The sequence below is a fragment of the Pristis pectinata genome, chromosome 29, assembly GCF_009764475.1.
Source record: "Pristis pectinata isolate sPriPec2 chromosome 29, sPriPec2.1.pri, whole genome shotgun sequence".
Lineage (NCBI taxonomy): Eukaryota > Metazoa > Chordata > Chondrichthyes > Rhinopristiformes > Pristidae > Pristis > Pristis pectinata.
Genome location: NC_067433.1, coordinates 26,270,758 through 26,342,846, shown reverse-complemented (window position 1 = coordinate 26,342,846; position 72,089 = coordinate 26,270,758). Strand labels below are relative to the sequence as shown.

At 47.1% G+C, this 72,089-nt stretch overlaps 1 protein-coding gene and 2 non-coding genes across 3 annotated transcripts; 2 read left to right on the top strand and 1 right to left on the bottom strand.

Annotated features, from left to right (window-relative positions):
* Positions 1-45,934: 45,934 nt before the first annotated feature.
* Positions 45,935-48,015, top strand: LOC127584261 (probable G-protein coupled receptor 139). Its single transcript, XM_052040910.1, has 2 exons — positions 45,935-46,004; positions 47,087-48,015. Exons 1-2 carry the CDS (start codon positions 45,935-45,937, stop codon positions 48,013-48,015), a joined length of 999 nt encoding a protein of 332 aa, XP_051896870.1.
* A 10,360-nt stretch (positions 48,016-58,375) lies between these two features.
* On the top strand, positions 58,376-58,447 carry trnag-ccc (transfer RNA glycine (anticodon CCC)). Its single transcript has one exon. It is a non-coding gene; the product is annotated as a tRNA-Gly (tRNA).
* A 2,817-nt stretch (positions 58,448-61,264) lies between these two features.
* Positions 61,265-61,338, bottom strand: trnan-auu (transfer RNA asparagine (anticodon AUU)). Its single transcript has one exon. It is a non-coding gene; the product is annotated as a tRNA-Asn (tRNA).
* Between the last annotated feature and the right edge of the window lie 10,751 nt (positions 61,339-72,089).

Below are 72,089 nucleotides of genomic sequence, written 5' to 3'. Positions count from 1 at the left end.
TTATGGGCAAGTGTGGAAAGACTCGTCATCCGGGCAAGAATGACAGAGAGAAAGGGACGGGGAGAACACAATGCAGTCCTTACAGGAGGCAGGATGTGAGGAAATTACCTCGTCAGCGTGGTGGGAATATGTGGGCTTGTAATGTATATTTACCGGTGACATATTCCGTGAGATCGAGACAGTGAGATCCGTAAAGTGAATGGGATACTCAGAGAGGGACCTCGGAGAATGTGAGCGTGATAGAATTGGCAGCGGGAGTGCAGGATGCAGCATCAATACTAATCAATCCACCTGAAACTCGAGTTCTGTGAGGTGCCGGATAGGGATGTTGCAAGGGCTATCTCGCGAGAAGACACACGAGAACGAATCCCGGAGATAGTTCTTTGATTGGCAGAAAGTGAAGTTGTTCAATGTGAGGCCGTGTTCAGCCAGAGAAATATGTGTACCAGCAAAAGGAGACTAGTTGGACCTCTTCTTGAAAATATCACGTCATTCTAATGTGCAATGGAGGTGTCGAGGAATTCTATCTCCATGGTAAACAAGAGCTGGTAAAGACCGGGAATTGGAAACTGTGAAAGTGACGGAGGGCATTGGATGTGTCGGAGATTTTGGGCAAGGGAGAAGTGATGGAGTGAAGGCAGGAAGATATAAGTTAGGACGGACAACACCAGGCTACTGGGACAATTCTGTTGTGGACATGGAAGAGGGGGAAGAAGCAGGTTGTGCGTGGGCTGGATACTGGACGGGTGGAAGTTCTGGATTGAAGATTTACCCAGGAAATAGTGTCAAGGATTGTCCAGGAGAGAATGGACTAATGTTTGTCAGTCAGGTGATGGACCCAGGCATGGATGAGGATGTGCCTGAGAGTGATGCTTGGCCTCTGTGTGAAAGAAGCCAGTTGGCCAAATCACAACAGCTCCACCCATTGGTTTGATGGCGACATTGGCCTTGCTCCTCAGTGAGCAGGGGTCCTGCACTTTTGGAAGGGCTTTGGTGAGAATGAGCAACAGATCGAGAAAGGCAAGAATAGAAATGGGACAAATAAAGGTGAAAGTACGGTGGAAATTCATAGCAAAGTTAAAGCCGAGGTCAAGGTGCCTGTTTTGCATTAGTTCCACTATAATGGGTGACTGGGTGACTTGCAAAATCCTTGGAGGGGAATCACACTGGGGTCAGATGTCGTGCAATTTGGGTCAGGAAGGCCGATTGTCTCCCTGAAGAGCGCTGGTGAACCAGATATATTTTTACGACAATCTTGTCCTTCTGACAGTCTATGTGTTACCCCATCCACTGTCACAATTCCAGACTTTCAGCTGAATTTAAATTCCACAAGTGTGTTGTGGAGGTGACACACCCAAGAGCCTTCCAATTCTCCTGGTTCAGAGTTCATCTGCTCTGTTGTAAGGAGAACGCCTTCACCTTGCCCACATGACCGAAACTCCGTTTGTCCCTCGTAACAGATGAAGGATAATCGATCTATAGCGTTGATACTATTTCTGTCTCTCCACATAGGCTGCCTGATCTGCTGAGAATATAAGGCATTCTCAGATTTCCAACTTCTGCATCATTTTGTTTCCGAATCCCACATTCCGTGAACCTTGACACTGTGTAACAACCTTTTAGTAATATGAGTTATAAAAGCAATTTTAAAATCTGATTTACCAGTCACCCAACCCTCCTGAGACTGGGCTCCACCCATCAGACGAATTCCAGTGTCCCTCTTCAGACAAACCCTGGGAAGGCAGCCTCTACAGAGGACACAACATGACTTGATGTTCGTATAGCATAGTGAACGGGACAGAACATACCGCGCCACATCCTAGGAGAGACATAAGGTACAGTACATGACTGAAACCGAGAGAGCGTCCCCACTGTTTGGGATGGTGATGAGCTTGGCCTTCTCTCCTCACGGTATGGTCGACACTCTCGGTGAGATCAACTGCGCCAGTGGTCAAGGGGGCAGAACTGTGAAATGCTCTTTTCACCAGAGCTTCACCTCAAAGATCAGAATCCTGCCCCGATAAACGCTCTACTATGATGAACCGTTAATGCCCACATCTCAGGGAGGAGTTGACCGCCAACGCCAAACATCCTTTCCCCAACACAAACGCACTGAAATGTAAATTCAGCGCTGATGATTGGTCCTGGGGTGAGGCTGTCATTGTTCTCATTCATTAACAAGATCCAGCGGCCAGGACACTGTCTGATTCTGTCACCACCCAACCCCTTCCCCAGCATCAGCCCACCCAAGTTGCACCGAGCGACAAGGAAACAGACACAGGGCGGAAGAGATTTCATTCATTTATTTCCAGTCTCTGTGAACAACATGCTTGATATTTGATTCACATACGGGACGATGTTTACAGCGCGTTGTTCTCGGAAAAAACTCCATGTCCAGGATTGTCACATTTCACAACATCATGGAGATGTCGTTCATGTGAAACGTTGGTAACATTTGGCGAGGGCTGGAATGTATAACTGGCACCCCCGATAACCCGACGCAAACGAAGCTGCAACTGGCGAACATCTGCTCAGGGACCGGGTATATTTATAACGAGGACGTGTCTGTAACTGTTTCTAAGATTTGAATAATTTCACAATGAGATTCATGGGGTATTTCACCGCGTTCTTCAGCTGCTCTCGGAACTTGCTCTGCGTCAGGACATAAATCCCCGTGTTGGTGCAGGTACTGAGAAGCTGGAGCATGGCTGCAACTGAAAGGAAATCACTGTCCGCACTGTGCTGAGCGCCCAGAACACGCTGAATCACAATATGCACAACTAATGTGCTCCACAACAGTATGAAACTGCCGGATATGCTGAAGAGTAAAACGATGGATTTCCTTCGGTTATCCATCTCCGTGTCCTTGTCATTCTCCGCATTGTTGCGGCCCCGAAGCCCCCGGCGGATTCTACCAGAGAGTAAAATGTACCTGGCTGTTACTGAATTCACCAGCAATAACAAAAAGAACGGGAGACAAGGGGTGAGAGTAAACATCAACAACTCAAATGACGCCCATGTGGGTAAATTTGAGAATGCCCATTTCCAGATACATCCACGGGGTACCGTGTCGATGATATATTCTGGGTCAAATGTAAAATACCAGGGGATGCTTAGTAAACAGCTCAGCACAGTCACCGTCCCGATAACAACAGTCGCAGTTCTCTCGGTGCAATATTTTGCTCTCAGCGTCTGGCAACAGATGGCCACAAACCGATCAAAGGTGAAACCCAAGGTGAACCAGACAGAGCTCACAGTGGCTACACACAGCAGGACGTAGTTCAGGGAGCAGACGGGGGTGATGGTCAGGAATGAAAGTGGGAAATACATTCCAGCGATGGCTCTTGATATGACGTCAGTGATGACGACCAGGAGATCGGCCGCTGCCATTCCCACCAGGTAGCGAGTGACACATTTGGAGAGACCGCACTTCCCTCGGGACAGGATCACAATCGCCGCCAAGTTCACTGGAAGAGAGAGAAAATTAGAAATAATGTTTCCTTGAGATAATCAACAATAACTGCTGAAACAATTTCCGACTGACACTGAGAATGTAGCTTTCGGAGTAAAAGTGGGAATACAATAATTCACCCTGGGAAACTGAGGAAACACAAACCGTCATTCCGCAGAACACCAGGAACCCGGGTTCGACCCCCTCCTCGGAAACTGACTGGGTGGAGAATCCACCTTCTCCGGATGACCGATTCTCTTTTTCGCAGGGTTCCAATTTCTTGCTGCATCCCAAAGACGTTCCAGTGTGTTAAAAGGATGCTGTAAATTCCCTCATAGTGCAAGGTGATGGTAAGGGGACCACCACAGAGGGGTGGGTATGTGAGGGGGATTAAGCTGCTGCACTGCAGTAAATCAGAAAAGTAAGTGGTTGAAGTGTTCCTGCTTTGGAGATAACGCGGAGTCAATGGTTTGAATGGCCTCCTTCTGTGCAGTAATATATCATGTCATTACTGGAGAACAGACAAGGTGCAGGGCAAAGAACTGAACGCTCCAACCAACAAACCAAGGTTGTGTAGCGCGGGAACTGTAACTGAGGCGAAAACTGTGCCGACAACTGGTTCCCGGTGCTGTTCCATTTGAAATCCCTTCAATGGTTTGACTAATTCCACAAGACTGTTCACAGGATATTCACACTTCCCCGACCCAAATGCGACATCAAACTGCACAGTTCGAAATGGACTTTCTATTGGTCCAACCAAACTTCACTTGCAGCGACACCTCAAGCTCTTCAACGTACTGATACTCTGCTCTTGGGACGAGTGCTGGATCAGGACATCAAACCTGGTGCTGGTGCCTGTGTTCCGGAAATGAGTGTCAACGTGCCTGACGCCAATTGCTTTAGAGGCTGGGGGTCAGATAGAGGAAAGAGCATGACATATCCCACTGCTGCGCTGTATGGCGATATAAAACTGTCGGATATACAGAAGAGTAACAAGATGGATAACCTTCTTCCCCACATTTATGGAAACTTGACTATTTTCTCATCAGAGAGAACCAGAGTCTGCTGCGGACTCTATAAACCACACGTCACGAACAACCATGATGAAACCACAATTGCTGAGAGGGCTGTGGATGTAAAGGGCTGTGGAGAAAGTGATGACTCACAGGGCAGAGCGAAATCACAGGGAAGGTTGTAAGAAGGGAATTTAAAATTCGCAGTGTGTAAGATCAACATGCACTGAGGAATAGGCAAGGTAGAGGTGCAGTGAAGACCGAGAAGGGTAAAGCTGCAGGGAGGACCATGCAGGTTGAAAGTGCAGCGGGGACCGGGGGGAGTGAAGGTGCAGTGGGGACCGCGCAGGCTGGAAGTGCAGTGGGGAATGGGCAGGGTGAAGGTACAGTGGGGACCGGGAAGGGTGAAGGTGCATTCAGAACAAGGCAGGGTGAAAGTGCAGTGGGGAGCGGGCAGTCTGAACGTACAGTGGGAACGGGGCAGTGTGCAGGTGCATTGGGGACCGGGCAGTTTGATGGTGCAGTGGAGACTGGGCAGGGTGAAAGTGAAGTGGGGACCGGGAAGGGTGAAGGTGTAGTGGGGATCGAGCAGGGTGAAGGTGCAGTGTGGACTGGACAGGGTGAATGTCCATGGGGCAAGGCAGTGGGAACATTTAGAAAGATATTGGCAGAGTGAAGGTGAATAGTGAATTGAGCAAGAAGACTGTGGTCTCTGTTCTGCACTTGTTGACGGTGCATTTGGATGCGGGCAGGATGAAAGTCCAGTCGAAGCCTACACCGTGAAGAAGCAGTAGGTCTGGGCACGGTGATAATGCAGATGAGACGGAAGGTGACTGGGAATGACATTTCCTTCCCTTCTCTATTATCTCGCTGCAAATTCCTCCCAGGGTTTTGCACCGTCTGCCAAGGTAAATGACACATTACTACTGTACCTCGGTAACAATTATCACCTGCATCTCAATGAATTTTTTCCTCATAACCTGTTCCACCGAAAACATCCACTCTCTCTCTCTCTCTAATCATTCCTCATCGCTCCCATTTGCATGCGGAATAACAGGCGGACAAACCTCCTCTGCCTTCCCTCCAGTGAAGTCGCGTCATTGCTGGAATGTGAAGAGCACAACTCTTCGCGGTGCTGAAACTCTGACCGAACTGGTGTGGTGACTACTTGAAGCATTGTATCCCCGCTCTGGTGTGATATAGCAAAGTGCCTGCATGCATTTCACACACCTGACTGACCTCCCCCCTCGCTTGAGCACCTGTGGACACAAAATCCAGCTGAGAGAATGATTTACGTTTAAGTAGAATAACGTCAAGGACTCAGACTTCCGGTTTACACTCAAATCAAGTCAACCCACATTCTGCTATTCATCCACACACATTTTGTAACTTGCAGCAGCGAAGTAGCCACCAACTCACATTCATTTGTGTGAGAGCGGAAAACGGAGCAGTCGGAGAACCCACCGCGCTCACAGGGAGAAGGTGCAAACTCAACACAGCAACACCCAAGGTCAAGGTCAGACTTCCACTGTGAGGCAGTGGAATCTGACACTGAGCTTGGTCATGAGATGTAAGGGACAACTCACGGACAGTGCACGAATTAACAAGAGCGAAAATCAGCAGACCTGAGCCCAGCTGCAACACTGCACATTCACAGTGAAACGAATGGGAAGTGAGGAATGCAGAAGGTGCTGGTCAATTCAGTCAGTATCTCTGAGGCGTGAACAGGAGTCAACAACGATCCTCCGCGGAAAGAGTGACCACGGGAAATTAACTTCTGACCCCCCCCTCATTTTTGTGTGTGATACACAATTTACACCGCACCAACGCATCCAGTTCCCTTTCCAGCCACGTGACCCTGTGTGCTGCCTGACACCAAAGGACTTTGCCCAGTACCTTAAACTCCAGGCTCAGTGTCCCGCAGTGCACAGACCCATTCCCAACTGGAATATCTGCAGCCTTTCTCCACTGACGATGGGTCACAGACCCGGGATACCTCACCACACACCATTGTGGAAGTACCGACATCCACAAGGGGGCATCAGTTCAACAACCCCTCTTCAATTAGCTGGTGTGAGGGCTCTGGAACTGCAGGGGCTCCTCTCACAGAGAAACAGGGGTGGTGAACAGATCCGGACGCGCCACGTCCGTCACCCAAGTCCACGCCCCAGATCTGATCTCAGATTTGAACAGAGCCTGGAGCGAGATAGAAATGTGCTCAGTCCCGGCAATAACACGGCCCCATCTCTACAGACTACAGTCTGAAATTTATTTTAGGTCAGAACACATGAGCTCAAATGCCACCATAACGTACAAAAGGAAATGGAAAAGCTGCTCCAGTTCTGGAGACGGAGCGTCACAGCTACGGACCTGTACGGAAATATAACAAAAAACTGTGGATGTTGAAAATCTGAAACAAAACAGAAAATGTTGCATAAATGGAAATGCAGGTCAGACTGTACAATGTTATCTCAGACTTCGATACAGCAAATCCCCAGCTGCATTAAGGACACATACCACTTTATACAGATTGTTAACTCCCTGTCCGTGACCCTCCTTACCATGGACATTGTAAGCCCGGACACAAACATAGAAACAGACAGGGGCCTGAAGGCTGTTAAACATATCCAAGGAATAAACCCTGACAGTGACAGACCAGATGAAGCTTTGGTCAAACTAAGTTACTGGGTACTGACAAAGAATGACTTTGAATTCAATGACAAATGCTACTTACAAGTCACGGCGACAATAGCGGGGAAGACTTTTGCCCCAGTTTATGCCAACAGATCTCTGGCAGTCTGGGAAGAGACAGTATTCCAGAAGTGTCCCAGGTGGCCAATGTGTATGACAGTCACCTGGATACATTTGGGGAGTGTGGACACATTCAGAAACGGATTTAGAGGTAGGCATTCAAATCTTTGACAACCATCACCCAAAGTCAAATCCATAACAAATTAAAAGAAAGTTGACTTTCTGGACACCACCGTATTTAAATTGGCATCAGAAAATGAGGGACGCAAATTCGCCATCAAACAATTTCTGAAAACAACAGACACCCACACCCTGTTGCACACTGCAAGCCACCATCCAGAACACATATTTAGAGGCAGAGTAAATCACAACGGATTCATTTTCATCACAGTTGCATCAAATAGGAGGAATTCAACCAATCAAGGTCACCACTTCGTTCCGACTTCACGACATAACCATGGACTTTACAACATGAACAACGCATTACACAGACAGAGGAGCTCAACTCTGCATGAAACAGCAACATCATCTCAACCATTTCCAGACATCCCCTGTGTTCCACCCATTGCCCCCCCCCCACTTCCTCTGCCACCTACACTAAATTATTTTCTCCCTTCCTCAGTCCTAATCAAGTGACTTCAACCTGAATCCTTCACTGTTCCTCATTCCTCCGGTTACTTCTGACCTGCTGAGCTTTGCCAGCAGTTCAGGGTTTTATTGCAGGCCAGCAGGTACAGATTTCTGGATGTGGAAATATTCCACGCCGCCCATGAATAAAGATAGTGGATCGAAGTGAAACTCGAACGTGTCTCGGGCAGCCGAACGACAGCACTGACTCACACCCGGGTGGGAGCATTAACGGCTAATCTATAGTCCCTGAAAGAGAAAGGAAGTCATTGACAACAGGTTACTTTGCCTCAGTGCTGTAACAGCCGGGAGACCCAGGGACATCCATCCTGGATTATTTCACGGTCTATTTAACAGACTGGGATCATCAATGTGTTTCTTCTCTCTGCCCACGCACTTGAATGTACACTGTAAACTCACACCGTCACCGCTGATCTGGCGCTGGCGGCTGGTTTACACATCACACTGCAACACCTTCAGTGGTCAAAGTACAACACGACAACTCTGCCTGATATCACAGTTTAAATGAAGGTTGAGCAGATCTCACCCACAGAATTATACAGCAGCGTAACAGCACATTAATGCGGCGCCCATCCATCACCAGCACCTGCAGAGTTAACAGAGATGAACAGGGTGAGTACCTGTGAGGACCTACGCACCAGGAACACCGACAGCTGCCAGAACTGGATAGTAAATGGCCAGGACTTGTCCAGGTATCCGGGTTCCCATGTTCGCGGAGAAGTGGTGATTCCTCTGTTGATGACAAAATGCCAGGCCTGTTGCCAAACTAGTACTCAGGTGTTCACAGCAGCTCTTATTATAGAGGAGGGAAATCTCCAGCGGAACCAGTCTCCTGATCATTGACGTTAGTTACACTCACTGAACAACCAGGTTACATCAGCTGCTCCCAGAATAGAGCTGCTGTGGGAATTCCAGACTTAAAGTAACATGCCAAACATCAGAATGTAATCTTTGGCAAAGAGCACTGGGTAAAGTGTACAGGAGCTTCGCCACCGTACGGAAGGGATCACTGAGGATCCTGGGACTTCACTATTCGGGACTTATACTGTTTCTGACTGTGTCCTGCTCTGGCCACACCAGGGTCTGAGGTCTATAGTGACTGTGAATGAACCCATTCTAGTCCTGTACCTGTGGGAAAGTGTAATCAGGGGACGTAGGTTGGAACAAAGTTGAATGTCAAATGAGGAGAGGTGTTGGTAAATCCCACATGACGTGATCATCTTCCCACAGCGAGGGAAGGTCGGCTGCCGCCCTTACCTGGCCTGGTCCCTGTGTGACTCCAGTCCCACCAGTATGGTTGTCCTTTCAGAACCCGTGTCAGGCTACTGGTTGTACCGATGCCCAAGGGGAGAAAAGGACCCCGATACCAGGGATCTTGGTAATGTCGAACAGAGTGGTGTCTGAGGGCCACAGATCTGGGTGAGGATCTGTGGGGAAATCTGTGTGGGTGGCTCCTTGTTCTACCAGTGTGAAAGGTGTTTTAACAGGTGCGCTGAGCCCCGGGTATCGGTGAGGAGGACCAGAGAGTGACACGACTGTGTGTGCCACTGACCTGTGCTGCTCTGAGCCCTGAATGAACCTGAGCGGTCCTATCAGATTTATAAATTCATCCATTCATAAACGTGCACAGGACGGAAACAAGCCATTCGGCACAACTTGTCCGTGCTGACCAAGGTGACCCTGTGCATCAATTCCATTTCCCTGTGTTTGGTCCATATTTCCTGAAAATGTTCGTCTTCCCGTCCCTGTCAATGTGTTTGCTTAAACCGTGTCATTGTATCTGCCTTTACCACCTTCTCTTGCAGCTCGTTTCATTTACCCATTGCCCCACCACTCTCTGTATGGAAACCGCACCCCTCAGATTCCCTTTGAATATTTCCCCTGTTATCTTAATTCTGTTCCCTCTACTCTTAGACTCCTCCACTCTGGGAAGAAGGCTCTGACTCTGTCCCTCATAATTTTACAAACCTCTGTAAGGTCAACAGCCGGTTTCACTCCAAGGAAACTGTTCCAGCCGATCCAATCCCTCAAACCCTCCAATCCAGGCAACATCCTTGTGAAGCTTTTCTGCCCCCTCCCCATTTTAATCACATCCTTCCTCCAGCATCGGACTGGAACTTCACACAACACTTCACACCAACACCTTTCAGAACTGGATCACGAGGTCTCACCTCCGGTACTGACTGTCTCTGTTGATGAAGGCAGTCATGCCATGTGCCTTCTTCAACACCCTGTCTACCTGTGTTGCCACCTGCAGGGAACTATGTACTTGTACCTCTAGGTGTCTCTGTTCAAGAACACCTGCCGGGGCACTGCCATTCACCATGAATGCACCGGCATGCTTTAAATTCCCAAAGAAAGTATCACTTCACACGTGTCTGAGTTAAATTCCACCTGCCATTCCTTTGCCCACTTCACCAGTTGATCAGTATCCTGTTGTAACTTTTACAAAATTCCTCACTTTCCACAGCACCACCAATTGTGGAGTCCTCTGCGACCTGACTGATCACGCAATCAACATTCTTCTCAAAACATGAATATAGATGACAAACAGCAGGGGAGCTGCACACATCCCTGCCACACATCACCGGTCACTGGCCTCTAATCTGTAAAACAACCCTGCCCTCCCACGCCATCTTCCTTCCACCAAGTCAGTGATGTATCTATTCAGCAGCTCAACCTCTGTTCAGACCAGCCTACCAGGCAGGACATTTTCAGGGCCTTTCCAAAAGCCATGTGCACAACTTTTACCACCCTCTCCTCATAAATCTGCTCCATCACCTTTGCAAAAATCACAGTCAAATTCGTGAGACATAATTTTTCCATGGACAAAGAAATGCTGACTGTCCCTGACCAGTCCTTGCCTTTCCAAATGCTGATAGATCCTGTCCGTCAGAATGCCCTTCAGTAACATTCCCACCACTGATGTAAGGGTCACCTTCCTGTAGTTCTCTGGCTTTTCCTTGCAACCTTCTTCAGTAAAGCACAACATCATCCAGCCTTCAGTCTTCCGGTACATCAACGATGGTTGAGGATGATACATAAACTCCGTCAGAGCCATAGAACCATATAGCACTACAGAACAGAAAACAGGCCATTCTGCCCTTCTAGTTTGTACTGAAAATTTATTCCGCTAGTCCCATTGACCCGTACCGACTCCATAACCCTCCAGACCTCTCCCATCCATGAATCTATCGAATTTATTCTTAAAACTTAAGAGTGAGCCCACGTCAGATGGCAGCCCGTTCCACACACCAAACACTCTCTGAATGAAGAAGGTCCCTCTCATATTCCCCTAAGTATTTCCCCTTTCACCCTAAAGTCATGTCCTCTCGTATTTATCTCTCCTAATCTAGGTGGAAAGAGCCTACTTGCATTTACTCTGTCTATACCCCTCATAATTTTGTAAACCTCTATCAAATCTCCCTTCATTCTTCTGCTTTCCAAAAATAAAGTCCTAACCTCTTCAATCTTTCCCTGTAACTCAACGCCTGAAGACCCAACAACATTGTAGTGTATCTTCTCTGCACTCTTTAAATCTTGCTGATATCCTTCGTGTAGTTAGGGGACCAGAGCTGCACACAATACTCCATATTTGGCCTACCAGTGCCTTATATAACTTGACCATAACATCCCAACTCCTATACTCAATACTTTGATTTATGAATGCCAGGATGTAAAAAGCCTTCTTTACAACCCTGTCTACCTGTGACGCCACTTTCAGGGTATTATGATTCTGAACCTCCAGATCCCTTTGTTCCTCTGCACTCCTCAGTGCCCTACCATTTACTGTGTATGTCCTACCTTGATTTGTCCTTCCAAAATACAACAACTCACCCTTGCCTGCATTAAATTCCATCTGCCATTTTCTGGCCCATTTTTCCAGTTGGTCCAGATCCTTCTCCAAGCTTTGAAAGTCTTCCTCGCTGTCCACAACGCCCATAATCTTAGTGTCATCAGCAAACATGCTGATCCAATTTACCACATTATCATCCAGATCATTGATACGGACAACAGACAACAATGGTCCCAGCACAGGTTCCTGAGGCACAGCACTAGTCACAGTCCTCCAGTCTGAGAAACAATCATCCACTACCACTTTCTGTCTTCCCCCACACAGCCAATTTTGAATCAAGTTTACAACCTTACCACGGAAACCTCGTGACTGAACCTTCTGAACTAACCTCCCATATGGGACGTTGTCAAGGGTCTCACGACAGTCCATGCAGACAACCTGCACAGCATTTCCTTCATGTACCTTCTTGGTAACCTCCTTGAAAATTTCTTCCAGTTTCACTCAACACGATCTAGCACGCACGAAGCCATGCTGACTATCCTAAATCAACCCTTGGCTGTCCAAATACTTGTATAGCCGATCTTTCAGAACACCTTTCAATAATTTACCTACTACTGATGTCAGGCTTACTGGCCTGTAATTACTTGGTTTACTTTTAGAACCTTTTTTCAAGCAACAGAACAACATGAGCTACCCTCCAGTCCTCTGGCACCACACCCGTGGCTAAGGATATTTTAAATATATCTGTCAGGGCCCCTGAAATTTCTACACTAGTCTCCCTCAAGGTCCGAGGAAATATCTTGTCAGTCCCAGGGGATTTATCTGCTGTAAGGCAGCAAGCACATCCTCCTCTTTAATGTCTATATGTTCCATGACACTACTGATTGTTTCCCTTCCTTCCATATCCTCTATGCCCGTTTCCTGAGTAAATACTGATGCAAAAAAAAAACAGTTTAAGATCTCCCCCATCTCCTGCGGCTCCACACATGGACGACCACTCTGATCTTCCAGGGGACCAATTTTGTCCCTTACTATCCTTTTACTCTTCATATACTTGTCGAACCCCCTCGGGTTTACCTTCATATTATCTGCCAGAGCAACCTCATGTCTTCTTTTTGCCTTCCTGATTTCCTTCTTTCGTATCTTCTTCTTTAGTATTTTCTATAATCTTCAAGTACCTCATGTATTCCTAGTTGCCTATACCTGCTTTACACCTCTCTCTTTTTCTTAACCTGATCGCCATTATCCCTTGAAAACCAAGGTTCTCTATGCCTGTTAACTTTGACTTTAATCCTGGCAGGAACATGCAAACTCTGCACTCTCAAAATTTCGCCTTTAAAGGCCTTCCATTTGCTGAACACATCCTTGCCAGAAAACAACGTATCCCAATCCAGTCTTCCTAGACCCTTTCTCATTTCCACAAAATTGGCCTTTCTCCAATTTGGAACCTCACCTCGAGGACCAGACTTATCCTTGTCCATAATTTAAATGAACCTAATGATATTATGGTCACTGGACACAAAATGTTCACCTCCACATACTTCCGTCACCTGACCTGTCTGTTTCCCCAACAGGAGAGAAAATATTGCACTCTCTCTCGTTGGTACCTATTATTGATTTAGAAAACTTTCCTGAACACATTTGCCAAACTCCAAGCCATCCAGTCCTTTCACAGTGTGGGAGTCCCAGTCAATATGTGGAAAGTTAAAATTCCCTATTTTTACAACTTTCTGTTTCTACATCGGTCTGCTATCTCTCTACAGATTTCATCCTCCAATTCTCTCGGACTATTGGGTGTCTATAATACAACTCTATTAGTGTGGTCACACGTTTCCCGTTCCTCAGTTCCACCTATATGGCCTCTGTAGACAAGCCCTCCGGGCTGTCCTGTCTACGCAGAGTTATGATAATTTCCCTGACTAATAATGCCACTCCTCCCTCGTTCATCCCTCCCACTCGATCATGCCTGAAACAACGGAACCCCGGGACATTAAGCTGCCAGTCCTGCCCCTCCTGAAAACAAGTCTCATTAACAGCAATAATGTCATAATCCCCCATGCCAATCCACTCCCTGAGCTCCTCTGTTTTACCTACAATTCTCCTTGCATTGAAATGGATGCACCCGAGAACTTTTCTATCACGTACAACCCTTTGATTTCTGCTTATACATGCAGTCCTCGCATGACCTTTAACCTCCTCCACTTCACTGTCTGCTCTCACACTCTGGTTCCCCTCCCCCTGCAAATCTAGTTTAAACCCCTGGAGCAGCACTAGCAAATCTACCCGCAAGTATGTTGGTCCCCTTCCAGTTCAGGTGCATACTGTCTCGTCGGAACAGGTTACACTTTCCCTGGACAAAGCCCAATTAGTTAGAAACATGAAGCCCTCCCTCCTTCACCATCTCCTGAGCCACGTATTTAGCTGCATTATCTTCCTGCTTCTCGCCTCACTCGCACGTGTCATGGGTAGCAATCCTGAGATTGCAGCCTTGGAGGTCCTGTCCTTCTACTTTGCACCTAACTCTCTATACTCTCTTTGGATGTTGGAAGTAGTTGCGGTCATTGCTGGGGCTGGAGGAGGAGGACTTCCTCCTCCAGCCCAAGCAATGACCGCAACTACTTCCAACAACATCCTCGGATCCAGGTACCAAAGATTTATCCAGATCGCCTGCACCTCCACTTTCATTTTGACGGTGTATTTCAGGATAGCACTATCCTTTTCGCTCTACTCACCACCTCCCATGTCTTTCTCTGAAGTAAATAAAGATGACCAGTGTCCATGTAAAAACACACCCATGTCCTGTGCTCCACAGATAGACAATGACACCGATCCTTACAGGGACCTGTTATCTCCTTAGTTGCCCCTTTGCTCTTAATTTGCTAAGAGAATCCTTCAGAATTCCTCTTTACCTGATCGGTCAGGGATATCTCATGTCCTTTGTTTGCTTTTATAACTTCCATCTTAAGTATACTCCTACATTTATTATACTCCTGAAGGGATTCACGTCATCCGAGCTACCTAAACCTGACACATGCCTCCTTATGTTTTCCTGACCAAATCCTCAAATCCACCACGAATCGAATTCACTTCCCTCACCCTGCCAGCCTTACCGTTCACTCTAACAGGGAGACTTTGGCCCTGAAGTCTTCCTATCCCACTTTTAATGACTCCCACTTGCAAGATATCCTTTCATCTGTTAAGAGACTCTCGCAATAAACCTTGCAAGTTACTGTCCAATGATATCAAAATTTGCCTCTCCTCAATTTAGGATTTTAATTCATGGACCAGCCCTATCCTTTCCTGTAACTATTTAAAAACAATGGGATTATGGTCCCTGGCACCATGGTGCTCCCCGACTGACAGGTCAGTCACTTGTCCAGCCTTATGTCCCAGGAGGAGGTTGAGTGTTGTGCCCCCTCTGGGAGGAACGTCTTCACATTGCTTGAAAACACTTCCCTGGACCCACTCAGCATATGTTGCCCCATCTAATCCTTTTACGCTGCGGCCGTACCAGTCAATATTAGGGAAGATAAAATCACCTACTTCCAAAAGTTTATTTCCCTCCACAGATGCTGCCTGACCTGTTCAGTTCCTCCAGCACTTTTTGTGAATTACTATCACAGCCTATTATTCCAACAGCTATCTGCGATCTCCCTTCACATCCCTCATCTAAATCTTACTGGCGATTGCCAGGAGGAGGGGGATCGATATGGGCAGGGAATGTATATCTCATCATCCCATCAAACTGAGCACACCTTTCTTATTTCTAAATTCTCCCCATGTTGCTTGGCTAGATGGTCTGGATTATCCTCTGAGGATAGCTGTGATGTTCTCCCAAGGAAAACCCCAACTACCTCCCACCTCTCTCATGCCTCAAGCATCTGTACCCCGGCTCATTGAGCTGCCTGTCTCATCCCGTAACAGCTAGGGCACCATAATCCCATGTGCCACCCCATGCCCTGGGTTCACCTGCCTGACCTGTCAGCTGTCACACATTAAAATAAACACAGTTTAGCCCGTCAGACCCACCTCACTCCCTGCCTTGCCCCTGCCTGTTTCGTCTCTTTGTCTTGCTCACTGTAACATCCAGATTTGCCTCGTCCTTCTCATCTGCCACATATCATCCCCGGACAAGACCAGTTTAAACCCTAACGAGCAGCACCAGTTTATCCCACTGCCAGATTATTGGTCCCCCTCCAATTCAGGTGCAGCCTGTCCGTCTTGTACATGTCATCTCTGCCCCAGAGAGATCCCAATGGTCCAAGAACCTGACCCCTTCCCTCCTGCACCAGCTTCTCAGCCACGCATTCACCTGTCCTGTCCTCCTGTACCTCCCCTCACCAGCACGTGGCACCAGCAGTAATCCAGAGATTTCAGCCTTTGAGCTCCTGCTTCTAACTCCCCATAGTCACTCTGCAGAACACCATTCCTTTACGTCCCTGTGTCGTTGGTTTCAATGTGTACACTGACCTCTGGCTGCTCCCTTCCCCCTTGAGAATGTTCTGGAACCGCTCAAAGACGTCCTTGACCCTGGAACCCGGGAGACAACTCGCCATCCTGGAGTCTCGTTTACAGCCACAGAATCTCCTGTCTGTCTCCTTCACTGTGGGGTCTCCTATCACTACAGCTCCCCTTGTCTCCACCCTCCCCTGCTGTACATCAGAGCCAGTCGTTGTGCCACAGACCTGGCTGCTGATGCTGCTCTTCTCTGAAAGGCCGTGGGGATAATAGGCTCTAATAGTAACGCAAACAAAGTGCTGGAGGAACTAAGCAGGTCCTGCAGCATCTGCGGAGGTGTTTTCCCATTTTATGTTCCTAATCCTGCCTGCTGCAAAATCACACAGTGCCACGGATTAATTATGTTAAAATGCATTCATTAGCAGTATACTGCCAAGGAGAATTCTCCTCTAACTCTCATGTAGAGTCTTTATCGGAGGTCTCCACAATACAGAGGGGCAGGCATTAACTTATACAGTCCTTGTCACACACTTAAACAATGCGGCAACACCAATTTCTGTTGGGGAACCAAGATACAAAGACAAACATCACTCTCATTGTTTTAAGACAAACCTCACAGTCATTGTTTAGGACAACCACCTGGTCTTGAGTCAGGGGCTTGCTTGCTTATTTTATTTTCATTATTTATATGTACGGTCACAATTTCTTAACCATTTACTTCCTCACCAGTACACTCCCAACAATGTACAGTCAGCAGATGGACCAGTACTGGCAGCCAAGACTAAACTGTAACATAACATAACAATGAAAACTCCTCATTGTAAGTACACACATCTATCCGCCTAAAGTAACCCACTGCAAGAACACAATTCTCTCTGCACTGAACATTTCACTGTTAGGACACCTTCCCCTTCCCCCACAGTAACAAAGGACACAAAGGGTCTGGTGTATTGTGTCCAATTTCACCACCAATGGTAGAGTTTATAGACCAGTGGTCAGGTGGTGGCCATCAGTTTATTCCTGCAGTTGGTAAAGTTGTGCTTGGTCACAGCTCCATGAGGCTCTTGTACATTCATACCCCTTTCCTGCCCTGGTGTCACAGTAATGTCATTGCCACATGCTGTTTACATTTGGTGTCAAAAGCACAGTTTGTAACATTATTTGCTTTAAAAGAAGAAAACGGAATGCCAACCAGGGTTTCTGCAGTGAATGTATTTTCTTTGTTGTTGTGCAGACCTTCAGGAAGGGGTGGTTGGTGTTGTCTTTTGTACCCAGAAAGATGCACAGCACTGAAAAATAAATCGGATTTAATTTTTACCAGGTTAATATTTTTCAAAATTGTGACAGACAGGCATAACTACTGTGGCCTCAAACGGAACAATGGGTTTCAGATCAGAAATTTGGCCACACTTCCAATAAAAATTGTAGTGTATGGTTGAATAAATATACACCTGAAGTAAATTACCGTAAGGTGAAGCTGAATACACACGTCACCTCACTGTAAGATCATCGTTGTGTACAGGCACTTAACTTATGGCAAGAACAAGCTCAATATACCCACACTCGCTCACTCTCGGGCCACAGCTCTATAAGCCCACGGTACATCACTGTAAGGACATATTTCCATTCATTCCCTGTAACACCCTGTAACGACACAGTTATGTACACCCACAGGATGTCACTGTAACAACGCATTTCTATTCACACGCAGTACTTCAGTGCAAGGAAACAGTTGTGTGCACATGCACAATAACACTGCAGGGACACAAAACTTTTTACACAAATTACCTCACTGTGCAGACACAGATGGACACACACAGAGTAACTCACTGCACAGACACAGATGGATACACCCACATTCCCCACTGAACAACCAAACAACATATGCACAACCACACTACCTCAGTGAACACAGTTGTACAGACCCACAGAACTTCACTGCACAGACACAAATGTTTTCACCCACAGTACCCTATAGTAAGGACACAAATATACACTCCCACAGTAACTCACTGCACAGACACAGATATCCACACGCATCATTAGTCTCTGTACAGATACAGATGTACACATCCACGGTACCTCACTGCACAGGCACAGATAATTATACACACATTACCTTACTGCAAAAATGCAAATGCATACACCCAGAGCACCTCATGAGACGGACACAGATATTGCAAACACAGTACCTCAATGTGCTGACACAGAGGAATGCACACTCACTACCTCACTGTACAGACACTGATGTATACACACACAGTACCTCACTATGGAGGCACAGATGTACACACACATACAGCATCTCACTGTGCAGACACTGATGTACACACCAACAGTACCTCATTCTGCAGACACAGATGTATACACCCAGCGTACCTCACTCTGCAGACACAGATGTATACAACCAGATTACCTCATTCTGCAGACACAAATGTGTATCAACAGTGCCTCAACGTACAGATACAGATGGATCTGCACACAGTACATCACTGTACAGACACAGACGTATATAAACACAGTACCTCAATCTACAGATACAGAGGCGTATACCCACTTAACCTCACAGTACAGACACCAATGTGTACACACAATGCATGACTGTAAGATGCAGATGGACACAGCCACAGTACCGTTGTTCTGATTCTGATGTATACACCCAGAGTATCTCACTGTCCAGATGGATCTGCACACAGTACATCACTGTACAGACACAGATGTATATAAACACCCAATCTACAGATACACAGGCGTATACACACATATTACCTCACAGTACAGACACAGATTTATACGCACAGTTTCTCCCTCAGCAGCTACAGATATATACACACACAGTAGCTCACTGTAATGAGACACATATGTATGCTCCCAGAGTAACGCACTGTACAGACACAGATTTACACAGAATCAGTACCTCTCTGTCCAGACACAGATGTCCACATCCAAAGCACCTCACGGGAAGGACACATGTAAATAGCCACAGTACCTCAATGTCTGGACACAGATGTATACATGTGCAATACCTTACGGTATGACACAGACAGAAACAAACACAGCTCCTCACTGTCCGGATACAGTTGCATCCACACACAGAACCTCATTGTGCAGAAAAAGCTGTATATACACACACAGTACCTCACTGTATGGACACATATGTACTCACACACAGATGTACACACATACTCAGACCTCACTGTAAGGACCCTGATGTTTACACCCAAAGTACCTCACTGCACATACACAGATTTACACACCTACAGTACCTCTCTGGCTAGACACAGATGTAAACACACACAGTACCTCACTGTACAGAGGGATACATTGAACCACACTGTAGAGACAAAGATGTATATACTCACAGTACCTCACTGTACAGACACAGATGTACACACACAAGGCCTCACTCTTCAGACAGAGATAATCACACCCACTGCACCTCACGGTCTGGACACACATTTACACTCACAGTACATCACAGTAAGGACAGAAATGTATACACCCACCGTACTCACTGTAAGGACACAGATGTTTACACACACAGTACCTCACTGTACAGACACAAGTGTATAGACACGCACAGTTCCTCACTGTACAGATACAGAAGTACACAATCACGTACCTCACTATCCAGAAACACATGTACACACTCAGAGAACCTCACTGTCCAGACACGGGTATATACACACAAGGGGCCCATTATAAGGATACAGATGTACATAACCACAGTACATCAACAGCTGGACACAAATGTATTCATGCACTACACTACATGGTAAGGACACAGATGTATACACCCAGAGTACTGCACTGTACAGACGCAGATGTGCACAGCTACAAAACTTCAGTGTACAGACACAGACGTAAACACTCACAGTACCTCACTGTAAGGACATAGATGTAAACACATGGATTACCTCAATGTATAGGCACAGATGGACACAGAGAACCTCACTCTAGGACAGATGTATAACACACCGTCCCTCACTGTACAGACAGATGTACACACCCACAGTATTTTACTGCACTACCACAGATGTATACAAACACGGTACTTCACTGTAAGAACCCAGTTATATACACAGACAAACTCACTGTAAGGACACTGATGTAGACACCCAAAGTAGCTCACCCTCCAGAAACTAATGTATACACACACAGCAACTCACTGTACAGAAACAGATATTTCCACACTCAGTGCCTCTCTGTACAGGTGCATACACACACATTACCTCATTGCGCAGACACTGATGTTCACACGCAGAACCTTACTGTAGAGACAAATATGTATTCACCCACAGAACCTAACTGCAGGGGCACAGATGTATAAGCACATGGCACCGCACTGTACAGGAACAGGTGTCTGCAAGCACAGTACTTCACTGTACAGTGACAGGCAAATACACAAACTGTACCTCATGGTAATTACACAGATATCTACACACACATTAATTCACCATACAGTCACAAATGTAAACACACACTGTACCTCACTGTACAGACACTGATTTATGTACACACAGCACCTCACTGCACAGACAGAGATTTATAAATACACATTACCTCATGGAACAGACGCAGATGTGCACACCCACTTTACCGCATTGTACAGATCCAGATTTACATATCCATTGTACCTCACCAGAATTAAACTGGTGGACACACCCATTTTCACTTATTGTACAGCAAACTGCACTGATGTAGATATATACATTAACAGTTCATTACTGTACTGGCTCAGATGTATACACACTCACTGCCTCACTCTGCTGACACTGATGAAGACACCCACAGTACTGCACTGTACAAACACAGATTTATACAAATACAGCTCCTCACTGTACAGACACAGATGCATATAAACGCAGTACCTTACTGCATAGACACAGATATATACAACCAGAGTCCCTCACTGTCAAGACACAGGTGTATAAACCCACAATACCTTACGGTACAGACATAGATGTGAACACACAGAAACTCACTTTAAAGACACTGGGTTGGACCGATCAGGGATAAAGGACTGGAGTCATAAGAGGTAGGGGAGGTTCTTAATGAATACTTTGCTTCAGTATTCACCAATGAGAGAGAAGGTGACATTTGTGAGGATGGCAGACAACAGGCTGATATGCTAGGGTATGTTCGCATGAGGAGAGAAGATGTGCTGGAACTTTTGAAAACAATTAGGATAGATAAGTCACCAGGGCCAGACGGGATATGTATGGGAAGCAAAGTAAGAGATTTCTGCGCCTTTAGCGATGATCTTTGTGTCATCACTGGCCACAGGAATAGTTCTAGGTGATTGGAGCGTGGCAAATGTTGTTCCTTTGTTTAAGAAAGGAGGTAGGGATAACCCTGGGAAATACAGACTACTGAGTCTTACTTCAGTGGTGGGCAAACTACTGGGGAAGATTCTTAGACACATGGTTTATGGGAATTTGGAGAAACATAGGCTGATTATCGACAGTCGGCATGGCTTTGTAAGGGTGAGGTCGAGCCTCGCGAGCCCGACTGAATTCTTTGAGGATGTGACAAAGAATATTGATGAAGGTCGAGCAGTGGCTGTGGCGTATATGGATTTTAGTAAGGCGTTTTATAAGGTTCCTCATGGAAGGCTCATTCAGAAAGTCAAGGGGCATGGGATCCAGGGGAACGTGGATTCAGAATTGGTTCGCCCATAGAAGACAGATGGTGGTGGTAGATGGAGCGTGTTCTGCCTGGAGGTCAGTGCCCAGTGGTGTTCTGCAAGGATCTGTTCTTGCACCCCAGCTCTTTGTGATTTTTATAAATGACTTGGATATGGATGTGGAAGGGTGGGTGAGTAAGTTTGCTGATGATATAAAGGTTGTTGGTGTGTGGATTGTGTAGAAGGTTGCAGTTGATTACAACAGGACATTGATAGAATGCAGAGCTGGGTTTAGAAGTGGCACATGGCGTTCAACCTGGAAAAGTGTGAAGTGATACACTTTGGAAGAACAAATCTGAAGGCAGAATACAAGGCTAATGGCAGGACTTTTAGCAATGTGAAAGAACAGAGGGATCTTGGGGTCCTTGTCTATGGATCCCTCAAGGTTGCGGCGCAAGTTGATAGGGTTGTTAAGAAGTCGTTTGTTGTGTTGGCCTTCATTAGTTGAGGTATGAAGGTAATGTTGCAGCTCTACAGAACTCTGGTTAGACCACACTTGGAGTATTGTCTTCAGTTCTGGTAAACTTCATTATGGGAAGGATGTGGATGTTTTAGAGAGGGTGCAGAGTGGATTTACCAGGATTTTTCCTGGATTGGAGAGCATGTCTTGTGAGGATATGTTGAGTAAACTAGGGCTTTTCTCTTTGGAGTGGAGGATGAGAGGTGACATGATAAAGGTGTACAAGATGATAAAAAGCATAGATCGAGTGGATAGTCAGAGACTTTTTCCCAGGGTGATAATGGCTAATACGAGGGGGCATAATTTTAAGGATTGGAGGAAGATACAAGAGATGTCAGTGGAAAGTTTTTTTACGCAGAGAGTGGTGGGTGTGTGGAATGCACTGTTGGCAGACTTTGTGGCGGGGGAGAAGATTGGAGACATTTACGAGACTCTTAGATAGACATACAGTATGAACGATAGAAAAATGGGGGCTATGTGGGTGGGAAGGGTTAATTAGAGCAGGATAAAATGTCGGCACATCATTATGGGCTGAAGGGCCTGTACTGCGCTGTAGTGTTCTATGTGCTATGACACAGATGTCTACCTCCTCAATAGCTCACTGTCCAAATATAGATGTATTCAACCACTGTACCTCACTGTCAGGGCACAGATGTACTGTATGTATACACAGGAATTCACCGCACTGACAGATTTATACACACAGTACCTCACTGTACAGACACAGATGCACACATACACAACACCTTACTGTCCATAGACTGAGATGTAAACACACAGCATTTCACTCTACAGAAACATGTGATACACACACACAATAACATACTGTACAGACACCAATGAATACAACCAGATTACCTCACTGTACAGTCATAGATGTACACACCTGGAGTACCTGACTGTACAAACACACATGTATACACACACAGTTCATCACTGTATAGGCATCAATGTGTGTACCCACTGTCCCTCACTGTACAGACAGAGATTTACACATGCACAGTACCTCATGTATGGACACAGACATACCCACATACAGAATCTCAAATGTAGACACACATTTGAAAGAGCCACATAACCTCACTGTAATCATACATATATTCATGTAAAATACCTTATTATACAGGCACAGATGTACACACCCTTAGGACGTCACTGTACAGACACTTATGCATACAGGCATAGTACCTTACTGTACAGACACAGATGTATGCAAAGTTCCTAACTGCACAGACACAGATATATACACCGTACCTCACTGTACACACAGATTTATAAACCCATAGTACCTCACTGTACAGACGCAGATAGATACAGACACAGTATCTCATTTTAGAGACACCAATGTATACATCCACGTTTCATCACTGTACTGACACAGATATATACACATACATAACCTCACTATAGAGACACAGAAGTATACACACACAGTACCTCACTGTACTGATACGGGTGTACACACCCACAGTGCATAACTGGAGAAAAAAACGTGTGTTCTTCCACAGTACCTCACTGTACAGACACCATTCCTGACAGCACAGAGGCAGATGTATACACACAGTAAATCACTGTGCAGACATAGATTTGGGCACACACAATTTTTCACTGTACAGACAGTGATTTATTCACACACAGTACCCTCTGTCCAGACACTGATGTATACACTCCCAGTACCTCACAGTAAAGACACAGCTGTATACACGCAGAATACCTTACTGTACAGATACTGATGTATAAATACACAATACATCACTGTACACACCGATGTACACACTCCTGTGAGGACACCGATTTTTCACACACATATCCTAACTGGACAGACATACATGTACTCACCCACAGTACCTCACTACACAGACACAGATGTATACACCAACAGTATCTGATGGTAGAGACGCAGATGAATACACACACAGTAATTCACTGTACAGACACGGAATAACATATGCCACACACCTCTTCACCATACAGGCACTACGCTATTCACACAGCGTACCTCACTGAAAAGACACAGATGCAGACACACAGTACCACGCTATACAGACACTGATGTACACACCCACAGTTCCTTTCTGTACAGACACTGATGTAGACACACATAGTACCAGACTGTATAGATGCAGATGTATACACATACTGTATTTCACTCTACAGACACTTGTGTATGCACACATGCACTCACTGCACATACACAGATGTATGCACACCCAATATCTTACTGTACAGACACAAACGTGCACAACCGGAGAACCTCAGTTTACAGATACAGATGGATACAGCCACAGCACCTCACTGTGGTCGTGGATGTACACGCCCAGAGAACATAACTGTACAGAGACAGATGTCTACACACTCTGTACATCGCTGCACAGACACTGAAATTTCCACACAGTACTTCATTGAATGAATACAAATGTATACAGAATCAGTACCTGACTGTACAGATACTGATGTTAAAAGACACATTGCCACTCTGCTCAGACACAGATGTATACACAGAGGACCTCACTGCACAGACACAAATGCATGCACGCAAAGTACCTCACTGTAAAGGCACAGATGTGGACACACACAGTACCTCACTGTACGGACACATATGTATACACAAAAAGTACCTCACTGTACAGACAGAGGTATACATACACAGAATACATGACTGTCCAGTATGCACCCACAGTACCTGGCAGTACAGACACAAATGTGTACACACTATCCCTCACTGTACATACACAGATATATACACCCACAGTATCTCACTGTACCAATGTCTGCGCGCAGAGTACCTCAGTTTAAAGGACACTGAAGGACATGTGCACATTACCTCACTTTATACAGATATACACAACCAAACTACCTCACTGTACAGACACTGATATACACACACTGAACTTCACTGTACAGACACAGATGTCCACACACACACACACACACACACACACACACACACACACACACACACACACACACACACACACACACACACACAGTCCCTCACTGTGAGGACATTGCTCTTTCAATGTACAGCACCCTGCTGAAAAAGATATCTCTTTACACCTTCTGTACCTCACTTACCTCACTGGATGGACACACCTCTGTGTACACACATCACTTCACACCAAGCATATAGTTTTATGCTCCCACCATGACTCTTGCATTAAAACAGTTCTATACACTCACTGTGCCTAATGACAAAGATAAATCTCTTCACACACACAAAATTCCTCACTGTGAGATCTCAGCTGTATACACACTGAGCACCTGACTGTAACATCACAGCACTTCATTCTGAGTAACTCGCTGTAAGGACATAGTCCTGTATACCCACAGTACATCATTGAACAGACACAGGTCTGTACATTCACAGTACTTCACTGCAATGACACGGCTTCATACACCAACAACATGTCTCTGCAAGAACACAGCTCTGAACAGTTGTTGTACCCCACAGTAAGGTCACTGCTCTTCACACCCACTGAACTTCACTTTAAATACACAGTTCTAGACACAGAGTTTATCATTTCAAGCAAACTTCCTGATACACCCACAGTACTGCATTGAAGTGACACAGATCTCTGCACCCAGAGTGCCCCATTTTAAGCAAAGAGCAACATACACCTGCAGTAACTCACTGCAAGGATCCAGCTTTGTACACTCACATTGCAGCTCCTCAGATTTCACCACAAATTCCCAAGTGCACTGACCACTGGTCAGGTGTTTGCCAACAGTTTATTCCTACCATTGGTGAATTGCACTTGGTCTCAGTTCCGTGAAGCTCTTGTCCATACTGAACCCACTCCTACCCTGCTATCACAGTTATGTCATGGCTGCATGTGTTCTACACTTTGTGTCAGAAACACATGTTGTGAAGTTATTCTTTTATTAATAAAATCAGGAAGGAATGCCAACCAGCTTCCTGTGGTTCTGTCGTCAGTGGATTGTAGCTGATGCATTCCCATCGCTGTAGTGCAGACCTGAAAAAAGGAATGGTTTATGTTGCCTTTTGTTCCCAAAGGGACGTTCACCAGTGAAAAAGAATGAGAGTCACCGTTAACCATTTTAATCCTTTATAATCATGGTAGCAGACAGGCAGAACTGTTCCCGGAGCCACCGACTGTGCACTGGAGCCTGAATTGATTAGAGGACCTGAGAGCAAAGATTGGGCCGCATTTACAGTATCATGTACGGCTGAATAAATATACACCTGAAGTCCCTCACTGTTAGGGCAAAGTTCATTACATACGCATCGCCTCACAGTGGAGTGGTTACCAGAAGTTAGAGAAATCAATGTTGATGCCGTCAGGTTGGAGACGACCAAGGCAGAATGTGAGGTGTTGTTTTTCTCATCTGTGTCTAGCCATAACTTGGCAGTCGATGTCGTGGACAAACATGTCGGTGTGGGAATGGGAAGTGGATTTAAAATGGTTGGTCACACAGGACATCCTGGCTTTTATGGTGGACAGAGAGAAGGTGCTAAATGAAAGGGATCCACCAGTCTGCATCGGGTCTTACCAATGTAGAGGAGGTTGCACCAGGAATACCGGATGCAATAAATTACCTTGATGGGTTCTCAGGTGAAGGGCTGCCTCTCCCGGAAGGACATTATAGGCCCCTAAAAGGTGGTAAGGTAGGAGGTGCAGGGGCATGTGTAACAATTTGCATGGGTTCAGGGATATGTGCCGGGAGGTTTATCAGTGAGAAGGGATCAGCGGGCAGGGGAGTCACGGAGAGAGCGATCCCTGAGGAAAGCAGGGAGTGGAGGGGAGGAGAAGGTGTGTCTGGTGGTGGGAGCCCGTTGGAGATGTCAGAAGTTGTGGAGAATGATGTGTTGTACAGAGAAGTTTGATGGGTGGCAGGGGAAACCTCTCCCTGTAGTATCAGGTGGGGATGGGGTGATGGCAAATGTGCAGTAAATGCAGGAGATGCCGGGAAAGCTGCATTTATAACAGTGGGGGGCAAACCCCTGTTCTGAAAATAGAGAATATCACTCTTGTGTCGCCTTTATAACATCAAACATATGTACACACTGATCACATTGGTACATGGACACAGCTCTGTACACACTGACCTTCAGTGTAAGGACACAGCTCTGTACACGTTGATACTCACTGTGAGGACACTGCGCTGTACCTCCTGACCCTCACTGGAAGGACACAGCTCCGTACACAGTGACCCTCACTGTAAGGACACAGTTCAGTACACACTGATCCTCATTGCAGGGTCACAGGTCCGTACACACTGATCCTCACTGAAAGGACACAGCTCAATGGACTTGAAGCAACTCCCTGTATGAACACACCTCCATGCACTCACTTTATGTCACTGCAAGTGTAGTGTGCCAAATCACTTTATGGTCACAGGTCTGTACCCCAGCAATAAATCTCTGTATGGAGACAGGTCAATACATAGGCAGTAGGTTACTGTAAGGATACAACTCCATAAACTCATTGTCAGGCATAGTAACGATCCAGCCCTGTACACCACACTACATCACTGTAAGGATACAGCCCTACAAACCCGCAATATCTCAATGGAAGGATACAGATCTTTGAACCCTCAGTAACTCACTGGAAGCACACAGTTCAATGCACCCACTGTTACACATGGTATAAACACATTCCGTCACTATATGGACATCGCGATTTTCATCCACAGTAACTCACTGTGAGAACACACTTGTAAACACACACATTAACACACTGGAAGGAAACAGCTCTGAGCAGCTGCAATGACTCACTGTGAGGACTAAGCTCAAAACACTAGCAGTAACTCACATTAAGGGAACAGCTCTGTACACCAGCAGTTACTCTTTGTAAGGACAGACTGTGGGCGTATAGAGCTCTTTTCAGCTGCACAAATTCACTGTAAACATGCAACTCTGTACACTCAGAATAAAACACTAGAATGATAAATCTCTATACACCACACTACATCACTGTAAGGACACAGCTCTTAACACACTGATCACCTCACTGCAAGGACACATCGCTTGACGTCCGCAGAACCTCAGTGCAGGGATACTGTTGTGACAGTGACGAAGTTACTGCAGAAACTGGTGGATATGAAAGACTTCATGCATCACAACAGCAGACATTCTCTTAGAGACCCTCATGGTGGAATCCCTCAAACTCAAAATCCATCCAGTTTTTTCACTAGAAGAACAATGCCAACAGCAGGTGACTCAATGCAATTTCAGTAACTACAATGACATTGTTTACTTCGATGTTTTCTGTCTCACAAATGGTCCCATTGAAGTACGTATTTACAGTGGGAGCACACTGTAACTGATGAGACATCTCTGAATGTTCAAACACCATTGTTGGGACAAACTCCACCACGCGGAAGGTGTAAAAGCCTCAGAGGACAGAGAACCAGAGTCCCAGGATGAATGTTGTGACAGCTGACTCTCTGACTGCACAAATACCCCGGTTATTGAAAGATCAAAGATGCCAGTGACCACGTTTAATGTGCTCAGTGACAACACTTATTCTGGTCTGGCAGCCCTCTCTGAAAGAAGGGCCCAAACTAAATGAGCTGTCGGTGCCTGGTTTGATGCAGCCAATTAACATCGCCTATTGTCTGATGTTTGCCGGTGCAAACAGGAACGCCTCATGGCCACAGAAATGTACAAAGCACACATTGAGCAGCCGCCCCATGCTGTGGGCCAAGTACCTTCACATTTCAGAACTAATCACTGCTTTTACTTTACATTTAAACAGGTTGATTGAACACTGGTTGGTAGTTATTTGTATTCACACCTGCTACCCCAATAATGTAACACTTAAAAGATGGTCCATGACTGACAATTCCAAAAAAGACAAATCCCTCGGCACTCACAGTACCTCACTGTAAGGACACATCCCCAGACACCCACAGCACCTCACTGTAAGGACACATCCGCATACACCCACAGTAGCTCACTGTAAGGAGACATCCCTCGACACACACAGCACCTCACTGTAAGGACACATCCCTCGACATCCACAATACCTTACTGTAAGGACACATCTGAAGACACCCACAGTACCTCACTGTAAGGGCACATCCCCAGACATCCACAATACCTCACTCTAAAGACAGATCTCCTGTCATCACAATACCTCCTCATAAGGAAACAGCTTTAGAGATCCTCAGGTCCTCAGTGAACTAAATAATTCACTGTAAAAACAAATCTATATTCCTTCAGAATACTTCACTCTTACGACACAATCAAACACACACGTAAAACTTCACTACAAATGCAAAGATCTGTTAACACAGATCATCACGCGCGAGGACCACAGCTGTATTCAGATTAATCACCTCACTGCAAGGACACAGTTCTCTGCACGCTGATCCTCACTGTTAGGACACCCCTCAAAACACACTGATCATGTCAGTGTAATGAAAGCCCTTTGTAGACACTGTTCCTCACTGTAAGGACAGCTCTATATACCAGCAGTAACTTACTGTAAGGGCACAGCTCTGTACATCAGCAGTAACTCACTGGAAGGGCACAGCTCTGTGTACCAGCAGTAACTCACTGGAAGGATACAGCTCTGTGGACCAGCAGTAACTCACTGGAAGGACACAGCTGTGTACGCCCGCAGTATCTCAGTGTAAGGACACAGGTCTATACACCAGCAGTAACTCAGTGTAAGGACACAGCTGTATACACCAGCAGTAACACACTGGAAGGAAAAATCTCTCTACATCAGCAGTAACTCGCTGGAACGACAAAGCTCTGTGCACCAGCAGTAACTCACTGGAAGGACAAAGCTCTTTACACCCGCAGTAACTCACTGGAAGGACACAGCCCTGTCCACCAGCAGTAACTCACTGGAAGGATAAGGCTCTGTACACTCGCAGTAGATCAGGGTAAGGGCACAGTTCTGTACACCAGCAGTAACTCATTGGAAGGACAAGGCTCTGTACACCCGCAGTAGCTCAGGGTCAGGACACACTTCTGTACACCAGCAATCACTCAGTAGGGTGACACAGCCCTTTGTGACAGTGTGGTGAATGCACGCAATCTTCTTCCTACAGTTGGGAAATATAGAAATGGGAGGCGCAGGTTCAAGTTGAGAGTGGAAAGATTTATTGGGAACATAACGGGTAACATTTTCACGCAGAGCGTGGACGATATATGGAATGAGCTGTGAGAGGAAGTGGCTGAGGCAGGTACATTAGCAAATTTTGAAGCGAATTTTCAATGTTAGCTTTTGACAATTAACATTAGCTCAATCTTGGACACGTGGATAGGAAAGGGTCAGAGGGACAGGGGCCAAACGTGCACAAATGCAATGAGCTAAGATGGTCATGCTGGTCAGCATGGAATAGTCGGGCCGAATTGTTAAATGATTCTATGACACAATGAATCTATCAGTAACAGACTGTCAGTTCACTGCTGTGGACACCAGTAATAATGTACCGCAGGGGTCCCAGACACACAAAGGCAGCACTAACTCACAGCCAACACACCAGTATTAATTCATGTTCAGAAACAGCATCGTACAAAAGGACTGAACGTTAGTATGAAGCTTTATATACAGGCAGAAACTCATTATAAAGACACAACACAATAAAGCAGCACCAAACCAAGTCAACATACATTCAAAGACTCATGTTCTACACCTACACGACATCACTGTAAGGACACATTCTACACACACACATGACATCACTGCGAGGACACATTCTATACACTCACACTACATCACTGTAAGGGCACATACTGCACATCCACACTTCTTCAATGTAAGAACACATTCTATACAGACTTCATCAATACAGGAGAATCTTAGATACACACACACTACATTACTGCAAGGACACATTCATGCAGGCGCACTAGATCACTGTAAGGACACATTCTGTGCACCCACACTACATCACTTTGAGGAGAGATTCTACACACTCACAATGCATCACTGTAAGGACACATTCTATACACCCACAATGCATCACTATAGGGACACTTTCCATAGACCCACACTGCATCACTGTAAGGACACATTCTGTACACCTACACTACAACACTGTAAGGGCACATCCTACACACTCACACTACATCACTGTAAGGACACATTCTATACAATCACACCATTCACTGACACTACTTCAATGTAAGGACACAATCTATATTCTCAGAGTACATCAATATAAGGGTATATTCTTTTAACCCACACTACATCACTGTCAGGACACATTCTGTACACCCACGCGACATCACCGTAAGGCATATTCTGCAGACCCACACTGCATACCTGCAAGGCCACATTCTGTGCACCCAAACTATATTTCTGTAAGGACACAATCTGTACACCCATACTAGAACACTGTGAGGACACATTCTATACACCCACACTGGAACACTGTTATGACACATTCTATACACCCATGGAATTACTGCAGGGACACATTCTATGCACCCACACGACATCACTGTGAGGAAACTTTCTCTAAACCCACGCCACATCGCTGTAAGGACATTTTCTGCAAGGACACATTCTGTACACCCACACGACATCACTGTGTGGACACAGCTCTGTACACGAGCAGTAACTCAGTGAAGGGAAAAGATCAATACACCAGGGAAGAGGGGAGAGGGGTGAGGGGAGTGTGGAGTGGGAGTGGGAGAGGGGAGGGCGAGTGAGGAGGGAGGATTTGGGAGAGTGGAGAGGGGATGGAGAGAGGGGCTATGGAGAGTGGAGATGGGAGGGGTAGAGGGAGTGGGTTGAGGCGGAGGTTGGAAGAGGGCGGAGAGTGTGGTGGGAGGGGAGAAGAGAAAGGGGAAGGAGAGGAGAGTAAAGGGGGTGGATAGGGAGGGTTCATGGAGGGGTTAAGGAGTGCTATGGATGGCGGATAGGAGGGAGAAGAGAGGAAGGGGGAGGGAGGGGGAGGTATGCAGGAGGGAGAGAAGGTGGGAGTGAATGAGAGGGGTTGAGGAAGGGGGAGGCAGAGAGGGGGAAGGAGGGGGTTGGGCGGTGAAGATAAGGCGAGGGAGGGGAAGGAAGGAGCGTTGAGAACAAAGGGGTGTTGGAAGGGAGCGAGGGAAGATGGAGGGGAGGGAGACGGAGTTGGGGATGAAGGGGAGGGATCGAGGGGGAGAGTGTGCGAGAGTGGGGGAGGGAGGAAAAGAGGAGAGAGTGAGGGTGGAGTGAGGGGGATGGGAAAGAACGGTAAGAGGGGAAATAGGGAGTGGGAGGGGGTAGAGTGAGTGGGAGTGGGGAGGGTGACGGTGAGGGTGACAGGCAGTGGGAAGGGGTGGGTGTAGAGTGAGGGACAGTCGTGGCTAGAGGGAGCGCGAGTGGAGAGTGGGTAGAGGGATCTGGAGTGGGGAGGAGATGAGGAGGAGGAAGGGGAGAGAGGGAAAGCAGGGGAGAGGGAAGGAGGGAGGGTGGAGGCGGTGGGCGAAGGGGGAGGGAGGGTGAGGGAGGGCGAGGTGTGTATGGAGGGCAAGTGTTGTAGGAGGGGAAGAGTGTGTGAGAGGGGTAGTGGAGTGGGTTTCGGGGTCCAGTAGTGGTGTGGGAGGGATGGAGATAGGGATGTAGGGGAGAGTGTGGTAGGGGGAGTGGGGAAAAGGAGAGTGGCGGAGGGGAAGTGGGGAGGGGGAGAGAGGGTGTTGGGAAGGGTGGGGATGTGGGGAGTATGGGGGACAGCGGGGGAATAGGAGTACATGTGTAGGCTGGTGGGTGGAGTATGGGAGGGGTTCGTTGGGTGTGGGGAGGAGTTGGGCGTGTGGGGTATCTATGTGTGGTAGGAGGGATTTGGGTGTGCGAGGGGTGGTGTGGTGTGGGAGGAGGGCAGCGGTTGCGAGGTGAGGGGGGAGTGTAGGGTGTGAGGAGGGTGGTTGGGGAAGATCTCTGGGAAGGTATGTTGGGGAGGGTGTATTGGGGAAGGGGAGGGTTTGGAGCAGGGGTGTTGGGAAGGCAGAGGATGTGTGGGGGAGTGGGAGTGGGTAGTGGGTGTTGGGAGTGTGAAGGAGTGGGGAGGGAGCAGGATAAGGATAAGCAAGGGCTGGGGAGGGAGGGGGAATGGGTTGGGAGGCGAGTGTGAATGGGTTTGGAGGGGAGTGAGGAGGAAGGGGAGGGGATGGGGAGGGGGATAGGAGAGAGGGAGGGAGGGGAGGTGGGATGGGAAATTACGTGGAGTATGGGGAGGGAGAGGGGAAGGAATGGAGGGAGAAGGGAGTGTTATGGGGAGGGAGAAGTGTGAGTAGGATGGAGAGGTGAGACGTGGAGTGGGATGGGGAGGGGCAGTGGGGAGTGGTACAGGGAGGGGTGGATTTGGGAGTGCGATGGGGAGGGCTGGAATGGAGCGCGATCGGGAAGGAGGGAGTGGGGAGTGGGATGGGGAGGGGTAGAGTGGGGAGTGTGATTGGGAGGTGTAGAGGGGGAGTGGGATGGGGAGGAATGTGGGGTGCGTTGTGGAGGGAGGAGAAGGAACTGTGGAATGAGTGATGTGTGGAAGATGGGGCAAGAGAATTGGAGGAAGGGAAGGGGTGGGGAAAGGGGAGAGAGTGGTGTGGTGGGAGTGGGGAATGTGGGAGGAGGGGCGAGGGCGTATTGGGAAGTGGGGAATGAGGGAGGTTTAGGAGGGGGAGGGATGGAGAAGTTGGAGAGGGAATGAAGGCAGCGAGGAGGTAGGGGTTAGGGAAGAGGTGGAAGGGGAGTAGTGGGAGGAAGGGGACTGCGTTGTGAAGGGGTGTGGAAGAAGAGAAAGTGGAAAGGGGGAGTGGATGGAAAGAGTGAGAGGGGAGGGAGAAAGATAGGAGTAGTGAGGGGCAAGGAGTGAGGGACAGAGGGGTCAGAGGGGGTGAATGGGTGGAGGGGAAGAAGATGAGGAACGGGGAGGGGTTTAGGGGGAACACGGGGTTGATGGTGGGGGAGGGAATAGTGTTTGCCCGATTTTGAAGTCCCACTTTCGTCTGCTGTCAATCAGACAGTTAATTCAAACGCTTTTATTTAGCAATATCTCTCTGGGGAGAATTTTTTATACAAAATAAATTTTATTCATAATAAAAGACAAACTATATGCAATTACAAAACAATCCAAACCCTTACATTCTTGTGCAGATCATTCATTACTGTCACCTTTTTATATTAAAGAAAACACCGATGCCACACGTGTGGCTCCCTGGAAGCTACCCGGTATGGTATTTACAATATTTAGCGGCTTTCTCGCCTGACCCCGCCCCTCCCTCTCCAGTGGCAGAAGAACCCTAAACTGTAGTCCCTCCCCACCGAGCCTTTGCGTTGGCTGCACCCAGCTTCATTTCGTCCCTCAGCACGTACTCCTGCAGCTTGGAATATGCCAGTCGGCAGCATTCCCCTACGGACATATCGCAGTGCTGGAAGACCAACAAGTTTCGGGCAGACCAAAGGGCGTCTTTCACCGAGTTGATGACCTTCCAGCAGCAGTTGATGTCCGTCTGTGTGTGGGTGTCCCCGAGAACAGCCCGTAGATCACAGAATCTTCTGTTACGCAGCTGCTGGGGATGAACCGTGACAAGGACCTTTGCATCTTTCTGCACATGCTCCTCGCAAACCTAAAACCCGCAAAGAGGTGGGCGACCGTCTCGTCCCCAGCACAGTCCTCCCGGGGGCAGCGCGCACTGGGAGTGAGTTTCCGACCATACAGGAAGGATCTGACTGGGAGGGCCCTCTCACCGCCAGCCAAGTGAGGTCTTGGTGCATGTTGGTGAGTTCTGACGATGAGGCATTCTGCCAGATGGTCTGGACAGTCTGCTCAGGGGACCGCCCCACAGTAGTCCTTCTCCTGAAGTGCCTGCAGGATATTCAGGCTTTTCCGCTGCCTAATGGACTTGTGGTGAAAGGTGTTGTTCGGGGTGAACTCGAAATCTCCTTACTCTCAGGTAAGGTCCGGAGCGGAATTCTCCGAGGTACAGAGGGGGCAGACAGTAAGTATACAAACATAGTCACGCACACTTTAATGAGCCAAGTGCCACGATACTGGCTTAAGCAGCAAAGAAACAAAGGACAACTGCAGAGAAACAAAGAACAGCATCGCACCCAAGGTTCAGTTCATCGGTTTGAAATCAGGAGACACAAAGACAGGTATCACACTCATTGTTTGGGACAACCTTCCCATTTCCCGTTAAGTGAAACCATCATCCTTAGAGTTTAACTTGATTGCAAGCCAATTAACTCCCGAACACAGAAATTATCACTCAGAACCCAGCCCAGAAAAGTGGTTTTGCTGCACTGTCCTGCCAACCTCCTTTTTAATCAGTATTTCGTGTAGCCACAGTTCTCATCAGTTATAAGATATGAATGCAGTTATTAATCCTTTACTTCCTCATTCCCCCCTTTTATCAGATCATGATAACCTAGAGGGGTGCCTAGAACTGAGTCGAGAATTTATTCATAACGACCTTGCAACAAGTATTCAAGCAGGTCAGCACCACACAGCATATTATAATAATAACGATTCGCCCTACGGCTCCATGCAGCAGGTATGATGTCCATGACCCTCAAGCACCCACCCCAACCAAACCTCTCCTCCTGCAAGTCCCTGCCTAACGCTATCAACTTGCTTCGGAATGTCCTGAATGGCATGGCAAATGTTGTAGGACTCATCCTTAACAAGAGTGGCACATTTATCCCCAACTATGGCACATGCCCCCCCTTTCTGAGCTGACAGGTAGTCCACAGCGTACCGGGTCTGTTAGGTATAAAGTCGAAGTTCCGCCATTTCCTGGTTCACTGCCTCCAGGCCCTTGATGGTACTGTTTCCCAGCACGGTCAGTCCACAAACAAGGTAGTTCTGGTTGTTTGTGGCCATGGTTCCTGCCGGATCCCCCCTCCCCCGAGAGAGAGCACTCAGAAACGCATAGCCGAACGATTATACCACTATAAGAGGATCCCTCCATTCTTCACAGAACTCCTGACTTACTGACCGTGCTACAAGTCTTCGTCGGAGACAAGCCTTCTGGGGGAAGGGGACCGTGACTGGCCCAATCGCTCCTATTGAAAACCAGGCTGGCAGAGTGGGGGTGGTAGTGGTATAGGTGCTGTTGAAAAGGAGCACATACCTCTCCTTGGTCCGGTAACAGGTTACATTACCCGTTTGTTGCGGTCAAGGCGTCTGAGAATAACAAGGGATTCCAGCAACATTCCTTCCATGAATTCTCAGATCATTTTCCATGGTGAGCTATTCCAAGGAGACATTAGACAATTTCACATGGGTACCGTTCCCTTCCCCACAAACCCATCGCTCCCCTGAAAGTAGTTCAACACATCTAGTGTTGGTACACTCACACCTAAACCATCCTCCTCTAAATGCACATTTTCTCTCTCTACAAGTGGTGGTGATACAAGATATCGGAGCTGTACTATCGCTAGCCCACAAACCCATCCCTTACCGTTGAAGCAGTGGCGGAAAGACTGGTAGGTAGTTGTGCTTCTAGGGTTTGCTGTTGTTCTTTGCAAACATTTAACCGGCAGAACCCTCCCGTAAGATCCCGTCTGCCCAATGAATTTTGTTTCTGAGCACTCGTAAGAGAACGCGGGGCTCCAGCTTGGGTGTGGCTACAAAAAAACATTCCACTGATTCTGCCAAGGGGTAGCAAACGGAGCGATTGCCATGCAGTTGTACATGTGCTTTGTAAAATTAATTGTCCTCTAATGCCCACACACGAGTACCGGTAATTGTAAGGAGTCCAAATTTTAAACAGAATCGATATCCTTCAGGTGGCCATCGTTTACAGTTACTTAGACGAATCCAGTGTTATCTAGTAGTGAATCTAGTAGTATCTGGAGGGGCCTTTCCACCGAGGTCCCAGTTTAGGGCCCTCCCAATCCCATATCAGTACCGAATCTCCAATTTCCAGGTCAGGCAACTCCAGGTCAGGCGACTCCACATCCTCTCCGTCCTGCTGTTTAAAGGCGCTCTTCGCCTGTGAATGAAGTTGTCTGAAATATCTATGTAGTTCATTCCCCGTGATGTTAAGGTCGACCTGGGTGGGGGCTGGGTGTCAGCATCCCAGGGGGTTCTTCCTGGCGTCCATGAAACATTCCGGCAGCCGACACGCCAGTGGCTGAATGGGGGGTAATTCTCAAATGGTATAATGCTAATGGGAGAACCTTCAGCCAATTTAGACCTGTCTCTGACTCTAATTTAGTTAATTTATTTTCAGGATGCCGTTAGCTCGTTCTACTATACCCGCTGCCTGAGGGTGGTAGGTGCAATGGAACTGTTGTTTGATAGGTAGTGCCTCGCACAACTCTTTATTTATTCTCCCTATGAAGTGGGGACCATTGTCTGAACGTATCTGTTGGGGTACCCCAATCCTTGGTATGATCTCTGTAAGCAGTACCTTCACCACCGTTGATGCCTTACTGTTGGTGGTTGGAAAAGCTTCAATCCATTTACTTAATACATCAACAATAATAAGACATTGATTATAGCAACGTACACGTCGTAATTCAAGAAAATCAAGTTGTATACATTCAAAAGGACCCCCTGGCAAGAGGGTTCTGCCTGGGGTGCATCTCACTCCTTTCCCAGCATTGGTTTGTTGGCATATTAAAACAGATCGTATTTTTCCGTGTGCTTCTTCCTCCAATCGGGGGTGCCACCAGGTACGGAGTAAAATGTTACTCATGCCCTCCTTGCCAATGTGTATGTGAGAATGCACCCAGTCAATAATCATTGGTAACAAAGAATCAGGTATCCATACTTGGCCGACTGGGGTGGTCCAGAAGCCGTGTGGCGCAGAGTGCGTACACCCGTGCACCTTCCATACTTGTTTTTCTGAGTCAGGTGCGTCCCCCTGTAAGTGCTGCACAGTATATATGCCTGGGGTGTCCTGCGTTGCTATTGTCGGTTTACAAACAACCGCCTGCTTTTCCGCAGTCGAAACGATATTATTCCCCCGGTGTGTTGTCAATTTTGCCTCTGCATCTGCCCTGTTATTACCCTGTGTTATTATGAGGGGTCTGAGTGGTGGCCTGAGCATTTAATGATGGCCAATAGTTTAGGGAGGAGGATGTCTTGGAGGAGGTTCTTCTTTAAGCCACATTCTGTATGGGGCTGCCGACAGAGGTCAGAAATCCTCTGTGCGCCCATAGTTGGCCAAAATCATGGGCAACTCCAGAAGCATAGCGGGAATCAGTAAAGATATTAGCTACTCTGTCCTTGGCTAAAACACAGCTTCTGGACAGGACAAAACGTTCTGCCTTTTGGGCAGAGACTGGGGGCTGCAAAGATGCAGAGTTCGAAACGTGGGAGTCATCTACTACAACGTTGCCGCAAAGGCGGGTTCCCTGTTCAGAAACGGAGGAATTGCCGTCGACATACAGATTTAAGTCTGCTGACTGAAGGCTTTATCTGAAAGGTCTCGACGGGGTGTAGTCAAGAAGTGGTTAGGCGGTAAACAGTCATATGTTGGATCTTCAAGATCCTCAGATGGGGCCTCCAGGAAGGTGTCAGGGTTAATAGTGGTACAGTATGCAAAGGAGAGGAGCGGGTTATTCAGGAGTGCTACGTCATATCTGTTTAAGTGGGCCTGGGTCAGGTGTTGCGTCTGATGAGAGGTCAGGAGTGCCGTTACGGTATGGGAGGAATAAGCAACCACGGAACGTTGCAAGGTTATATTGGAGGCCGCTGTTACCAGGAAGTAGATTTCTGGAAGCATCTGTGAGCACGGCTGGAGCCCCCTAGCAACCCGGTCCAGCCGAATGGAGTAATATGCCACCGGTCTTTTTCTATACCCATGGGTTTGAGTAAGGACGGCTGTCGCGCAGTCCTCCAGAGCATCCACAAAGAACTGAAATGGGTGATCATATGGAGGGCGTCCCAGGGCCTGGGCGCTGGAAAGGGCCTGCTTGAGCTTATCAAAAGCCTACTTTTGTTCCTCCGTAAGTTCAAAGGTCCCACGGACTGGCTTGATGCCAGGGGTGTGAGGTGCTTAGTAAGGAGGGCCACGTTAGGTAGCCACTGTCTGCAGAAATTTATTAAACCTCAGAAGGTGCGCATACTCTTCGGTGTAGAGGGCTCTGAGGTAGTAATGATGGGTGCAATACGTTCAGGAGTGAGCCGCCGCTCAGTAGCACTTAAAAGGGTGCCCAGAAACTTTACCTGGCGTTGGGTTCATTTTGCTTTCTCTGAAGGAATATCGTATCCCCAGGAATGGAGTGCGTTAAGTGGTCTGTTGGTGTCCTCGATGTTGGCGGTCTCCGAGGGGCTTCCCAATAAAAGGTCATCGATATACAGGACAACAGTGGATTTGTCAGAAAGTTGTAACTCTTGGAGTTGAAAATGCAAAACCTGGGAGAAAATAGTCGGTGAATGCATAAAACCTTGCGGGAGACGCGTCCAGGTGTATTGCTGACCTTGGAAGGTGAAAGCAAACAGGTACTACGATTCGGGAGATAGGTGAATTGCAAAACATGCATGCTGGAGATCTATAAGTGTAAAAATACAAGAGTCGGCAGGGATGTTGCTCAGAATGGTGGCCGGGTTCGGGACCACGGGATGCAGTGGCTCCACTATATCATTGACCTGACACAGGTCTTGCACCAGGCGCCATTCCGCCCGTCCGGGTTTGGGGACGGGTAAGATGTGGGTGTTGCGGGTGATTGGCAGGGAACCAGGATGCCCTGTTTGCAGAATGAATCTATTAAATGGGTTATTCTGCCAACTGCCTCTCTCCGAAGGGGGTACTGTTGGACGGAAGGAAATTGTGCTCCCGGCCTTACACGGATTTGGATCAGGTCACTGGGGTAAGCCCTACCTCAGCTTTCGACGCTGCCCATAAATCGGGGTCTTGCTCATCTGAAGGGAGTCGGTGGGGCTGATGGTGTCGTAAACAGCCTGTTACCGAAAAAGGGGTGAGGTAATAAGTCAGGGTCCCTTCTGGCAGTACTGGGGAACCCCGTAAAGGCCTGCATCTGCCTGTACCTCAAGTCGGTTGGCTAGGAATCCCAGCTCCTTTGATTTATGGCCCTCATTAACTGACAGGGTAATGTGAAGGGACACCAAGTTTGACTGATTCCACAATTCATTAGGCACTTGAACTAAAAGTGCTGTACCCTCCTACCGGCTACTTACCCTCAAATAGTAACAGTTACCATGCTATCCAGGAAGTGAGCATAAAAGACTTCCAGCTCCCTTGAGGCTCCTGGGGGGTCATAAACTAGCGTCACATGTGGGTCAGGAGCCTTTAAGGGTGGGTCAAATTCTCCGTTCGTGAAGTCCACCGCCAGCACTGAGGGGGCTGGTGCACCCAGAGGATCCGATAAAGTTTAGGGCAGGTAATGGTAATTCCTTCATCCAGGTATTGTATTTTGAGTCAGAGGGAGCAGAGTAGGTCCCTCCCGGCCAAGTTAACCCTTAGGTCTAGGGTTACTGCGAATTGGATCAGACAGTCCTGATTTCCAAACTTCACTCGTAAAGGTTCAGTTAATTGGTTGGACGTTTCCTGTCCCTCCAGCCCACTTTATGAGACCGTGGCCATGGAAAGTTTAAAATCATGGTGGGCGATAAATAGAGCTTCGAGGGTCGCGATATTGGCCACTATATCTATCGTAAAGGGGATCGGTTTCCTTCAACTAATAAATTGACGATATGTTCATCGTCCGGATTATCGGTGAGGGCAGGGTACATGGAGTGGCTACTTCCTACAGCTATTCAGGCGGAGAACGGGTTTCTAGCTGAGAAAGGTTGCCGAGTGCCGGGGATCTGCCCTGCCGTTGGTAGTGGGGGCAATTCCGCCGGCAATGGTCAGGTGCCCCACAATGGTCGCATCCAGTGACACTTACCAGTGCGCATTGTTGGGGTCTCCCGGGTCCTGGGTAATAACGAGGGGGCGGTGGTGGTGTGTAAGGGGGTCTGTACGCTGGGGCTCTTGGGCCGTTAGGGTGCATTGGATCCCGTCTATAAGACCGGTCAACCCATACTGGAGCGCACATCTGCGGCTTTATTTGGTATCCCGTATCATCAGGATGGGAAGGTCGGGGCCGAGTGGGCATTTGGACCATTTACTGTTTAACCCTTGTGGCTTTCCAATCGCACCCGTTGTTCCAGACGTGGACCAGGGCCCTCCTCATAGTTCGTTGTGTATGGTCAGGCCAATTCATGTCATTAGTAGGGATAGCTGACGCCACTCCCTCAGGAATACATTGTAGTAGGAGGTCGTTAAACTGAGGAGAGGCATTGCCTCCGTTAAAGGCATCGTCCCCTGCATAGGTCCTGTTAAGTGAACAGAAACGGTCCCAGAAATCTGGGCCGTCCTCACTCTCTTTCGGTCGGCATTCTAAAACTTTAGTTATGTCAAAGGGCTGTTATGTGACGGGACTTGGCTGCCAGTAATAGTTTACGGACCAGCCACATTATATGGGGGCGGCAGTGAAATTGGGGGCTAGATAGGGGCTGTGGGTCGCATCATCCAATCCTCCTCACTCTCTCCCGTATCGTTTTTTTTGGAACAATAGGGGCACACCAGACATGTCGGAAGGTACCTCCACTTTCTCCTTGCTATTGTTATTATTTTTATTATTTCTACGTTTTCCCTCATTCTTCTGATCTATCCCTTCCCTTTCCCTTCTGCTTCTCTCCGCATCGTCGTCTCCGCACTGAGACTTCAGAACTTCCCAACTCTTGGGATTGCCTTTCTCATCACAAACACTAATCCATCTTCTACGTGCATTATGTTCCCAACTATTCTGTTTAGATCTATATGTTAGGTCTTCGGCCGTTTTTCTCGAAGTAGACGTTAATATTTTCCATTTCCCCCCAGGATTTCGTTCCCAAATCGCCTTTTCTGCCTGTTGGAACTTATCCAAATCCCAGGTCCCCCTAATGGCCATACATCATTTGCCAATTTTTTTGAGGCATGCCGATAATCTGTGGAAGTTATTCTCATTTTTCGGGTCGTCTTTACATATTTTAGATAGTGGGGCATTGGATCCAAATTTATCAAGAGTTTTTCCCACTTTTTTTCTTACTTTTTTTTTCTCTTTTTACAAAAACTGTACAGTTCAGATCGCTGCGATTATCTATGAGATAGGTCGGTCTCTTTCCTTCGCCCACTTCTTGGTTCCTGGCTCTCCCGTGGGGGATTTTCCCTCTTAAGAACCGGTCTAAGGTAGGATGGTAGGACCGGACAACAGCTCTCAACACTTTGAGCTCTAAACTTCAATATTCGCGAACTTAAACTAACCCTGAATGGGGGTTCTAACCCCAAACCCTAAATCAACCGGGGACTCGAAACCTAAACCTTAAATTAACCGGGGACTCGAAAACCAAACCTTAAATCAACCGGTGACTCGAAACCCAAAACTTAAATTAACCGAGGACTCGAACCCCAAACCTTTAAATTAACCCAAAACCCAAGACAGGGGACTTGAACCCCTTCTTACCTGTGACACTCAGACAGGTTAGCGACGAGTCCGTCAGAGGACATTCGATAAACGAAGGGATCGATCAGGTGTCCGACTGCCTGAGTGGGATCAAGGTGAAGCTCTCCTTGTGGGCCCTTCCGTCTCAGGTAGTCGTTGTTCCCGTCGATCGCTCACGCCGCTTCCGAAATCTCGTCTTCGAGCCCTGGCTGGCTCGCCAAATTATTAACCCGATTTTGAAGTCCCACTTCTGTCTTTTGTAAATCACAAAGTGCCACGGGTTAATTCAAACGCGTTTATTTAGCAATATGTCGCTATGGAGAAACCATGCTTACTCTCAGGTAGAGTCTGCAGCGGAGTCTTCCGAGGTACAGAGGGGGCAGACAGTAATTTCTACAAACATTGTCACGCACACTTTAATGATCCAGGCGCCACGGTTCCGGGTTGAGCAGCAAAGAAACGAAGGCAACTTCAGAGAAACAAAGAACAGCATCGCACCCAAGGTTCAATTAATCTGTTTGTAATCAAGAGACACAAAAACAGGTATCACAGTCATTGTTTGGGACAGCCTTCCCAGTTCCCATTAAGTGCAACCATCATCCTTGTAGTTTCAATTGATTGCAAGCCAATTATATCCCGGACACAGCAATTATCACTCATCACCCAGCCCAGAAAAGTGGTTTTGCTGCTCTGGCCTGCCAACCACCTTTTAAATAAGTATTTCATGTAGCCACAGTTCTCATCAGTGATAAGATATCAATACAGTTATAGTTTATTTATCGTTTACTTCCTCAAGGGCTCCAGCAGAATTATAAAGATGGCGACGATTACACGTATTACACGTTACTGGCGATGACGTGATAATTCTGACCCAAATACAATATTTTCCGGCAGGTCAAACGGCTCCAGCTCTGCGGTCATCCTGCACAGACAGTGATGATGGCGAGTGCACTCAAATGTGTCTGGCGGGAACAGACGTCAAACCGGGACAATCGTTGTCTTCGGCGTTCTGGACTCAATGCTCTTGCAACTGGTCTGATAAAATTGGTATTTGTTCTCATCTAACGTAAAAAACATAAATGGACTCTGCTGGAAGCACTCAGAATTTCAGGCACCATCTTTGGAAACAGAAATAAAGATAACGTTTCAAGTCGAAAATCCTTCCTCGGATTTGTCAAGGAGAAAGTGAAAATGTTCGCATTGTGAGCAAGGCTGGCAGGGATGTGAAGGTCCTATATCTAATAGGGGAAGCTTGCGTGGCCAGAAACGAGGTTATCTGGTGTTCGGTTAATGGGAGTACACAAGTAGAAATAACATTGTTCATAAAACTTACCAAATGAGGTCAGTTATAGAATCAGAACACAGAGTAATGAGTGTAAACGTTGCAAAATGTAGAGCTGTAACACATGCCCAGTAGATTCGGGTTTGCTGATGGAGAGAAAAATCCTGAGCCGTTTTCACTCATAGATGACCTGGTCATTTGTTGTATGTATAGAGAAAGCTAATGAACTGACGTGTAGGGCTCAGTATCGCGTCCGGAAGGATGCAATGGACCAGGACGGACGACGAGTTGCGTTTGTTCAACCTGGTGCTCGACCACCATATAAGGTGCAGCAGGGCACAGACAGGAAGATATGGATGGGAGTGGGATGGTGAATTAAAGTGGCAGGCAACAAGAAATTCAAGTCTCATGACTGAGTCGTCAATCGTTGCTGAGAGGGTATTTGACGATAATGGAGTATCTGCATGTAATGGGTTTTGTCAGAGACGAACACTGTCCATTTTTTTCAGATGGAAGTGTAGAGACATTTCTCTCTCAAATGCCAGTGAGTCTTTCAAATTCTCTATCCTACAAATCTGAGGAGGCAGAAACTGAATATCTTCATGACCGAGAGAGAAGGGTTATTGTATTGGAAGTGATCCAGGTGTTACGGGGAGAAGTGCTCAGTGCTCTCACACCTCTCATATTTCATAATGATAGAAAGAGGAGATTCAGCCCATTGATTCTGCCTCCTGTAAGAACAAATCCAATGACCCCATTCCCCCACTGAAATTTAGGCCCAGATCAGAGCAGTACGAACAGTGCTGCGGGCGTTCAGTGCTGAGTGTCCGACCCCAATTTCAATGGTCAGTGTTGATGCACCTCCTGCAGCATTGGCCTCGAGCCACCTCTGGTAATCGGAGACTTGGACCATCTCCAATAACATTGGAAGTGTTGGACAGCTGGATAAGTTGGATTTTATTAACGGCCGTAAATGATCAACAGTCCGCTTTAGTAATCGATCAGTATCATTCTTCACAATGTTATGTAAATATGAATAGCCAGAAGTTTTCGTGAACTCCCTGCTCAATATTACAGTGGCTGCCCTGGCAGTGATCAGCAGAGGGCTGCGTGAGCAGATGTAATCCGAAAACAACATGGTGCAGATAGAGGAGTTGACGGGCAGGGAAGGGGGTGAGGTCGGGGAGGAGAGCGACCAAAAAGAAGGATAAATCAAATTGTCTTTCGAAAGGTGCTGCCCGATCGTTTGCGTTTTACTCTGATTATCAGTCGCATAACTACAGGTGACTCCAACCGTTTAAATGTGAACATATTCAGTAACTGCTGGAAGGGGGTTTCATATGATATTTTGCAGTGACCACGTTACGCGCTACAGTGGAATCTCCACCAGCAATCGCAGAATGATATCATCAGTAATGTTCGAGTAGGGAAGCTATCCTCCTTGTCAGATCGCTGGCACCATCGGTTCTGTTGAAATGTGACCGCGATCAGGAATGGATCGCAAGCTATAGTATTGACTGGGACTCGCAGACTTCAGGTTAGGTAAGAATCACAAAGGTCACTATTAAAGACGAGTAATCACGAGTAAGGTGAATGCAAGAGCAGCAGCAGCAGCAGCAACGTTAGAGTTAGCTCATCGCCGGAGATCCCCACAGTGTAAAACAGATCCAATGATAGAACGGAGAAGTGACGTGTCACTGAAGCACTACGAGGCACCAAGAAGCTCAGGTGGCCCTAGAGGATGTTACCTGCAGGGATTGCAATGCAAGCCCTGAATTCACTCCCTCTGGGGGTATTCTCCGTTGTGGAATATGAATGAATGAACTTCTTCGTACATATGCACAATCGACCCATTGGAGTCTCCGTCGCACTGCAGCGGAACATCGCCCCTTGTTTGTTCAGTGCCTCTAACTAACGACAGTTATTGCACAACCTGTTTCTCTCAAACCAAGTATCCATGTTTGCTATAAAGCAGGAGGGTTTCGAGATCGCAGTCATACGCTGATGTGAGCAGCAAGACGGGACAGAATTCGAACAATCTTCGAAAATGTATCGGCCCCCTATTCTCCAGATGGAAGATATTTGGTACCCAATTCTAGCAGTCATTGGTGTCCCTGGTAAGTCAAAGTAGCACATCGTCTCACATCGTTTGACCATCTTACACTGCATTGTGTGTTTGGATGCAGCGGGTTCAAATCATGCACCGCGATGTACACAGTATATTAAGTTGTTCAATAACAGCAGAATTCCTTGTCGTCGTCAGGGCCGGTGAGGAGCCATCAGTGTGGGTACACCCGTGGGGCACAATGTCCCCTCCTGTAAAACCAAAAGGAGAATCCTCATCTCTCATTCCCACAACAGAGGTTCTTTCAGTGAGGCAGGGATTGTGCACGGCCGTCGGATCCTTAGTAGAAAGTCATCTTTGTTCACCTGTTATTACCTCGGAATATGGCCGCAGTAATGTTACAAGAGCGCACTGATCAGGGGATTATGTGGGTAACGAGCACTGTGGCCCCTTGGTTCCTTCACTGATTTGGAATATAGAAGGCGGGACAATCTTTTCCGCCTCAGCTTCTGCGAAATTACAGGAACCACAGAGATTTTAATTTCCACTTGTATTTTGTTAAGAACCAGAGGCACCTAGTATCAATAATTGTGATGATAAACCCACCCTTGACTGTTCATGGCCGAATCTGATCACGAACGTGCCCTGAAGGCGCACAGCCTTTCTTACTGGTCTTCCCTCTATGTGGTCCAGTCTCACGAAGCCACCTGACTCCTCACTACCTCTCAGATTAGGTAGAACCACGAACGAGCTGGACTCGACGAGGACGCCCACCTGCAGTGAATTAATGAATATAATCGATTAGTTTGTAGTTTGGTCTCAATATTACTTCCTTCCCTCGGCTGCAAATAATCCGCTAACGCACTGTTAGATGCGGCTCCCGCCAAAAATTATAAGAAAGCACCGCAATCTACTCTGAACGTTTTTCTGTTGCCTCAGCTGGAAGTCTTACCTGAACACCTGTCCTGCTGGTAATTGCTCAGTAATTATTTGAGTGTTTGACGATGCCTGGTTCTCAGTTCCGCGATGCCATCAGCCCCCAGAATAATTCGCGCGACCGGTCTAGATGACATTCAGCTGTTGGACAGGCGAACATTTGCACCGTTACTGGCGACTTTTCCGTTTCTGTTACAGCGAACTTGCTGACAATTATCATTCTCTCCCGAGGGAACTGCGGTCTTTCCAAATGTATCGGCGCCTACATGATGATCATGGCAGTGTCGGATTTATCGGTCATCATTATCAATGTCGTTCTGTCTGAAATTTTAATTGGACGTCTGCCAGGCACATTTCTGCATCACAAGAACTTCCTTATCGCCATTGTGTACCTGATGGGTGTCAGTCTGAAACTGTCACAGTGGTATACAGTCGCCTTCACCGTTGACCGATATGTTGCCATGTGCTGTCAGAAGTTTAAAACAAAGTACTGCAGAGTGAAAACAGTGAGAATCCTTGCAGCACTAATTCTGATCATGATTTCCTTGGAGAATATCCCCTACTTGTTTGTATTTCAACCTCTACGAATAATTGGCAACATTTCTTGGGGTGTAGAATTCAGACTGGAGGCCTTTAACTCGCCAGCATTTGTGGCGTTCACCCGACTGAAATCATTTCCAGATTTATTCTGCGTCTTTGGTTCAATATTTCTATTTAATGGGTTGACCGTCAGGCATATCTTGGTGTCCAGCAAATCCCGACGGGGATTTCGGAGTCAAAGAAGTGAGCGTCGCCGTGACACAGAAATGGAGAGCAGAAGAAAATCCACAATATTACTGTTCAGTGTATCGTGCAGCTTCCTGTTACTGTGGCTGCCGGCAACTGTGACCCATTTTATCGCCGGTCACACCATGCATTCTAATCGCGACTATTCCTCTCCAGCACATATCCCTGCTCTTACTGGAGCTCTGCTCGCGCACCTCAGTTCCTGTACAAACACGTACATTTATGCAGTGACCCAAACTAAATTCAGGGAGGAGCTGAAGGTATTGTTAATGTCTCCTTGGACACTTATTCTGGCATTGACCAAGAAAAGCTCTCATTCGAACGAATCCTACCTGTCCTAAGTGGAGTTAAGTTCCAGCTGGTGTCCCTGTCAAAACAGCCACCATTCTCTCCCGAATCCAAAAATCAAATTAATGAGATTAATACCCCGATGGCCCGAGCAATCGACACAGTCTCATCGGTGTACCGCAATTATAAGAAACAGATTAATGCAAAAGGAAAAAGTTTTAAATTGCAGAATCGACAGGAGTTTTGCCTTTAAGGCGGAAGTTTTAGCAGCGCCAGGGCGGAACACAGGCGGAAATCAACACAAGAGTTGCAAGTTTTGTCCTGTGCCTGAGCGATCTGACTTCCACCTTGGCCGTCTGTAAAACAGCGGGAACAAACAATCAATGTCACCACGAAACTTATTTCCCAATCTGTTCCTCATTGTAACTTGAAACAGTGGATAAGACTATTAATTTTATTTCATGGAAAGTAAACGGCTTAAATAATTTGCTTAAGAGCAAGGAGATATTTGTTTTTTTTCAATCATTAAATGCTCAGATCATTTTTGTTCAGGAGACTCACATCAGGAAGAAAGATCATTTTTTTAGATTTAGGAGGGGTCAACAGTTCCATTCAAATTCACAAGCAAAGGTGAAAGGAGTTTCCATTTTTATAGACTCCTCAATTTCGTTTGTCCATCATGAGACAATGTCACACCCAAATGGTAGATGTTTTAAATTACTGGTCTACTTCATAATAAAAAATGTTGATTTGGCTAACGTTTATGCACCCAATGTAGATAACACTGAATTTATTAGATATTTGTTTACATTATTTCCCAATTTAAATGAATACACTGTGATTATGGGTGGAGATTTTAACTGCTGTCTAAACACTTCTGTGTCAAATCCTGAACTTCCAAACAAATCCAGTGTCTTTATTAATTCCTTTTTAGTTGAAACCGGAATTTTACATGTTTGGAGATTTCGACACCCATTTGGTAAAGAATATTCATTCTTTTCTCATGTCTACCACAATTACTCAAGGATTGATTATTTTTTTATTGATGCTGGATTAGCTCCACTTACTATGGACTGCAAATACGATGCAATTGCCATTTCTGATCATGCACCATTGATATTATCAATTAAAATTACCAGATGTATCCTTTGATGTCAGACAATGGCGAGTTAACCCTTTTCTATTACAAGAGTTAGATTTCGTCCAATTTATTAAAGAACAGATTTCATTTTACTTTTTAACTAATTTTACTGAAGAAATATCAAGTGGAATAATGTCGGATACGTTTAAAGCATATATCCGTTGTCAAATTATTTCATATTCCGCTCGATTGAGAAAACGAACGAACAATGAAATACGTATATTAGCTGACAAGATCAATGAAATCGATAAAACATGTTCTGTTACTCCTAATCTGGAGCTTTTTAAAAAGAGAAAAGAACCCCAACTACAACATAGTTTATTATTAACATCTTCTATTGAAAATCTACTACTTAAAAATAAAAGTCAATTTTATATACATGGTGACAAATCTGGTAAATTATTGGCCAACCAATTGAAAGCTACTCTCTCTAAACGTCAGATTAATAAAATTCGTAAACCAGATGGTACCTACAGGATAAATCAAGTTCAATTGAACAAATGCTTTCAAAAATTTTATTCTTCTTTATACAAATCAGAATCCCCCGAGGATCCTATTTTAATACATGAATTTTTAAGAGATTTGAATACTCCCCAACTATCTGTAAATGAACGCTCTACACTAGATTCTTCCATTTCCGAGGAAAAAATAAAGAAAGTAATATTTTCAATGAATTCGGGTAGATCACTCGGCCCTGACGGATATACAGCTGAATCTTTATTTTTTTTCTGTTATTCTTTTTCCCTGGTTAGCCAAAATTTTTAACGATGCCCTATCAGTGGGTAAACTACTACAAGCTTTTTATGAAGCAACTATTTCTTTAATTCTAAAAAAGCATAAATATCCCACTGATTGTGCATCTTATAGACCTACTTCTTTACTAAATGTAGATTCCAAAATATTTGTCCAAAGTATTTTCCAAAATATTGGCCTTTAGATTGGAAAAGCTTCTTCCACAAATTATCTCTGAAGAGCAGACAGGATTTATTCAGATTTTTTACCTAAATTTTAATAATAGGAGATTAATGAATGTTATATATACCCCTTCATCCTAAATTCCAGAATGTGTTGTTTCCCTAGATGCTGAAAAGGCGTTTGGCATAGTTGAATGGGAATATCTATTCAGTAAACTTCAAAAAATTAATTCTAGTCCTAAATTTATGTCTGAGATAAAATGATTTATTGACCACCTATGGCTTCAATACTTACTAATAAAAAAAAGTCCTTTGTTTCGTTTTTTTCGAGGTACTGGACAAGGCTGCACGTTTAGCCCTTTATTATTTGACATTGCTTTCGAACCTTTGGCAATTGCACTTCGGGATTCTTCAAATATATGTGGTATTACTCGTGGACAGAAGATTCATAAGATATCTCTTTACGCAGACAACCTGTTACTTTATATTTCTAATCCGGAGGAACTATCCCCGCAGCACTCTCACTATTAGATCAGTTGAGAGTTTTTTTCTGGCTATAGATTAAATCTTAATCAGAGCGAACTCTTTCTATTAAATATGCAAACCCCAATTTATAGCCAATTACCTTTTAGATTGGTAACTGACTATTTTATGTATTTAGGTGTTAAAATTACCAAGAGACATAAGGATTTATTTAAAGCTAATCTACTGCCTTTAATTGACCATTTTAAACAATTATTTACTAAATGGTCCCCACTGTCTCTGTCATTGGCAGGCCGAATTAATGCGGTTAAGATAAATATTTTACCTACATTTTTTATATTTATTTCAAGCGATTCCAACTTTTGTTCCGAAATATTTTTTTGACACTATTGATTCTAAAATTATTTCGTATATTTGGCAGAATAAAAACCCAAGACTAAGTAAGAAATATTTACAGAAACTAAAACAGCATGGGGGTATGGCTTTGCCTCATTTTAGATTATATTATGGGGCAATCAATATTAGATATTTAATTTTTTTGATACAAAATTCAGATGTAATTCAACACGTCAAATGGATACACCTTGAGTCCCAATCAGTACTTGAATTTTCATTAGTTTCTATTTTAGGAGCTGCACTCCCCTTTACACTAACCAAATTAAGTAAAAATATGATTAACCCAATTTTTAAACATACAATACTAATATGGTTACAATTTCGTAACTTTTTTGGATTAAATAAATTTAATCTATCAAATCCCATTCAATTTATTTTTTCTCTTTCATCCATCCAGAGTTGACTCAGCTTTGTCCATATGGAAAAGGAAGCGACTAGTATCTTTTCGTGATTTATTCATTGATAACTGCTTTTCATCCTTGAACAATTGTCTAACAAGTACGATTTGCCTAGATCACACTTTTTTCGATAACTGCAGATTAGAATTTTTTTAAAGGCTGCTATACCCTCTTTTCCGACATTTTACAAAACTGAAATTACGGAAAAAAATCGGTTTTAATCCTTGTCAGGGGGGCTTGATAGCAATAATCTATGATCTAATTATGAAAATCCGTTCAGAACCACTGGACAAAATTAAGAAGGAATACGAAAGTGAACTCCAGACATCTATATCTACAGAGACCTGGAAGAAAATTCTTCATTTAGTTAATACATCTTCAATGTATGCCAGACATACTTTGATACAGTTTCAGGTCGTTCACATGGCCCATATGTCAAAAGATAAACTAGCTTGTTTTTATCAACATATAAATCCGATATGTGATAGATGTAAAACGAATGTGGCTTCTTTAACACATATGTTTTGGTCCTGTCCTCTTTTGGAAAAATATTGGAAAGATACTTTTAACATTATTTCAAATGTATTGAAGATTTATTGACAACCTCATCCTATCACTGCAATTTTTGGATTACCAAGGATGGAGTTTGGCCATTTATGTTCTTCCGCTAACCGCCTTTGTTATATTAATGGCCAAATGATCCATTTTGCTTAAATGGAAGTATCAAATACTCCCTCCTACTTTGCAATGGTTCTCTCAAACTATATCATGTTTAAACTTGGAAAAAATTAGGAGTGGTACTGTTGATCCTTCGCTTAAATTTGAGGAAGTTTGGAGTCCATTTATTTAATATTTTCACATGATATAGATCCCCTTGTAATAACCTTTCAACTTAGAGGAATGGAGTTGACGACATAATATTGCGCTGTTTCTACTGAGAAATTTTAGTCTAGTTTTTTTCTGTTTTTTTCTTTAGCTTAGTTTGGTTTGATATGTTGTTTATATTTTTTGTTATTGTTTTGGGGATTTTTGTTTCTTTCCTTTATATTTTATAATAAATCTTTTTCCTTCCTTTTTTATATTATATTCATTCACTAAGAAATCGTTGGATTTACAGATTATTTTATAGTTTATTGTTTTTTATGATTATCCATGTCATGATTGTTCTCCTGATCTCTTTGCATTCCATGCACAAACATTGATGCTATATATTAATCTATATTAATTTGAAAATTAATAACAAGATTGAAAAAGAAAGAAAAGAACCCAGGGGCAGGGATACAGTTGGACCAGTGGAGGGAGGGTCAAATAATGAACCACATTCCTCCTATAGGGCACCTAACTGTCCCCGTCCCCCATCACTAAGTGGGTGACAACTGATGCATCAATAACACTCCTTTTATGCGGTAAATTGGGGAATATTGTGGGTAATATTAACATAGATAGCTGACAGGTTGGTCACAGTGGGAGGGTACAAGTATCTTCTCAGAGGACAAGGGTTTAGTGAGAAAAGTTCAGAGCTGACGGCCCAGACAGTCAAAGTCAGTGCAGGCAGTGATGGGGTGTCACAGTCACAGGGTTGTCGACCACATGAACAGTCACTTCAGCCCACCACGTCTATGCCGACCACCATGCCTGGCTATACAGATTCCCCTGTCTGCATTGATTTCACATCCTTATCTGCCTTGTTCATTGAAGAATCTGTGCAAATGTCTCAAGCGTTGTTGCACAGTTCCCTGAAAGTGGCAACACAGGCAGACATGGTCATGAAAACGGCGTACCGCACTCTTGACATCATCCACTGAAGCATTTAGTGCAACTGTTGGGACGTCATGTTACAGTTGTACAAAAAGTTAATCAGACCGCACTTGGAACACTGTGTACAGTTCTGGTCGCCACACTACAGGAGACATGTGATTAAGCCTGAGAGCGTGCAGGAAGGATTCAGAAGGATGTTACCTGGACTGGAGGGATTGAGATATAGGGATAAATTGGATAGGCTGGGTCTGTTTTCCCTGGAGCGATGGAGGCTGAGGTGACATGACAGAGGGAGATAAAATTATGTGAAGCATTGATGGGGTAGATAGCCAGAGTCTGTTTCCCATTGTACGGGTGTCTAAAATTAGAGAGCATGGGATTAAAGTGAGAGGGAGGAGTTTTTAAGGGGAACTAAGGAGTAAATATTTCACCGAGAATAGTTGGTACCTGGAAGAAGCTGCCAAAGAAGGTGGTGGAGGCAGGAACACACGAAGTCTCTCTGTTAAACAAAACTCCCCAGGACCCTGCTGTTCACTGGGTACCTCCTGCCCTGGTTTAACTTCCCAAAATGCATCACTTCACATCTGCCGTTTCCTTTCCCACTTGATCCATTACCTGTTGTAACCTCAGACAACCGTCCACTTCATGACCAGACTTATGAGGATGTAACCAGGACTCAAAGGATTGAGCTGCAGAGAGAGCTTGAGCAGGCTGTGACTTTATTCATTGGAGCACAGGAGACCGAGAGGTAACCATACAGAACTAGACAAAATCATGACTGTCACAGACGGTGTGAATGTGCACAGTATGTTTCCTCGGATTCGTAAATCAAAACACAGAAGGCAGAGGTTTAAGATGAGAGAGGAAAGATATAATAGGAACCTGAGGGACAACTTTATCACCCAGAGGGTGGTCAGTATCTGTAATGAGCTGCTAGACGAAGTGGGTGAGGCAGGTAAATTAAGAACATGTAAAAGACACTTGGACATGTCCATGGATGGGAAAGATTGAGAAGGACATGGGTCAAACGTGAACACATGGGACCAGCTCAGTTGGGCATCTTGGTCAACACGGACAAGTTGAGCTGAAGGGTCTTTCCTGTGCTGTATGATTCTGTGACCATTTACGGTGTCAGCTGCTAACTAAGCGTGCCCCCGACATGATCTTCCTGATCAATAAATATGACGAACAACAGAGGACCAGAACCAATATCTGTGGCACACCACTGGTCACAGGCCCCAAGTCTGAAACAGAAAGGATGTGAGGAATATCCTCAAATCTCTTTTGCACCCTCTCCAGTTTAATGACTTCCCTCTGACAGCAGGACACCCAGAACTGTACGCAGTGCTCCAAATGCAGCTTTCCCAACGGCTCGTACAGTTGTAAAATGATGCCCCAGTTCCGGTACTCAATATTATGACCGATGAAGGCAGGCATGTCAAACGCCTTCTTCACCACCCTGTCCACCTGTGTTGCCACTTTGAAGGAATGACGTACCTGCACCTCCAGGTCTCTCCGTTCTACACACTACCAGGGCGTGAACACTTCCTGTGTCAGTCCTGCCCTGGCTGGTCTGACCAAGATGCAACATGGAAACAAGCTGCAACATAGATGCAGAATAGATGCAACAACACAAAAAAAAACGGATTTATCTGTCGTTCCTCGGCTCACTGACAGAGTTGATCAAGATCCCTTTATAATCTCAGATAAGTTTATTTACTGTGCATTATAACACCCAGTTTAGTATCGTCTACAAACTCAATGAACATGCTGCCGACAATATCATCCAAATATTTAATCTAAATAATTACGATAAAACAACAGCAGACCCAGCACTGATCTCTGTGGTGCACATCTGGTCACAGGCTTCCAGGCTGAGAAACGACCCTCTGTCTCCCACAGTCAAGCCAACATTGTGTCCATTTGACCAGCTCGCCCTGGATCCCATGTGATCTAACTTTCCAGGCTAGCCAACCATGTGGGAACTTGTCAAAGGCCTTGCTGAAGTCCATGTAGACAACGTCTACCACACTTCCCTCATCGATCCTCTTGGATCCTCTTCCAAAAAAAGAGCTCGATCAACTTTAAGGGACAGAATTCCCACAGACAGAGCCACACTGACCATCCGTAATCATGCCTTGCCTTTCCCAATGCAGGTAGGTCCTGTCTCTCGGAAACCACTCCAATAACTGTCCCACCACTGATGTTATCCCCACCAGTCTGTAGCTCCCAGGCTTTTCCTTGCATCCCTTCTTAAATTACAGCACAACATGAGCCACCCTCCAGTCTTCCGGTCCCTCACCCGTGGCTATCGATGATACAAGTCACCTAATGTCTTCCCGACCTTCCCACAATGTCCCAAGATACACTTGGTCAGGCCTCAGGGCCATATCTACCTTTGTGCATTTTAAGACCTCCAGCACCTCCTCCACTGTCATGTGGTCTTTCTTCAAGATATCTCCATCCCGAATTCCCTGGTGTTCATGTCCTTTCCTGCAGGAAATACAGGTGAAAATGTGTTCAGGACCTCACCCATTTCTTATGATTCAACATGCAGATGATCTTGGGACCCTGTTCTATCCCACTGTTTCACTGTTGTATTGGAAATGTGTGTCTGTGCCTTGGGCTCAGTGTGGGACTGAATGCCTCTGCTGTCTGACACTGTGGAACTGATGAGTTGTCGGTGGCTCTGTGCTCTGTAACGTACCTCCTGTGTCAGAGACGGAGCGGCTGCTCTGTGGGAAGGAAAGGAAACGGGATCAGTGAGGGAGAGGTAAAAGGCAGACGGCTGTGTGAAGCGGCCGGTGCAGCCAGTACCAGTGTGTGAGGCCGCTGCAAAGCTGCAGCTCTCAGCTTCTGCCGACCAGCAGAAGGCGGCAGCACCACACCAAGTGAGGGACACACACACCGCCACATCCCGGCACGGATCCGGAAATGGGACTGCCCATGGAGCAGGGAGATGTACACAGTTCGCATTTCCACTCACCTCCCCCGTGGTATTTGCTGCTCAACCGGAGTCAAACCGCGTGGTTTAAACTGTGCCCCCCAACCCTTCTCACCGGGACCCTGCAACAGACTGTCTTTGTAAATCTGCCCCACCCTGAGGGTCCGGCTCTGTGGCCGCTGCTCATTGTCTCGTAACAATACACTTGGGGAGACTGGAACCAAGCCAGGGACTTTCCCTCCTGGTCTGGGGAGAGGAAGCAGCAGCCACCGTCACCTGCAGCTCCTTACCACTCCATGTTCCGGGCCTAGTCGCTGCTGCACTCCGCCACTTCCCCCCAAACGCAGCCTCCACTGCCCCAGGTCCGTGCTCAATGCCGGCTAAACCCGCTCCCGCCGCTCGCTGAGGCAATGGCGCTCACAGGCGGAGATGCAGCAGACGGCTCATGTGCTCTACTATCTGCTGTCAATCAGGGCCGGGGCGGGGCTACACAGCACATGCGTTCAATTTCGCCTAACATCACAGAGGGAAGGTCAGCCGGACATTTCCCCAGTTCATTTTGATCAGAATCTAAGCGAATGGACAGGGGCTGGGGAAGGGACAGGGAGGCTTCAAACCCGGGACCCGTCCGCTTTAAAACATATCCACTTGGGATCGTTCCTGAGGCTGAACACAATGTCCCTCATTTGTTGGAGACTTTTACGTCCTGGGCTTTCTGTAGACCGGCCTGTTCCACATCCGGATGCCTGATGAACTGATTACTGCGACAACAACCTCTTTATCGCATTTACTTCTGTTTTATTCAAAATTTCTCTTGTATTTGAAAAACACGGTGATGCTGGTCGGAACTCAGCAGGTCAGGCAGCATCCCTGGAGAAAGGCAGGCGGCAACGTTTCGGATTAGGACCCTTTGGAAACAGAAATAAACATCTCCCACTATACTAACGGGGAAACCACGCCAGTATGTGATATGTCACTCGGTTGTCAGGGTACCGGAGGGTTCACAGGTTCACCCCGGTGTTTGTTGGTTGACTGTAAAACCGGCGCCTTTCAGACGCCCACCTCACTGTGGGACTGGAGGGTTCTAAGGAGTCTCCAGTGATTCATTCACTGATTGTGTTCAAGGACTCTCTGAAGGAGGGGCTCCTATTCGGATCTGATTGTGTGTTGCGTAAGGAACATTCATAATCAGAATATACTTTCTTGGTAACTAATACAGGAAAAAATTGTATGTCATCAACGAAGTCAGTGCGTTGTTGATTCCAACCAGCTTCCAGAGCGAATGGGGAAAGGGCAGCTCTTCCTCAGATCCTTTTTCTAGGACTGCCCATCTCTGCCCGCCATCCACCTGTGAGTTAAGCTGTTTCTCTCTTCCCATTAGTGTGTACCCTGCTGGGGCACAACATGGGATCATTGTCTTTCAAGTGTTACAGCTGTTCCCGAGCCGGTCTTCTCCACACAACCCCGCAGAAACAGCGTGACAGTGCGGGAGTTGATACCTGACAGCAACAGTCCCGGTTTAATGTGTTCGGAGTGACGGACTCGTTCACTGAGTGTAGCGCCGAATGGCGCTGAGGTACAGACTCGCTGAGATGATACTTGGGGAAAGAGGCTGAACACAAAGTCAGTACTTGTCGGGAGACTTTCCGATCCCCGGCTCACTACAGGCGGGCTGTTCCACATTTCCGATGTCGAATGAACTGATTACCTTAACACCAAACTCTTTATTGGTTTAACATTCTTATTAAAATTAATTTTATTTTTCCAGTTATATTTGGAAACCGAAAAACCGTCTCCCCGTCGGGGAATTGAACCCCCGTCTCCCGCCGGGTAACGATCCACTATACTAACGAGGAACCGATAGAAGGATGTAGCCTGTCATTCGGTTGTCAGGGTACAGGAAAACTCACAGATCACCCCGATGTGTGTTGGTTGACTGTAAAACCAGCGCCTTTCAGACACCCACCTCACTGTGTGACTGGAGGGGTCTCAGGGTGCTCCAGCGATTCTGTCACTGGTTGTGTTCAAGGACTGGCCAAAGGCGGAGCTCCCATTAGTACCTAACTGCATGTGGTTGAAAAGGATATTTCAGATCAGGATTTACTTTCCCATTTACTGATGAGAGAGGCAGGAAACGATGTATAGCTCTTCGACTATTTCAGGATCGACTCTCACATCTCTCCGATCGCGGTTGAATAATCACTGGATGCTGTGTGACTCCGGTCTGTTGGCGGGTGGCAACATCAACTGGACGGAACAGGGACTGCATCAGAGTGAGCAATGACCCGGCAGAAAGCAGCCCCGGGGCGAGTGATCGAATCACGGAGTCAAACAGCACTGGAGATGGTTCAGTACCCGAATGGCCTGCACATTAGTGCGGCGATGGTGGTATAGTGGTGAGCATAGCTGCTTCCCAAGCAGTTGGCCCGGGTTCGATTCCCGGCCATCGAAGGCTCCAGAGTTTTAATCACCGCACATCTGGACTGTCACAAGCAAACCTCTTGCAGATCAACGATCTGTACAGGTCTCGAGTGCTTTATTTATGCTAATCCGTGGGTAACTTGCTGAATTCATTTAGTTAGATGAGTGAGGGTTAGAGAGATCCCATTGCCGTTTCATTAATTATCACTTACTGTGAGCAGGTCAGTGGGTCAGGGAAGGAATTCCCATCCCTCACCTTTTCCCGGTAAATCGATGAACGCATCATTGAAGCTTCCGGTTCTCACACTGTCCCAGATTACCACAACAAACTAGGACATATGCGATCGCCCCATTACAGGAAGGATGTGAAGGCTTTGAAAAGGGTGCAGGAGAGATTTACCAGGACGCTGCCTGGATTAGAAGCTATGAGCTATAAGGAGAGATTGGACAAACTTGGGTTGTTTTCTCTGGAGCTTTCGGGGCTGAAAGGAGACCTTATAGAAGGTTATAAAACTCTGAGAGGTATAGATAGGGTAGGTGGGCAGATATATTTCCGAGGGTAGAAATGTCAAGTGCAAGAGGGAATGCGTTTAAGGTGAGAGAAGGTAAGTTTAAATAAGTTGTATGTAGCAAGTGCTTTACACAGAGACTGGTGGGTGTCTGGAACGGCCTGTCAGGTGCAGTCGTGGAAGCAGATACGATAGTTTTGTTTCGCAGGCTGTTAGATAGGCACATGAATTTCCAGAGAATGGAAGGATCTGTGCAGGGATTTGGGGGGGAAGAGGTGGGTGGAGGAGTTGGTGGATATGGATCATGTCCAGGCAGAACAGTTTAGTCTAACCCTGCATCAAGTTCGGCACAGAAATGGTGAACCGAAGGGTCTGTTCCTGTGCTGTACTGTTCTATGATCTATGATCCGATCATGTCCCAGATGACCTCAGTCAGTTCACCCTCGCTCTCTGTCTATGTTTATCCCGTCAAATCTCTCCCCTCAGTCCCTCTCCGTTCCCACACGGACTACACCCGGTGCTTCTGCACTGGCAGGTGTAATACAGGGTCACAGTATCACACAGCACAGAAATTTCCACACCGACCATAACATTACCCTCCGTGCTAAACCCGTTTTCCAGCATTTGTCCCACAAACGTCTCCGCCTCAGCGATTTAAATGTTAATCTGGATACTTCATCAATGTTGTGGGAGTTCCTGCCTCCGCCGCCCCCTCAGGTCGTGCGGTCCAGACACCAAACACCCTTCGAAAGAAAACCTTCCTCAGGCCGTCTCCAACCCCATCCCCTCTGTCTCGGAACTGGACATTTCAGTCCGTCATCCGTCTGTCATTGTGGCTCCGTGTTTCCCCATTCCGGGGGGAAGCCGGTCTGTCCTGTGTGTCCCACAGCCCCATCACGTGATATGCTTGGTCTCAACCTTTAATAGATGTTCCCCTTGTTCTCCCCACTGTCCACTCCCCACCTTCTCTGCCGCCAAACATCCACGTTCTCTCTCTGTCCCAGTTCTAATCACGGGTGCAGGGACTGAAAAGTTAACTCACTTCCAATTTCCACAGGCGCTGCCTGACCTGCTGAGTGTTTCCAGCACTTACTGTTCTGTATCAGAGCTTAGCCTCATAGAGCAGAGAACATTGTGTATTGGACCATAGCTGAGCACAACAGCGACCGTCGTTCTCCGCAACCAACCTGTCCACATGGAATAATGGAATGAAAGGAACTTTAATATTGAAACGCGAGAATTTCATTCTAAGTGAAGTGAAATGTATATTGTGGGGATGTGTCCTGTTGTAAACAGCGTCCTGTTGTGAAATGTTCAGCTGAAGAATATCAGAGTATGGTTTCAACCCATCGACCTCTGGATTATGGGCCAAGCACGCTTCCTTTGCGCCACTCTGCTGTTGGTCAAACAATTTGCATCATTCTGTATTTCCTTTTCTATTCTTCTTGCCTTTTTCCTTTCCGACTTCACACTGTTTCTTTTGCTGGCCTCTCTTCTTTCCCCTCGCTTGTAACGTTGTCTCTTTCCATTATCTCTCTCTCTCTCCGTTCTCCGTTGCTTGCTTCCGGACCCATCCTGCTACCATCACTATGCTGCTTGTGCTCTTTCCCGGGTACAAGGTAAAATTTAAAGGCGCATATCTGGCATTTGGTGATGCAACATTACAGGTGATTTATCCATGTCAGATGTCACTTTCCCATCCCTCTGTGGCTCGACACAACATCAGGTTTGGATTTCACAGTCCGAGTCCGTTCTCAGGTCAGTCAGAATTCCTTGCAGGGACTTGTTCCGAGAATTGTTCAAAGTTCAAGATCACAAGCATGGAGATGCCGGGAATTGAACCTCGGACCTCACACATGCAAAGCATGAGCTCTCCCACTGAGCTACATCCCAGTGCTGCTCGGCAATTACGGATCTCCGCTCTTTTCTGGCTCTCGCGCTTTTAGCATAAAACAGAGTCATTGAAGCACAGAGAACAAGGCTGGCACCGGCCATTCGGCCCATACCGCCTCACTATTCTGTGCGCTCATGACTGATCATCCAAGTTCAAGTCCCTGTTGCGCTCTCTTCCCACACGCCGTGAAAACATTTTGGGGCAGAAGCCATTTAGAATTAAATCAAAATAAGACATTAGACCTGGCAAGTCCAAATATGTCGCCGGAGGAAACACGCACATTCCGGCAAAAAGGAAGTGGAAAATCCGGACACCCGGACGTGACCCCGCAGGGAGGGCTCCCACTGAGCCCAGTGAGGCAGCAGCAGGGAGCGGACGCCTCCGGACAGCTCAGTGTTACCCAGCTGACAATGACACCCTCAGAAAAACCTGCCGGATCGCCAGAGTCCCTGGGTGGGTTCGAACCACCAACCTTTCGGTTAATAGCCGAACGCCCGGACCGATTACGCCACAGCGACACCCTGAAGGAAGCAGGAATAAATGGGTCGTTGCTGGGTTGGGAGGAGGTGACAAGGGACCGATGCTGAGATCCGGCTTTTCACATCTGCAGCATTGGTTTGGATCAGGGAGTCACGGAGAATACAAAACAGTACGTCGAGCAACATCGGTGGAGAGAGATCCAGAGGTAACGTTTCTGGTCGGAAACTGGGTCAGAAGTGACCAGGACCACTGCACCGGAGAGAATTTCCAGGTCAACGTCCCAAATTCATAACGGAAGCATTGAAACGCAGAAAAAACTGTCATTTATTACATGGAATTTTCACTCTGGGACCAAACAATCAACAACCCCTCAAAATTACACCGGCTGGATCCGCAGTCGGCAGGATTCGAACCTACGCTGAAAAACCCCAATGGATTTTTAGTCCATCGTCTTAACCACTCGGCCGCCAGTACCGCGCTCCCCACAGCTTGGCAGCCAGAAGGACATTGGCCATGGGCTGGGGTCAGTGTGTTCCGGGACGGACGGGTGTAGCACTGATCCCGGAGTCAGAGAAATAGGACTGATACTGAACTATAAACAGATACTGCTGGAAACACTGAACAGGTCAAGCAGCGTCTGTGGAGAAACAGAGTTGAAGTTTCAGATCGATGACCTTTCACCCTGAACTCCAGGCGGGCAGTTGGACGCCACCACACTCCCAGACATCCCACTTTGCTCTCAATATCTGAATGGGGCAGCGGTTATTGCCCTTCCCCTGCTGCCCTGGAGAATGTGATTTCTTCCTGGCCGTTGTGCTGCAGTGACGAGGCTCCAGGATCCTGACCCGGCGTCCAGGCAGTGATAGCTCTGCAGGATGGCTTGCGCTGGGAAGCCAGGCCAGTTTCACACTCCTCCTCTTCTATGATCCATCCGCCGGGCTTGCTGGGCCGCTTCAGAGGGCAGTCACAGGTAAACACACTGGTGTGAGCTGAAGTCATATACAGTCCCGAGCGGGTGAAGACAGCGGGTTTTCTTCCCCAGCACCCGAGAGGCAGCAGGGGGTAGGGAGGACGCCCGTTTGGTGGGCGGGAGCAGAAACACTTGTTTTTCTCTTTTCAGAAGAGTTGCTTGTCTTGCTGAGATTTCCATGCATTTCATGCAGTGATTTCCGTTTGCAGCAACCGCCGACTTTTCCGGCTGTTACTCTGCTGGAGGCCAGGGACGAGCAGAGGGTAGATAATTCCTCTATTCACAGAGCGCATTCTTAAAATGACAGGGCCAGTACCCAACGTCCAATCTGTTTGTTCCCCATTCAACCTGACCGCCAATATCTGAAGCGATCCCACATTCACACACCAAATCTTGTCCCTAGGTGCAATGAACAAGCGGGGTGGGGTGGGAGGGTTTGTCCGGGTTGGCACTAAGGAAGAACAGGAGAGATAAACAGCGAGGGGGAGGAGAGAGAGGGTGAGAGAGAGACAGACAGACAGACAGTAGAGAGGGGTGAGAATGGTGGTAGCCGAGGGAACGTTGTTGGACCGAGCAACATTGATTTACAAATACAAAGGTCCCGTGAAATTACAGAACACTACACACCTGTCTTCACAGGCTGCACAGGGAATAGAAGGGCATGGCCGTCATGGCATAACGACATAAAACAACGGTTTGGCCACAAATGGCTTTCTGTTCACAGTTCTGGTCGCTGCAGGAGAAACATAACGTGATGGCACCGTGTTGCGTGCAGAGCGGATCACAGGCATGTCGCCTAGACATGGGGTTCCATTTATAAAATGAGATTGGTTTGACTGTCTTTATGTTCCCTAGAGATGTGGAGGCAGGAGGGTGGGTGTTGCAGGGGATGGGTGGCGTCCTGTTTCAGGTATATAAGTCATGAGGGTCAGAGATAGGTGGCTAACAGGACACGTTTCCATATATCGAAGTATATTCACCTGGAGGGCACAGGTTTAATCCGGGGAAGTGAGGTGATGTAGGTAGAGAGCCCAAACACGGCGGGAGGACGAACAGTACATGGGGGTATGTAGAGAATATGGAGGGGCAGAGGGACCCTGGGGAGCATGAGGACAGGTCCCTGAAGCTAGGGGGACAGGTCAGTCAGTGGGTTAAGGAGGCTGATGGGAGACTTGCTTTTTCTGGCTGAAAACACAGAATGCCAGAGCAGGGAGCTCTGCTGGAACCACAGAAACACAAGTTGGGCACAGCTGGAGATCTGTGAACAGTCCTGGTCACCATCCCACAGGGACATACAGACACATTGACATCCGAATTGGGAGCGAGATACCCACTCAGCTGCGCAAGCGCACTTTCCATTCAGTCAGAATTCATTGCATCCCCAACTCCACATTCCCACGTACCCGCGGTAACCTGTGTTCTCCTTCCTTAGCAAGAATGCCCACCTCTGTCTGAGATATCCTCAAACATCTCTCCCATTGCCCTCAGAGGAAGTGAGTTCCACAGACTCAGGAACGATTGAGGAAATCATCTTCATTGAGTGACCGCATATTTTAAATGGTCTCGACAAGTTATAGGTTCTCCCACATATGGAACCTTCGCTCCACTTCGGCCCCTTAAATACTCTCTCAAGGATTCGATCGGTTTTAACAAAGTAACGTCGATCTGCTCAGCTCCAGTTCTGTTGGAGGCAGAGCAGCCGTCATATTCCAACTCACAACCTCACACAGTGTCAGGCCGGAGCTACATCATCTATCAATAACGCATCGTTCGATCAAAAGTTTATATTCCTATCGATAGTGTGGTTAGTCGGAACATCCTCCCCTTCATTGTGTGTGAAAACTCGGACAGTAAGGAGTAGGATATATGGTTATTAACTTCAGTAAAGGGGGCGGTGGACATGCAGCTGTCTATGTCAATGGTGCTGAAGTCGAGAGAGTTGAGAGCTTCAGGTTCCTGGAAGTGAACATCACCAACAGCCTGTCCTGGTCAAATCACGTAGATGCCACGGCAAAGAAAGCTCACCAGCGCCTCTACTTCCTCAGGAGGCGAAATAAATTTGGTTTGTCCCCTTTGACTCTCACCAACGTTGAGCGATGCACCATACAAAGCATCCCATCTGGATGTATCACGGCTTGGTACGGCAAATGCTCTGCCCAGGACCGCAAGAAACTGCAGAGAGATGTGTGCACAGCCCAGCGCATCACAGGCACCTGCTTGCCCTCCTTGGACTCTGTCTTTAATTCTCGTTGTCTTGGTGAAGCAGACAGCATAATCAAAGACCCCACCCACCCGGTTATTCTATCTTTTCTCCTCTTCCATCGGGTAGAAGATACAGGAGCCTGAAAGCACGTACCGCCAGACTAAAGGACAGCTTCTACCCCACTGTGATAAGACTATTGAATGGTTCCCTTGTATAGTGAGATGGACTATGACCTCACGATCTACCTTGCAGTGACGTTACACCTTATTGCACTGCACTTTCTCTGCAGCTGTTACACTTCACTCTGCACTATTATTGTTATGACCTGTACTACTTCAATGCACTCTGTATTAACTCAATGTAACTGCACTGTGTAATGAATTGACCTGTACGATCGGTTTGTAAAACCAGCTTTTAACTGTATCTAGGTACAAGTGAAAATAATAAACCAATGTCAATCCTAATACAATTACCAATATGGAGAAGACGTTCAGAGGGGATTTGCGAGATATTTTCATTCATGCAAAAGGAGGTTGGAATCTGGGAAGTTGTCAAACGCTTAACATTTATCCAGACGAGAAGGTGAATGACCAATTCACAGAAGGTTATTGAGCGAGTGATTTTCAAAGGGATTAGTGTAAATAGATAGTCAATGGTCTGCATGGACATGATGGGCCGAACAGCCTGTTTCGAAGCTGAATGACTCCCCGACTCTCGATGAGCTGTTCCATTATAATCAGCATCATTCAAACTGGCACTGTGTGTAATGAATTTAAGTATCAGTCAATGATAGCTAAATATAGCTGAGCAAATGTAGTTTGAGAAACAAATTTAGATTATTATGTATAGCGAGTACTCTCACACTGTACCAGAATTATGGAGCAACAAGCAAGAAATAGATTGAGCCCCACACTCTCACCTGTACCAGAGACTGACCGACACAAAATGAACCTTACACTCTCACACTATACCAGAGACTGACAGTTACAGAATGAACCCCACAGTCTCAGACGGTATATAAGCTGATAAATGCTGGATATAGCTGGATTAATCTCTCTCTCTCTCTCTCTCTCTCTCTCTCTCTCTCTCTCTCTCTCTCTCTCACACACACACACACACACACACACACACACACACACACACACACACACACACACACACACACACACACACACACATTTGGCACAAACACATACATCTCATGTTGTATCTTCTGCTTGTCATTTTTTCCATTGACTTCTCGCCATCTTACATCTTTTCATTTCCCAAGCGTGTGACTCTTTACATTATTTAACCAGACTGTCCCTTCATTTGAAGATTGAGACGTTCCTCTCACCTTTATCTTGCTCTCTGGCAGACTGAGGTGCTCAGAAATGTCTCCTACTTCTGCAACATGGCCCTTAGACTGTTTGAAACTCTCTGCTGTTCTCTCTGCGTTTACACGAACCCAGCCGTGAATGATTTGAGAACGTTTATTGAGGAACGGACGAAATGTGTGCCTGTGTGTTAGGTGTGCGTCTTAGGTGTGCGTCTTGTGTAAGTCTGTGTATGTTAGCTGTGCGTCTTAAGTGCGTGTGGGTTTGTGTGTGTGTTATGTGTGTGTCTTTGTTTGCTTTATCTCTGTTCTTCGGTGTGTGTGGTTATGTGTGTGTCTTTGTGTTTGCGTTTGTGTGTGTGTGTTAGCTGTGTGCCTTAAGTGTTTATGTTTGCGTGTGTGTTTGTGTGCGTCTGAGTGTGTGTGTGTTTGCCTGTGCTTCTGTCTGTGTGCGGTGACAATGGGCTTCACGTTTGTTGTTGTGGCGCTGTGCACGCCCGTTTGGAACTGGTGTTACTGAGGGTGAGTGTGGACATACGCACGTTGCTCTGAGCTGGATTCTGGGCATTGAACCACAGAAAAAGATAGAGAAATACTGACTGTGAATTCCAAACGTACACAGCGGCAGTGCCGAAGTGGATACCATTTGCTTCGCTGGGACTAATGCGTTGGTGCAGAATGTTTGGTTCAGGAGCGTTGCTGTGCCTATAATCCAGAGGTGGATGAATCAAACCATTCTGCTACTTGTTCTATCAATACCGAGTCATCAACATTACCCTGCAGTACCTAACCGTCTCGGTACCTGTATATTAATGCCGCTTTTATATATCCGGCAAATATTTCAACCCGGAGCACGCTCGACAAATCACCTTCATTCCCTCACCCACAAGAGCTACTAACGCTGCAAACTTGCCTCAGCTTTGCGCCCCCTTCTGGTAACCATTCCCGCAGCGCCGCCTCCGCACCTTCGGACCAACACTTCCCCACAGGGATTCCGCGACAATGGTCACAGCGAGGAGACAAGCAGTAGAAGAATATATCTGTATACAGACCAGAATCTCTGCGGCAGAGAATAACTTTGAACAACAGACCAGTTGTTCACACTTCAATTTACCTGTACACTGAATAGGTGAAGCTAAGACAAAAGTCAAAATGGTTGCACATCAGACTCTGCATGCAATATAACGTTCTGTAAACTGTAACGAACATTTTGAACCACAGAGGTATTATGAGAAAGGTTCTTTTGATATCTTAAAAATAAAAGGTGTCTGGACACACAGTCTTTGTACTTTAAAAGGAGGATTTTATTCACAAAGACCGACGCGGGAACGGAACGTGAAGGAACAAATGCACCCTCGCAGACTCGCACTAGGGTGACCGCGAAGCATGGGGGGATATCGCAACAGGGGTGAAGTGCACATACTCTCATACACACACGCAACGAACTAGCACAAACTATCAGGGAACGAACAAATACGCTCCCTCTTTTGTTGATGTTTTCCCCGTGGCGGGCTGAAGTGCCGCCGCTTTCCAATGTTGTTTCCCGTTTTTCCAGCGGCTGGAACCGTCTGTGAACCAGGCGTGCAGTTTCTGTTCAGTGTCGAAGGAGTCGAAGGGTTGGCCCCAGGATACGGGAGAGGGCTTGATCTCGGGTATGTCCGGGGGTGGGTCCTGGGATTGGACGAAGGACATAACTTTTTCGTGGAGGCGGCTGACCCCTTCCGGACCGGGTTCTGCTCGGTTCGCGATATACCTCTTCCACTTCACTATTGAGGACATCTGGGCTCTGCCCTCTTTGTGTGTGGAGTCGGGGGATTTGACCCAATGCATTATGGGCAGGTGGGGGAGAAGGACCACGGGGTCAGTACCGGTTTGATTCTCGGTGGCGAGGAGTGCCAGGTAGCAGGCCAGCAGCTGACGCTCGAAGGGGCTGTAGCGGGTGGCCGCCTCAGGCAATGATTTGGTCCAGAAGCCGAGTGGGACTCTGCGTCCTTGGACTTTCTGCCAGAGTCTCCACTCGGCCATCAACTCGCTAGCAAAGACGTGTAACTCGAAGGGGACCCCTTCCTGTCACGGGAAAAGGGGAAAGGCTTGCTCCACCGCCTGTTTGGCTGCTTCAAAGGCGGCTGCTGTTCAGGCCCCCACGAGAAAGTGGCTTTCTTGAGGGAGATCTTATAAAGCGGCCTCAGGAGTATGGTCAGGTGAGGGATGTGTTGCCGCCAATAGCCAAGGAGGCCCACGAAACTCTGGGTGTCCGTATTGTTGGTGGGGACAGAAAAATTTAAAATTTTGTTTTTCACCGTGTCAGGAATTTCTCTTCTCCCTGCGTGCCACTGTATGCCCAGGAACAATACATTCTGGGCTGGACCTTGTACTTTTTCCATATTAATCGCCCGACCCCGTTCTCTGAAGGAGAATATTAACATATCAAGAGCCTCTGAGACAATAGCCTCCGAGGGCCCTTGTAACAATACGTCATCTACGTAATGAGTGACTGACACCCCTGGGGGAAGGGGAATGGCTTGCAGATCTCGAGCTATTAAGCCATGACAGATTGTTGGGCTATGGATGTGCCCTTGTGGCAGACGTTTGAATGTATATTGTATCCCGTCCCAGGTGAATGCAAATTGGTCCTGGGAGGTGTCATGGAGGGGGATGGAGAAGAATGCATTGGCCAAATCCACAACGGCATACCATGGTTTGTCTGGGTGCCCTGCAATATCTTCCACTAAAGTGACTATATCGGGTACCGAGGACGCGAGGGGGTGGGGGGAAGCCTTGTTTAAGTGTCGGTAGTATACCGTCATGCGCCACATACCGTTCTTTTTGCGGACTGGCCAGACGGGGCTATTAAAAGGGGATGCTGCGGGTCTGATGCCTCCCTCCTGCAACAGGGCTTGGACGGCCTCTGTAATGTCTCGGTGTCCCCCCGGCACCCTATATTGACAACTGAAAACGACCTTAGAGGGAGGGAGAACAACGAGCGGCTCCCACTTGACCACCCCGACCACCACCGTAGCACAGGCGATTCCAAAAGTGAACTTTCCCCGGTTGGTGTGAAGGGACTGTCCCTTAAAGACGTTGATCCCCAGTATACATTCCGTGGAGTATGCGATTAAAACATTCACAGTTGGCGAGGCTGGTTCCCGATGGTCGTACAGAGCCCGACTTCTTTGCGGGCACAAGGGAACCCCCCAACCCCTTTATCCGCATTTGGTCCCCCTTCCACGCAGCGGGGTTCCCCGGGACGATAGTTTGCTGGGAACCCGTGTCGACAAGTGCCATCCACATTCTCCTTTCTCCAGTGTACCGCTATGTGTATGTGTGGGCTCAGGTACCCCGGGCGTGGAAGGGTGACGGAGCAGACGCACTGAGGACAATGGTCTTCATCCTATGGGAGCGGGGTAGAGGGCTGCCACCCGGTGGGTGAGGATTCCTGCTGGCGGAAGTGGGACATTTCCTGTCATAGCAGGTCTCGTAACTGAGCCCGGAGGGCAGGGAAAGCTGCTTCAGGTGGGGGGAGGTGCGGAGGCAGTTTCGGTGTCTGCGGGGTCAACCCACGTGGTCCGGCGATTGGGGGCGCCCCCTGTATCTGGCTTGGCCCCTGAGTGGTCACGGGGCGTCCCCTGGCCAGGCTTTCCCCCACAGAGCTCCTTCCATCCTGGATAGAGAGCGGGTGTTGGGATCCCTTCTATGGTAGTGCGGTCCAGCCCTGCGCGCAAGAGGTCCAGGTACAGATGCTTACACGACAGGCGAGGTGTTATGTCCCCAGCCTTCATTTCCGTCCTGCGGACCTGTGTGGCAACACCCCGCTGCATGTATTCTAACCCCTCCAGAAGGGTAATGGCTTCCCGTACTGTCCTCCCGCTGGATGGTCCCATGAGGGACAGATCAACTGGCCTCAGGTCGGGACGCGCGGTGGCGACCAGGTACTCCGCTAGCGCACTGGTCACGATGGTATTATCTAACAGCCCGAGGTCACCCGTCCCTGCGTATATGCCGGTCAGTAGTGCCCACTCCCGGATGACCCTGGTGCCCTCACTGACCGTGCCCCACTGTGGTCGTGCGTACAAATCCCACTCGAGGAGGGTAGGTTATCGGATGCTCACAGTGGCCACTACCCGATCCCACAGGGTAGCGGCGTCCCCAGTCCCTCCCGGTGGTGCCCGCAGACTGTTATTAATGTTCTGTTGTTCCGACAAACTCTACAGGGCATTCGCCTCCTGGTGGGAGAGGTTCTCGTTAGGGTCTCCCTCGTCCCACAGGCCGAGCAGACACGCGGCCAGCGATTCGCCCGACCGCTGGCGGTACTGAGCCGCCAGCTGGGTTAGCTCTTTAACGGAGAAGTCCCGGGTCTCCGTGGTCTCGGAGGAGCCGTGGGCACCTTCCCCTGCGTGGGTCCCATCCTGACTCCCTTTCCTTCTATGGCGGACCTGGGACCGTGTGGTGACGGATCGAACCTGCAGGGGATCGGGAGCATAGGGCGGGGGCGGATATGATGGGGCTTGGGCTCTTCGGCTACTCCCTCCTCATCCTCATCCATCCAAGGTCCCCATCCCCCAGCCATGTGCCCAACTTATCACCACGCTGGACCAAGGCACGGATTTTAAACGGGTCCGGTTTCCAGCCAGACCTGTGGGCGGATTGTGCCTGCTGTACCTGAATCAGCCGGCAGGCAACCTCGATACCTCTGGCCTCGAGGTCGTTGGCCCGAGTCTGGGCAGTCTGAACGGCCTCCTGCAGCGTGCAACATCGCTGCCGAAGCGTTTCTATCTCCTTTTACCTCTGCAAGCTGGTATCTCGCCACTGGTCAGTAATCTCAACCTGGCGCCTCAAAAGGGATGCCAGGAGACAGACGACACCCCTTTGACTCCCTTTGGCTCTGGGGAACCACGACTCCTGGAGGAGGGCCACCAAGTGGTGCCCCAGCTTCTTACCATGTGGATCTAACTGTTCAGACCAGTCCACTGGCTTCCCATGGTCTGCCAGTAGGCTGGCCAAGCTCCCAAATCCCTCTCTCCCGTCGATCCATCTAGGGATCCTTCCTCAGTGCCTACCCTTTCTTTCTTCCCCTTGTTCCAGAACATCCTATCCACGTCTCTGTCCAGCCAATACCCTTAAGACCCTGCTCGCAGTGCCAATTGTTATGAGAAAGGTTTTTTTGGTATCTTAAAGATAAAAGGTATCTGGACACACAGTCTTTGTGCTTTAAAAGGAGGATTTTATTCACAAAGACCGACGCGGGAACAGGATGTGAAGGAACAAATGCACCCTCGCAGACTCGCACTAGGGTGACGGCCAAACGTTGGGGGGGTGGGTGGGGAGTCGCAACAGGGGTGGTGCACACACTCTCACACACACACAACGAACTAGTACAAACTATCAGGGAACGAACAAATACGTTGTCTGGACCCCCTGAATGAGGACAAACAACGGCTCTACGCTACTGGGAATCTACTCAGGACGCTCCTAGACCCCTGTGGAAGTGCATCCTCTCACCTGTGGTCTCGACACCAGCAGCAAAGAGAAAGAGATCCCACGAGTACCATCTGTTATAGGGATGTAGCTGGGTGGAGCCCGCTCAGGTGAAACAGAGCCAATGATTCAGGGTCAAGAACAAAGGTGGGTTACGAGCTAGTCCTCAGGTGTACTCTTAATGGGTGGGGCGGAGCAGGACCCCTGATTGATAGTGGTATAGCTTCCGACCTGATAGGCAATGCTATCATCTGACCATGGGGGTCAGTAGTGTTGTCACGGTCATCTGATCCCATCGCCTTTCATACAACAGATAGCCTTAGGTGTTTTTGAAGGTCGGCACAACATGGTGGTCCGAAGGGCCTGCATGTGCTGTATTGTTCTATGGTTCTACGATTCTAATGGCTAATCTATTAAAAAAACCTCTGTAGCTAGACGGCAAATTAAAGACGTTCGCAAAACCGATGGAGAAAGGACAACAGATATTTCTAAATAAATGATACTTCCAGCGAATTTTATTCCATACTTTATAGTTCTGATTCTCCTGAAGATGATACTGCTATGAACAACTTTTTCGACCAATTAAGCATTCCTACACTCTCTGAGAACCGAAAACAACCAGACAAGTTAATTAGTCATGAGGAAATGGCCGAGGTTATACGATCAATGCATTCTGGAAAGACACCGCACCCTGATGGATATCCGGGAATTTTATATAATGCTTGCTCCTCACTGCTTATGCCTTAATTTCTGATTTTTTTCGGATCCTGTAAATTGGGAAGGTTACCACTATCCTTTTATGAAGCTTCCATTTCACTTATTCTTA

Excerpts from the sequence above, each read along its gene's own strand:
- LOC127584261 (XM_052040910.1), top strand. The coding sequence starts at position 45,935 with ATGTATCGGCCCCCTATTCTCCAGATGGAAGATATTTGGTACCCAATT. Across the intron at positions 46,005-47,086 it reads AGCAGTCATTGGTGTCCCTG|CGAACTTGCTGACAATTATC; the intron begins GTAAGTCAAAGT and ends TTTCTGTTACAG.